At 45.1% G+C, this 72,089-nt stretch overlaps 1 protein-coding gene across 1 annotated transcript; it reads left to right on the top strand.

The window, feature by feature from the left end:
- Positions 1–29,703: 29,703 nt before the first annotated feature.
- Positions 29,704–61,670, top strand: DBH (dopamine beta-hydroxylase). Its single transcript, XM_068098472.2, has 12 exons — positions 29,704–30,054; positions 31,371–31,517; positions 47,386–47,640; positions 47,759–47,935; positions 49,011–49,113; positions 51,286–51,452; positions 51,833–51,976; positions 52,237–52,275; positions 53,519–53,578; positions 54,002–54,129; positions 59,937–60,099; positions 61,434–61,670. The coding sequence occupies exons 1-12, from the start codon at positions 29,704–29,706 to the stop codon at positions 61,551–61,553; spliced, it is 1,854 nt and encodes a 617-aa protein (XP_067954573.2). The 3' UTR covers positions 61,554–61,670.
- Positions 61,671–72,089: the final 10,419 nt, after the last annotated feature.

Raw genomic sequence — 72,089 nt, 5'->3', positions numbered from 1 at the left:
AAAAGTAAGTTCACCCCCACAAAAAAAATATTCCATATTAAATGGCAAGTCTGTATATATATTGTTACAGACGTGGCTTAGATGTTATTTACCGAGCGGTTTTGGTATGACCACGTCTGCACAAGTTACCCGATTATACCCGAACGTTGACTAATCGCGCTGCGCTAGGTCAATAAAGGAAAAGGACACCCGGCTGGGATTAAAATGACACGACACCCAGGGTTCAGTTCTCAAGCCCTCCGGAGGAGGTTATATTGTTACGGAAGGTTAGATTACAAGGACGAGAGGTACAGCATAGAAAGACAAGCACTTAGACACAATCTTATATTAACCCCAACAGACGACAGATAAACGGGACAAAAGGCTGACTCACACGGGGTTTGATGGCTAGGAAAGGCAGGATCGATGGCTCCAGGTGCACCTGGGCTCAAAGGTCAGAATCGACTCGGTCCGGTCCAGAGATGCGGGGAGGTATTCAGCGCTCGTACGTGGCAACTTCTCTCTCCAGGCTGGGGGCGCATCTGACGTCACATCCGGGGAGTCGCTTCGTATATTCGGCGGGGAGTGACACGCCCTCGGCTCGTTAGCTCCGCCCCAGATGGAATCGGCACGTCGCCTCTCATTGGGTGCGTGCGGGGGGGGTTACCGGCTCCGCCCTCGACGGGGGACTGACAAGGAGCCCCTTCGTGGTAACCCCGTGGAGCGCATGGTCCGGCGCGCATTGTCAATGGCGGCTAACCGAGCCGGTGTGATGATGCACACTCCCCCCGCGCAGCGTCGTTGTTGTTGTAATTGTTGTTTGGGGAAGAAGATGGAAGGAGGTATGGGAAAGGTCCTAAACTCACTACTGGTGCCATATAATCACATTCTGGTGCAACGAAGAGTCAGAATTAATGGAAAGGAGTCCTTAACTGACATAGACTAAGAATAACTAGCAAGATGTCCGAAAGTTGTCTACGTGTGATGCGGTGGACCTGGGCACGACATTTAATGGGGGAAAAAGGGGAAGGTCGGCTCTACTGATTGTTGTTTACAGACAATGGGACTAGGGAATGGGGGATTGGGGATAGTTGGGGAGTATTGGGGAAATAGGGGAATATTTACAAGCGGATATGGAGGCCAAATTCCATATTCGCAACATTGCACCCTTCTCTACCCTCGGGGCGTCCCGACCCGATAAATTTTTACCTACTTTAGTGTGGCACGCAATGTAGTTCCCTCTACTATTAACTCTACCCTGAGTGCGACAGTTTTACAGATATTCACAAATGAGTAAATATGTCCCCCTGCGACGTTGCACCCTTCTCCTCACAGAAACACACCCACAGGATAACCGAATCCGGAAAGAATCCTCAAACTAAACATACAGCCGGTAGGGAGCATTATTTACACAAGACTACGCTGATATTTACACTACGATCCAGGACCTGTTTTTGGAGGAACACATGCAGATGTTATGCATAGAGAGAGCACGCATGCTAGCATCGATACACCAACCCACGAGTGCTCTGTGGCCTACGGCCTTTAATAATGTGCAGAGCACCCCTTCCAAGCATCAAGCACCACCCCATCACACAGTGAGCACCATCCGGTGCACCAATAAAGTGTCTATAAATCACCGGTGGTGTTGCAGCCGGCCGATGTTCTGCCGCTGGTCTTGCCTTCGTGTGGTGCACTTGGCCTTCTTGCCTCTTTCAAAAAATAAAGAAAGGCGCCAACCGCGTCCATTTCTATATTGTGGCCTTCAGTGGTGTCAACTAAAAGTGGTTCACCTGCATGGCATAGGTGCCACGTTGACCCATAGGTCCATCCACGGGTGGTGCTTGGCCGCAAAAGAGCTGCGGTCCATTGTGGGTGGCCACAAACATTGCGGTCCATATGGTGTATCGATCCAAGCAGCAAACAGCGAAAGTGCAGGCCCACAACTGCGAAGCCAGCACCTCTCTCTCCTCTCTCTCTACCCCAAAGCCAGATCCTCGGAGGTGGGAGACAAAAGAAGCAGACAAGTGAGTAAGGTGGTAAGGGCGCAAAAGTGCACGCAATGCAAGGTAATGCACACTGGGGGCACATGGGAACCAGGTGAGACAGGTACGTTCCTACCGTACGCCCCCCCCCCCACCAGGTAACCTACATGGCCCCTCCCTTACCCCTTACTGTATCCACAAAATACAACACTACCCATAAACATCTATTTTACAAATCCACAAACGTCCCTACTGTCTTCCCCGTTCCTCCCATAAACCAAATTCGTCTTCTCTCCCTCCTAACCAATCAAATTTGCTATCTTCAACTCTCATCAAAATTTGCCATCTCCAACTCAACATCAAAATTTGCCATTACCAATTCATCATCAGTCCCTCCTAGGGAGGGAGAGATGGAATCACCCCAATGTCTCATCCACGTCGTGATGCGTCTCACAAATCCACACAGCAATTCTCATTTCTGCAACACAAACAAAGAAAACACAGGTGTGGAGTCATCATCATCACCACAGGCAAGTGGCTGCGTATGGTGCGACAGGTTCATCAATCCTAACTATTTCCTAAATGACTTTAACAACTTTACACTACCCGGGGTCTTTCTCCGGCCAAACCATTGGCCCTCTTACACTATGGGTTCTAAAAACCAATTCCCATTGGCCAAACTGTGGTGCTTTTCAATTTGGGGTCTCACTCCCCCGATTCATCTCCCGGTGCCCTCGCACAATTTCTGGGCTGTGGCGTGTACCTCTCCCAGTGGGTCTACCCACCTGCACACCTCCACCACTGCAGTTGCCTCCGAGCTTACCTGCTCCTCACCCTAACCTAACTACCTGGGGAAGGCCCTCTGGCTCTCTCCCCACTCGGTGCCCTCTCTGGCACTGGGCTGCCCGATCCACACCCGGGATCCTCAGGCACCCACTCACAACTACCGGCTCCCAGAGCCCACCTGCGGCCTCACCTGGCCGACATCCTCACAGTGGTGGAGTGCCCAACCAACTACACACACTAACAGGCTACACGCCCAGCCATTTCCACAACACTAATGCACCCATTCACAACACCATTCTGCAACCGCACCACAAATGCCAATATCCAACCACAATTTACCTGTACCCTCTACCTAACACTTACACTACCCGCCCCGGGTATCCGTGAAAGGGGTCCACTCTTCCCCCATCCACACCTTCGCACCATGCACACCACTCCGTACCACTTACTCCAACTCTCTCCACACACCTGTACCTGCACACCTGTGCTCTCACACCTGGTGCCACCTGCACCCTTCTCTCCCCAAGCGCATTCGCGCTGATCCACAACACTCACTACTCATACACTGCTCCACACACCTGTCCAGTTGCACACCTGTGCAATCACACCTGTTCAATTCTCACACACACGGCATCATCTCAGCTAACTACTCCCTTCTGAAACTTGCGCTTCCCAGTCGTCCCTTTAAACTATTGCGCTCCCTCGTCATTATCATCCACACTCATCTACCTGCGTCCCCACTACAGGTATCAGTCACTAACTAAACTTAACGTTACCTAATGTCAATCTCTTCTAGATCCCTACTAATAACCTAACCCACCCGGGCTAGTTTCCGCTGCCATCAACCCCATAAGCTATTGCTCCTTTTGCCCCCACCATGGGCAGGGTGGCAGGGATGCCAGCCTTACCCACCGGGCCCATTGCTCACTACCAATTTTGCACATCGAATTTCAACAAATTAAAAATTTGCCAATCACTGCCCATCATCTGCCAATCACTACTGCCAATCCTTTGCCAATCATCAAATTTTGTTTTTCTCTAATTTGGGTCCAAAACACTAACCTCATCACCCAGTCGACTCACTAATACCTCTCGGTGCGCCAATTCCCGTCCAAAGCCCGGCTTCGTAAAGCCAAGCCATGAATGCGGATTGTTTGGTGACAGTGGCTGGACACGTCCCGCATTCGGTGCAGGGACGGGGGCTTACCCGGGCCGAGATCCCACGCACCATCTCGGCACGGAGCCATCCCATGGCTCGATCTCGGCCTGCCGGAATGCCTCACCAAAAAGTGGTCGCCATGACGACCCTTCCTATCGGGCTGCCCGCTCCGCCTAGTGGAGCACGGACGCGGCCGTTCAAAGCGAGGCCCAGCACGCACCGAGGGCCCGATTCGGCTATAAGTCGTTCTAAACTCTACCCCGTCTAACGTCGATGCTTCACCTGGACGCTTACACCCCGCAGCCCGTTCCTTGCTCACACATCCAGCCGTGCCCATGCTCCTCGTACCTTTCCTTACACACCCAGGTACACCCATTCCACTCACAGCCTTGGTCACACACCTGACCACCGAACACTTTGGCACACATTCGTTGCTCGCACACCTCACCAATACACCGCTTCGCGCCCCCTCCTCGGTCACCTCCTCTGTGACAATCACAGGTGTGCCCTCATTCGCACACCCAACCATGTGCCTCACCACCAACTCCAGCGTGCATTCCCACTCACGCTCTACCATTCCAGGTGTGCATCCTTCCATCCCAGGTGTACATCCTCGCTCACCTGTCACAACCAACTCACTCTCCTTGTCACTCTCAATACTCTCACCACCACTCTTGACAACGCACTCACCCTTACTCTTGACAGCGCACTCTTTCCCCATGCACCTGTCCGTTACACACCTTTCTCGCGCACACTCTCCCGTTACACCCTCTGTAACACTCACCACAGGTGTGCATTCTTCCTTACTTTTGACAGCGCACTCTTTCCCCATGCACCTGTCCGTCACACACCTTTCTCGCGCACACTCTCCCGTTACATCCTCTGTAACACTCACCACACCGCGCTTCCATGTGCCCCCTCGCACACGCGCTACGACCGACTCACTCTCGCCAGCACCCTCACTCCTTGGCACGCACTTTTTCCTCACACACCCCAGAGTCGGACTTTCTCGCACACCTCCCTTTTCGCACACCAGACCTGTCGCACACTTCACCAACGGCCTCTCACGAACACCCGGGTCCATCTCGACCCCCAAGCTTCTTAAATCCCCTGGCGCATCATACGCACGACCATATTGGTCACCACTTACACCAGGTCCTCTTCCTCTTCGCTTCTCCTCCATCACCTGCGAATCCCTCATCCGGTTAATGAGCACATCATCACGATCCAAACACAGACTTTGGACCAATTCTTTTATCTCCTCTTTTATCTCTTTCTTATCCCCTCTCCGTCGCTTCTTAATTTCGCTCACCCCTTCTTCCACTTCTTCTAATTTCTGCTTCACCTCTTTTATTCCCCGGTACGTCTCCTCAAGCTCATCCTCTAAGGCTACCTTGACCGTTTCCATGTGCGTCCTCACCTGCCGGTCCTTCGTCTCCATTACCTCTATCACCTCGTCCAACCTCGTTGTCAGTCCCTCACGTACCATCTGACATTCCCTCTTTGTCGCTATCAAGTCGTTTTTTATGTCGTTTTGTGTCGCTTTCAACCCTCCTAATACCGCAGTGTTCCTTTGAACCTGCTCCGTTAGTCCTTTTTGTCCCTCCGTCAGCTGTTCCACCTCCTGCGTCAGGACCTCTATGCCCCCTTGTAACTTTACAGTCCCCTTTCTCACCTCTTTCTCCATGTGCTCCTTACAGTGCCTCACCTCCTCGCGCACTCCTCCGACCTCCTCACTCACACCTCTTCTGATCTCCTCTCCCATCACTTGCATCTCCTGCCCAGATGCCACCCTCATCTGCTCCATTTCCTCCCTGTGAGCATCCAGTTTGGTTTCTACCCCCATTCTGACCCCCTCTATCTGCTGCCCCATTTGGTTAACTTCCCTTTCCGCTTGGTCCTCATGTCCCTCAATTTGCCTTCCATACTGTTTTCTAACCCCTCTAACCCATTTTTCACTCCCTCTATCTGATTCTCCTGGGCAGCCATTCTATTTTCTACCCCCTTTAACCCATTTTTCACTTCTTTTATCCCGTTGTCTAACCCCTCAAAATTATTGTCTAACTTCTCACCGGTACCCCTCGCTTCGTCCCTCATTACCCCCATTTCGTTTCCCATTACCCCCAATTGGCCCTCCAATCGCTCACTCTGAGCCCTCATTTGCTCACTCTGAGCCCTCATTTCCTCCCTATTCTGGGCCATAAGGGCCTTCATTTGTATGAAAAACAAGTTCAAATCCACCGGTGGCGCCACTACGGTCGCGGGCGTGGACGCCGTGGCCACCTCGTGCATGACAACGCTATTTTGCGACCCTGCCGCCCTCACTGCTTCGCTCTCCTCCCGTCCCTCAATTTGGTCCTGGACCGACCCTGCCTCACTCTCCCCTACCGGACCCCAGCTGTCTTGATCCGCCATAGCGCGACTTTCAAAATTCGGGTTTTTATTTTCGTATAACAAAATCAAATTTCGCCGTTATAATTTTGCGCGGGAAACGCGCTCCGAATCGATTCTAATTGTTACAAATTTGGGCCTAATAAATTTAGTCCCGGGTTCGAATTCCACTCCTCGACACCAATTGTTACAGACGTGGCTTAGATGTTATTTACCGAGCGGTTTTGGTATGACCACGTCTGCACAAGTTACCCGATTATACCCGAACGTTGACTAATCGCGCTGCGCTAGGTCAATAAAGGAAAAGGACACCCGGCTGGGATTAAAATGACACGACACCCAGGGTTCAGTTCTCAAGCCCTCCGGAGGAGGTTATATTGTTACGGAAGGTTAGATTACAAGGACGAGAGGTACAGCATAGAAAGACAAGCACTTAGACACAATCTTATATTAACCCCAACAGACGACAGATAAACGGGACAAAAGGCTGACTCACACGGGGTTTGATGGCTAGGAAAGGCAGGATCGATGGCTCCAGGTGCACCTGGGCTCAAAGGTCAGAATCGACTCGGTCCGGTCCAGAGATGCGGGGAGGTATTCAGCGCTCGTACGTGGCAACTTCTCTCTCCAGGCTGGGGGCGCATCTGACGTCACATCCGGGGAGTCGCTTCGTATATTCGGCGGGGAGTGACACGCCCTCGGCTCGTTAGCTCCGCCCCAGATGGAATCGGCACGTCGCCTCTCATTGGGTGCGTGCGGGGGGGGTTACCGGCTCCGCCCTCGACGGGGGACTGACAAGGAGCCCCTTCGTGGTAACCCCGTGGAGCGCATGGTCCGGCGCGCATTGTCAATGGCGGCTAACCGAGCCGGTGTGATGACGCACACTCCCCCCGCGCAGCGTCGTTGTTGTTGTAATTGTTGTTTGGGGAAGAAGATGGAAGGAGGTATGGGAAAGGTCCTAAACTCACTACTGGTGCCATATAATCACATTCTGGTGCAACGAAGAGTCAGAATTAATGGAAACGAGTCCTTAACTGACATAGACTAAGAATAACTAGCAAGATGTCCGAAAGTTGTCTACGTGTGATGCGGTGGACCTGGGCACGACATTTAATGGGGGAAAAAGGGGAAGGTCGGCTCTACTGATTGTTGTTTACAGACAATGGGACTAGGGAATGGGGGATTGGGGATAGTTGGGGAGTATTGGGGAAATAGGGGAATATTTACAAGCGGATATGGAGGCCAAATTCCATATTCGCAACAATATATATATATATATATATATATATATATATATATATATATATATATATATATATATATATATATATATACAGTATATATATATATATATATATATACAGTATATATATATATATATATATATATATATATATATATATATATATATATATATATATATATATATACGTATATATATACGTATATATATATATATATATATATATATATATATATATATATATATATATATATATATATATATATATATAACTGTAAGAAATAGTAGAAACTCCAAAGTACGAGCAGGGCGTCTCATTTGTATTGAATAAATAATCGTTAGATTAAATAAGACGCGGACGTAGCTTCAGGACGTCGATCTTTAATTGTCGACAAGCTTTCGACCAACAAAGGTCTTTTCTGAGTCTACAAAAACAGTAGGCATGTATATCAGTCAAGTATGTATGGTGATATGTGTGTGAGATGTGTGATGTGTGTAGAAAATGCATACAGAAGGAAGAGCCACGCCAAAGTTCACTCACCAGCCCCAAGTTCAACGGAAGTGACCGTTTGCGTTACAGTTAGGGTGCACGTGCATATACAAATATAGAGATATACATACATAAACATACAAGCATATATTCATATCCCATTTATATTCATATAATATATTTATATATTTATATAAATGACATATAAAGGTAGAATGAATGAATGAATGAATGATGAATGAATGAATGAATGGGTTACGGTTAACAATTTGATTGGGTTGATGTGGGAACATGCTTTAGTCATCAAAATTTATGCCATGAGGGACTTTTGTCCGAAGTTTGTGTATCCAAAAGGACTCACGTTTCAGAATCGTGGTGTGTGATCGATTTGTGATTGATTCAATGGCAGAGATCTGAATGTCATTGAAAGAGTGATCCGGTTGATATATATATATATATATATATATATATATATATATATATATATATATATATATATATATTTCTGTCAGTTGATTGTTTGTTTGACATTTGTATTACAGTGTACAAGAAGGTATAACTAAATGAATGACATGTTTATCTAACCATTTATTCGGGGGAAAATTATTACGGAAGTGTACCAAGCTGTTTTACTTGCAATTTTCAAAATGCCCTCCCTCGTGATTGATGCACAATTACAGCCGAGCAGGCACAGAGTGGCACACACGCTTGCAGACTTCGATATCAATTTCCTCAAACTTTGCAGTGATTTGAGCCTTCAATTCCTGAATGGTACGAGGCTTTTCACGATAAACAAGGTCTTTCATGAGCCCCCAAAGAAAGAAATCTGGAGGTGCCGGCCACTCGATTGGACCGCGGCGGCCGACCCACTTTCGGGGAAAGTTTTCATCAAGCCACTGACGAACATGATGTCCATAATGAGGTGGAGCTCCATCTTGCTGGAAATAACAGTCCTGATCTTGAACCCTGGGCCAAAAGAATGTTTGCAGCATATCCAGGTAAATTTCTGCAGTGACAGATCCCTCAAAGAAAAAGGGTCCAATTATCCCTAATGGAGATATGGCTGCCCAAACTGTCACGCCAGGTAAATTTACCTCCTTCTCAACTGTCACTCTTGTGTTCTCCGCAGCCCAATAGACACAATTGTGTCTGTTAATTGTGCCGTTAAGCTTAAAACATGCCTCATCTGACCACCAGATGTTGTCTAGCATTGTGTCCTCTTCGTCAAGTTTAGCTAAGAACTCTTCGCAAAATTGAAGATGCCGGTCGTCATCTCCATCATGAAGGGCATGCAGTAAGCGTTGAATGTAAGGTTTCCAGTTTTTCTGGTGAAGGATACGGATAACACTTGATTGGCTCACTTCCAACTCTGCAGATAAACGGCGAGTTGACTTTTGCGGACTTTGTTCCAGTCTCCTGATGGCTTCTTCAGCCTTAGCTACATTCGTTGCCGTTTTTGGCCGACCGGACTTCTTTGCAGTGGCTACCGACCCTGTTGCTTCAAATTTCTCGACAATCAATCGTATCTTTGTTCCCTGGGGTTGGTTAATATCGAATTCCTGTGCCAAACGGCGTGCCGCCATCGTTGGTTGTTCATTACATTTGTAGTAATGTTTCACGGCCGCAATGCGTTGATTCATTGAAAGGTAATTCATGGTTCAATTTGGTGCAACTTCAGTAACTTTCCAAACTCTCAGCAATAACCTGCAAAATAAAAACAAAAATAAATAAACTAACAAAATTAATAATCTGCAAGACAATTATTAACAACATTACATCCCAGAAATAATCTGACAGCCGAAAAAACAGAAATCGGGCGCGGGCGCTACTTTTGATTCACCCTGTATATATACGTGACTGTATAACACGACCAAGAATGAAGTCAGATCACGTGTGGCTGTTGTTACCCTCGCCAGAGGAGAGGGTATTGCCTTTGAGTCCGTTTGTTGCTTGGCCAAAATTTTTTTTTTTTTTTGCAAGTATGTTGCTCACTCCGGTTTGTGTGTGTGTGTGTGTTTGTTTGTTTGTCTGTCTGCTCACTTATACTTGCCTACAGGACACAATTTTAAACCTATCTTCACGAAACTTTACCAAATGGTAGAGTTCGTGGTCCGACAAAATCCTATATATTTTTGGGGTCAATAGGCCAAAGGTCAACCACGTTTTTCAAATTTCTAAAATCCTCAATTTTCTTCCGATTGACTTGAAATTTGAATAGGATATACATATCGGCAAACTCAATTCAACCACCAACTATTTTTGAGATCAGCATAGGCCAAAAGGTCAACATAGGCTAAAGGTCAACAACCATTTCAGATTTCTAAAATCCTCAATTTTCATCCGATTGACTTGAAATTTGAATAGGATTTACATATCGGCGAACTGAATTCAACGAACAACTATTTTTGAGATCAACATAGGCCAAAAGGTCAACATAGGCCAAAGGTCAACCACTTTTTTTTCAAATTTCTAAAATCCTCAATTTTCATCCAATTGACTTGAAATTTAAATAGTATTTACATATCGGCAAACTCAATTCAACCACCAACTATTTTTGAGATCAGCATAGGCCAAAAGGTCAACATAGGCCAAAGGTCAGCCACTTTGTCGAATTTCTAAAATCCTCAATTTTCATCCGATTGACTTGAAATTTGAAAAGGATTTACATATCGGCGCACTGAATTCAACCACAACCTATTTTGAGACCAGCATAGGCCAAAAGGTCAACATAGGCCAAAGGTCAACCACTTTTTTTTCAAATTTCTAAAATCCTCAATTTTCATCCAATTGACTTGAAATTTAAATAGTATTTACATATCGGCTAAATGAATTCAACCACGAACTATTTTTGAGACCAGCTTAGGCCAAAAGGTCAACATAAGCCAAAGGTCAACCACTTTTATTCAAATGTCTAAAACCTCAATTTTCATCCGATTGATTTGAAATTTGAATGGGATTTACATATAAGCAAACTGAATTCAACCACCAACTATTTTTAAGATCACCATAGGCCAAAAGAGCAACATAGGCCAAAAGTCAACAATTTCAAATTTCTAAAATCCTCAATTTTCATCCGATTCACTTGAAATTTGAATGGGATATGCATGTCAGTTAAATGAATTCAACAAACAACTATTTTTGAAATCAGCATATGCCAAAAGGTCAACATAGGCCAATGGTCAACAACCATTTCAAATTTCTAAAATCCTCAATTTTTATCCGATTGACTTGAAATTTGAATAGGATTTACATATCGGCGAACTGAATTCAACCACCAACTATTTTTGAGATCAACATTGGCCAAAAGGTCAACATAGGCCAAAGGTCAACCACTTTTTTTCTATTTTTTTTAATCCTCAATTTTCATCCGATTCACTTGAAATTTGAATGACATTTTAATATCAGCGAACTGAATTCAACCATTAACTATTTTTGAGATCAGCATAGGCCAAAAGGTCAACAAAGGCCATAGGTCAACAACATTTAAAATTTCTAAAATCCTCAATTTTCATCCGATTGACTTGAAATTTGAATAGGATATACATGTCGGCATATTGAATTCAACCACCAACTATTTTTGAGATCAGCATAGGCCAAAAGGTCAACATAGGCCAAAGGTCAACAACCATTTCAAATTTCTAAAATCCTCAATTTTCATCCGATTTATTTGAAATTTGAATAGGATTTACATATTGGCTTACTGAATTCAACCACCAACTATTTTTGTGATCAGCATAGGCCAAAAGGTCAACATAGGCCAAAGGTCAATAACCATATTTCAAATTTCTAAAATCCTCAATTTTCATCCGATTGATTTGAAATTTGAATAAGATTTACATATTGATTTACTGAATTCAACCACCAACTATTTTTGAGATCAGCGTGGGCCAAAAGGTCAACCACTTTTTTTAATTTCTAAAATCCTCAATTTTCATCCGATTGACTTGAAATTTGAAGAGGCTTTACATATCGGCTAACTGAATTCAACCACCAACTACTTTTGAGATTAGCTTAGGCCAAAAGGTCAACATAGGCCAAAGGACAACCACTTTTTTCAAATTTCTAAAATCCTCAATTTTCATCCCATTGACTTTCAATTTGAATAGGATTTACATATCGGCTTACTGAATTCAACCACCAACTATTTTTGAGGTCAGTGTAGGCCAAAAGGTGAACGTAGGCCAAAGGTCAACCACTTTTTTTTAAAAATTCTAAAATCTTCAATTTTCATCCGATTCACTTGAAATTTGAATGGGATTTACATATCAGCAAATTGAATTCAACCACCAACTATTTTTGAGATCACCATAGGCAAAAAAAAGCAACATAGGCCAAAAGTCAACAACAATTTCAAATTTCTAAAATCCTCAATTTTCATGCGATTCACTTGAAATTTGAATGGGATATACACATCAGTTAATTGAATTGAACCAACAATACAACTATTTTTGAGGTATAAAGGATGCTCCACTGAGTGCCATTCCATTTTGTTCTCTTTTGCCAAGTGTCGCTCTTTGTGATTTTTCATTTCTCTGTTTGTTTGTTTGTCTGTTTGTCCGCACCGAATAAATATGATTTTCTCTGCAAACGTTGGTCCGATTGACAGGAAATTTTCACCATTGGTGCATTTACGCCTGTATAATTTTTTAATGATGTTGATGACGTCATAGGTCACGTGATTCGGCCGCCATCTTGGAAAATCGAAAAACTTTGCAAAACTCCGAAAAACTCCTTTGCACCTTACTCAAGCTTTGGGTCTCACTATCTGCCATGATCTTTCCTGGGAAAACCACATTTCAAATCTGGCCTCCAAAGCCAGTCGCCGACTGGGCATCCTCCATCGTGCGAAGTCCTTCCTTGGCACACCTGAGCTCCTCACCACATACAAGGCTTTCATCCGCAGCTCAATGGAATACTGCTCTCCCCTCTGGGCTGGTGCTCCTGCCTCACACCTAGCTCGTCTTCACGCTGTTGAAACCAAAGCATTCAGAATCATTGGAATCTCCCGCGATGAAGCTAACTCCAAGGGCCTCTCACTCACTCACCGCAGGCAGGTTGGTGGTCTTTCGGTCTTCTACCGACTCCTCTCTGGCCTTGCCCCCCCCCAGCTCTCTCTGGGCTCTGTCCTGCAAATATTCCTACAGGTCGCACAAGATCTGCCTGCAACCCTCTCATGGTTAAACTGCCAAAATCAAGACTCTCTGCTCACCTTCACTCCTTCATTCCTCTTTTCTCCCGCCTCTGGAACAAACGCCCTCACTCTCTTCAATCCCACTCCCCCCTCCAGGTCTTTAAAACAGCTGTTCACCACCATCTCTTATCTTCCCCCATCCAAAACCTTGATCTTTTCTACCCCCGCTAATTTCACCCCAATTCCACTTTTTTGAAATACCAACTTCTGTCCTGGAAGTCCTTGATGTCCTTGTGTTTTATACTTCTCCATCCCCCCCCCCCCCCCCCTTCCCACGCCTCCTCCCCCCCAATCCCTCTCCTTTCCACACATCTCCCTGCTCTCAAATATTGTGTTTGTGTGCTTCCCCATTCTCTCCCCATCTTGTATTCTGCTCCCTCTTTTTATATATTTTGTTTGTCTGGTTGATTTGTTTGTGAAATAAATGTTAGCTCTTTCACGTGCCTCGATTCAGTATACAAAAAAAGAAGGAAAAAAAACAAAAAAACTATATCTCGGAAAGTGCTGAATAGAAAAAATTGAGATTTTTTTTTTTTTTTTTTGTATACAGAGTCGAGGCTCGTGAAAGAGCTAACATTTATCAAACAAACAAATCAAACAAACAAGCAAACAAAGTATATGAAAAGGGGAGCGGTCGACAAGATGGGGAGAGAAGGGGAGGAAGCACACAAACACAACACTTGAGAGCAGGGACATCGGGAGACGTGAGGGAGGGAGAGGGTCCGGGGGGAGGCAGGATAGGTATAAAACGTAAGGACACCAAGGACTTCCAGAAAGAAGTCCCAAAGTGGATTTGGGGTGAAATTAGCGGGGGTAGAAAAGATCAAGGTTTTGGATTGGGGAAGATAAGAGATGGTGGTGAACAGCCGTTTTAAAGACCTGGAGGGAGGAGTGGGATTGAAGAGAGTGAGGGAGTTTGTTCCAGAGGCGGGAGAAAAGAGGAATGAAGGAGTGAAGGTCAGCAGAGAGTCTTGATTTTGGCAGTTTAACCATAAGAGGGTTGCAGGCAGATCTTGTGCGACCTGTAGGAATATTTGGGGGACAGAGCCCAGAGAGAGCTGGGGGAGCAAGGCCGGGGAGGAGTCAGTAGAAGACGGAAAGACCACCAACCTGCCTGCGGTGAGTAAGTCAAAGGCCCTCGGAGATAGCGTCATCGCGGGAGATTCCAATAATTCTGAACGCTTTGGTTTCAACAGCGTGAAGACGAGCTAGGTGTGTGGCAGGAGCACCAGCCCAGAGGGGAGAGCAGTACTCCATTGAGCTGCGGATGAAAGCCTTGTATGTGGTGAGGAGCTCAGGTGTGCCAAGGAAGGACTTCGCACGATGGAGGATGCCCAGTCGGCGACTGGCTTTGGAGGCCAGCTTGGAAATGTGGTTTTCCCAGGAAAGATCATGGCAGATAGTGAGACCCAAAAGCTTGAGTGATAGAACTTCTTGGAGAGGATTATTCAGAAAGTAGATGGGAGGGTTGTCCAGTCGGTCTTTTCGGAGAGACATCATAAGAGTGTGAGATTTGTCAGGATTGAAAGACATGTTCCACTTGTTTGCCCAGTCTGTGATATTGTCCAGGTCTGCAGAGAGTGAGGAGGCTGCAGACTGCCGATCTGAGGGATGGGGAATGGAGTGGCAGAGAGTGGAGTCATCAGCAAAGAGATAGAGAGGATTTTCAAGAGAGTCAGACAGATCATTGATGAAGACCAGAAAAAGCACAGGTCCCAGAACACTGCCTTGGGGAACTCCAGCCTGAACAGGAAGAGGATATGAGAGAAACCCATTCAGGGCCACACGTTGACTACGACTAGAGAGGAAGTCCGCCAGCCATGCGTGGAGATTTCCATGGATACCAAAGGAGGAGAGTTTGGTGAGCAGAGCGGGGTGCCAGACCATATCGAAGGCACGTGATATGTCGAGGGAGACAGCTCTAATTTACTGTTTGGCATTGAGGACCTCCATCCATTGTTGAGACAGCAGAAGCAGCCTGTCCAGAGTATAGTGACCTGGTCTGAAACCAAATTGATGATCAGAGATCAAGCCATTGGAGAAGAGGAAAGATTTCATATCCGAAGCAATGATGGATTCCATGACTTTGCTGATAATTGGGAGAAGGCTGATTGGTCTGTAGTTGTTAGGATCTGTTTTTGCATCTTTTTTGTGTAAAGTGGTGATGTTGGCTGATTTCCAAGCAGATGGCAGTTGACCTTGAGCAAAAGAGAGGGTGAAGAGAACAGAGAGAGGGAGTGAAAGAGCGGAGGAACAGGATTTTAGGACCCGTGGGCTGATGCCGTCAGGTCCAGTTGCAGAATCAGAGTTGAGGGTTGATAGAAACTTTTCCATCTTGTCAGGAGGGAAGGACACGGAGTCCAGGAGCGACTGGGTACGGTGGGTACAGAGAGGGATGGGTTTGGGACACAAGATTTTGGGACACAAGACATGTGGCTCATTGTAAAGAACTCTCCATGGGGAATAAAATATGTTCATGATGATGTCATAGGTGCCTCCATTATGACGTCATAATTCGAAAAGTACAAAACTTCATCCGATCAAGATGAAATTTATTGAGCATAATCTAGGAATAAATGAGTTTAGAAAAAAATATTGATGACGTCATCAGTCGCGTTGTTCGGCCGCCATATTTGTTTTAACACAAAAGCCTTAACAACCACTGAAAATATATCCTTGCGAGGGTTTGCAATCTCTGCTCTTTTTCTTGTTTTATTTTGTCCTCCGCTCTTTTCACGCAGCAATTTAAATCTGGACCAGGAACAACAAAATGCTTTACGAGAGCTGCGCAGTATGGATGAAGTCGTGTTCTTATTGGCCGGACAAAGGACGTGCAACGGTGCTCATGGATCGGCTCGTATACATGAATAAAATGCAAGATATGTTGGTGGATCCACCTACTTATGAGCGATTAATCTCAGATCCAACGAAGAAGGAGGAACGGAGGTTGAACTCATTGCTTGCCAGAATTAAAGCGACAAGAAGACTGTCGTCTGTGATGTACCGACGGCTATAGTGAGCAATGGAGTGGCCCCCAGGCCGAACGGGCTCCCAAAGGTGCACAAAGAAGGAGTCCCATTACGATTAATCGTCTCTTGTATTAATGGCCCATCATATGCTTTATCCAAATTTTTGGCCAACATTCTGAAACATTTGGAAGGGAAAACAGAGCCATCCTTACACAAGAGCACCCACCGCCTTTGCTGAAAGAGTGAAACATCTCACAATCGAATCACATGAGACCATGGTATCCATGGTATCGTTTGACGTTGTCTCGTTATTTACCAACGTGCCCATAGCCCTGGCGATCGAGGTGGCAAAGGTCAACAGGTCAACATCAACGTGGTCTGACAAAATCCGACATATTTTTTAGGTCAAAAGTTCAACCACTTTTTTTCCAAATTTCGAAAAGCCTCAATTTTCATCAATTTTCATTTGAATATAATTTACATATCGGCAAACTGAATTCAACCACCAACTATTTTTGAGATCAGCGTCGGCTAAAAGGTCAACATAGGCCAAAGGTCTAGGGATAAATTGGTGGAGACATTTTATTATGATGTCATTGGTCACGTGATTGCCGTCCTCTTTGAAAAACCGAAAGATTTTGCATCTCCAAAAGTCCTGCATCTATCTATAATTCCAGTAATCTCTGTCTGTACGTTTGTACGTTTGTACGTTTGTCTGTTTGTCTGTGACCGCTGTTTCTCGACAACTACCGGTCCGATATACTTGAAACTTGCCAGGTATATTGCTGGGGACCCGAGGATGTGCCTTTTCAAGGTTTGAAATTAATCGGACAAGTACTTACCGAGCTATGGCGATTTAGCCGTTCGCCGTTCGCTTTGCCGTTGCGAATGGACCAAACCATTCATGTAAATAGAGGGGGGGGGGGTTCTGTGGTCGTTCGCTTTGGCTTTGCGAATGGACCAAACCATTCATGTAAATAGAGGGGGGGGTTCTGTGGTCGTTCGCTTTGGCTTTGCGAATGGACCAAACCATTCATGTAAATAGAGGGGGGGGGGGGTTCTGTGGTCGTTGCGAATGGACCAAACCATTCACATCGAATCATCGAATCACATCGAATGGACCAAACCGTTCGCTTTGGACCAAACCATTGCATGTAAATAGAGGGGGGGGTTCTGTGGTCGTTGCGAATGGACCAAACCATTCATGTTTTTTTTTTTTTTTTTTTTGGCAAGGAACGGGCACCCACGTACGGGCACGTCCTAGCTTATATATAGTACGGGCATGCCCTAGTAGAAAGAATTGAGAGATGGCTCATTGAAGAACTCTCCATGTGGAATAACATATGTTAATGATGATTTCATCGGTGCCTCCATTATGACGTCATAATTCGACAAGTACAAAACTTCATCCGATCAAGATGAAATTTCTTGAGCTACATCTCGGGATAAATTGGTTGAGAAAAAAAGGACGACGTCATGAGTCACGTGGCTTGGCCGCCATATTTGTGTCACTGCAAAAGCCTTAAAAACCACTGAAAACACGTCCTGGAGAGGGTCTGCAATCTCTGATTGCTCTTTATTGTTACCCTCGCCAGAGGAGAGGGTATTGCATTTGAGTCCGTTTGCCTGTTTGTCTGTTTGTTTGTCCACACAGAATCAATATGATTTTCTCTGCAACCGTTGGTTCGAATGACAGGAAATTTTCACCAAAGGTGCAACTCCACCTGTATAATTTTAGAGTGATAATTATGACATCATTGATCACGTGGTTCGGCCGCCATCTTGGAAAAACCGAAAATTTTTGCACCTCTATGTCTCCAAAAGCTCTGAATATAAAAGATTGAGACAAGGCTCATTGTAAAGAACTCTCCAAGGGGAATAAAATATGTTAATAATGGTCATAGGTGCCTCCATTATGACGTCATAATTCGAAAAGTACAAAACTTCATCCGATCAAGATGAAATTTCTTGAGCTTCATCTCAGGATAAATTGGTGGAGAATAAAAAGACGACGTCATCAGTTACGTGGCTTGGCCGCCATATTTGTGTCACTGCAAAAGCCTTAAAAACCACTAAAAACACGTCCTGGAGAGGGTCTGCAATCTCTGATTGCCCTTTCTTGTTACCCTCGCCAGAGGAGAGGGTATTGCATTTGAGTCTGTTTGTCTGTTTGTCTGTTTGTTTGTCCACACAGAATAAATATGATTTTCTCTGCAACCGTTGTTCCGAATGACAGGAAATTTTCACCATAGGTGCAATTCCACCTGTAGAATTTTTTAGTGATAATTATGACGTCATCGATCACGTGGTTCGGCCGCCATCTTGGAAAAACCGAAAAAAATTGCACCTCTATATCTCCGAAAGCGCTTAATAGAAAAAAAGGAGACATGGCTCAATGTAAAGAACTCTCCATGCGGAATAAAATATGTTAATGATGATGTCATAGGTGCCTCCATTATGACGTCATAATTCGACAAGTACAAAACTTCATCCGATCAAGATATCATTTCTTGAGCTTCCTCTAAATAATTAAATTGGTGGAGAAAAAAAAGACGACGTCATTAGTCACGTGGCTTGGCCGCCATATTTGTGTCACTGCAAAAGCCTTAAAAACCACAAAAAACACGTCCTGGAGAGGGTCTGCAATCTCTGATTGCTCTTTCTTGTTGCCCTCGCCAGAGGAGAGGGTATTGCATTTGAGTCTGTTTGTCTGTTTGTTTGTCCGCACAGAATAAATATGATTTTCTCTGCAACCGTTGGTCCGAATGACAGGAAATTTTCACCATAGGTGCAACTCCACCTGTACAATTTTTCAGTGATAATTATGACGTCATTGATCACGTAGTTCGGCCGTCATCTTGGAAAAACCGAAAAAATTTGCACCTCTATATCTCCGACAGCGCTGAATAGAAAAAAATGAGACATGGCTCATTGTACAGAAATCTCCATGAGGAATAACATATGTTAATGATGATGTCAAAAGTGCCTCCATTATGACGTCATATTTCGATAAGTACAAAACTTCATCCTATCAAGATGAAATTTATTGAGTGTCATGTAGGCATAAATTGGTGGAGAAAAAATAATGATGATGTCATCGGTCACGTGTTTCGGTCGCCATCTTGGAAAAACTGAAAAACTTTGCACCTCTATATCTCCGAAAGCGCTGAATTGATAAAATGGAGACATGGCTCATTGTAAAGAACTCTCCATGGGGAATAAAATATGTTAATGATGATGTCATTATTGTCATAAGTGCCTCCATTATGACGTCATAATTCGACAAGTACTAAACTTCATCCTATCAAGACGAAATTTCTTGACCTCATGTGGGAATAAATTAGTTTAGAAAAAAAGTGATGACGTCATCGGTCACGTGTTTCGGCCGCCATATTTGTTTTAACACAAAAGCCTTAAAACCACTGAAAATATATCCTGGTGAGGGTTTGCAATCTCTGATTGCTCTTTCTTGTTTTATACTGTTTTTGTTATTCAAACATACAAAAGAAGAGGACGTCTGAACGCAAATGGACGCAGATGGGCCTTGTGTTTTCAGATGCTTTCTAGTTTTTGATTTTGTGTTGTTTGTGTTTTTAACCTTTTTAGGGTTCGAACCACCGACTTCTCAGAATCAGAGCAGACCCTCCATACTCATGACCCCACCAATTCTGGTTTATAAGAACATTAGGAGACAGAAGATATACTTCATCAGAATTCACATGATCATAAAAAGAGGAAAGCAACACAATATTTGGGATTCGACTTTGATGTCATGGCCTCGAGGCAAATGCTCAGATGGGAATGTCAGAAAAGCCAAGCCAAAACTTGTTGATTTTTCTATTATGTTCTTTCTTTTAGTGTCGTTTACTATAATCTCCCTTTTAAAAATGTACTTAAACCAATGCCTCGTGATTATACTAAGTGAGAGTTGGGGCCTGTGCTTGGTCATGAGGGTTTGTATCACGGAATTATGGGAGCGAACAGGGAGGGATCTGCCATCTTTGTTTCTTTTCCACTGAACTTGGACGAGCTGACCATGCGATGATTTTTTTGGTTAATATTGACCTTTCATTCCAGAAAACATGCCGATTGGTAAAATGCTGTGCAGCAAATTGCGTTTCAAAAACCGGGAGGATTCCCATACTGTTTTACCACTTACCAACCAATCAGAATTCATTAAAGGCAGAGGTTGTGGGTGAAATTGATTCGAAATAAGACCGCATAGACCGAGTTGATACGGTTGAGCGTGTAAAATGAGAATCACTGCCCTCTCTTTTCTGTGAATACAATAACCATCAAATATTCCAATCTTGTATCTACACATCGAGCACAAGCTGGCATCGCCCTCCAATGGCAAGTGTCGGAATGGCCATTAAAGTTCAATGAGTTAGATTGGTGAGGAACAGAACAGATCTGTTGTTCAACCTCTACGTCTATATTAATTATACACTTAGAATAATAATTTTTTGACAAGTGTAGCCGATATATGTATAAGTGTATCTGTGTACGTATATGTATATGTATATGTGTGCATATGTATATATGTGTATGTGTATATATGTGTATATGCATATAGGTGTATATATGTGTATACGGATATAGGTGTATATATGTATATACAGTCACGTGAACATATTTCAACATACAGCCATTTGATCTTCATTTCAACAATATTGATCGATAAAGGTGATATAATATAACAAATATCATGAAACATTTACATTTTGTAGTCCATTGTATAATTTAAATAAACATAAATGCAAATTTCGCATGTGGAAAAAGTAAGTACACCCTTGGCTCTAATAGGTGGTATTGCCCCCTTTACAACACCTCCCACTAGTGGTCCTCATAATACACCATACCAGGTACCTGTGAGAAACCACCTCGGACCCCCGGAGGTCTTAACTCCCACTAGGGTCTGGTGACCCAGGGGGTTCTATAGTCGGAGACCCAGGAGGACCCCACTGCTGAGAGAGAGACATAAGAAAGCCTGACTGGAGTTTGCCAAAACACACCTTAACAAGCCAAAATCCTTCTGGGAAAATGTCCTGTGGCAGATGAGACCAAATTAGAGCTTCTTTTTTTTTTAAAGCACATCATCTCTATGTTTACAGAAAACAAAATGAAACCTTCAAAGAAGAGAACACCTTCCCTGCAGTCAAACATGGAGGAGGTTCAGTGATGTTTTGGGGTTGCTGTGCTGCCTCTGGCACTGGGTGCCTTGAATAATATGTGCATGGCATCATGAAATCAGGAGATTACCAAGGCATTTTGGAACACAATGTTCAACCCAGTGTCAGAAGGCTGGGTCTCCGTCGAAGGTCATGGGTCTTGCAGCAGGACAATGACCCCAAACACACTTCAAAAAGCACCCAGGAATGATTCAAGACAAAACGCTGGACTGTTCTGAAGTGGCCAGCAATGAGTCCAGATATAAATCCCATTGAACACCTGTGTGGAGATCTGAAAACAGCAGTTGGGAGAAGGCACCCTTCAAATCTGGGAGAACTGTAGCAGTTTGCACAAGAAGAATGTGCCAAACTGCCAGTAGAGAGGTGTAGGAAGCTCATTCATGGTTATAGGAAGTGCTTGACTGCAGTTATTTTGTCCAAAGGCTGTGCTACCAAATATTAAGTCTTGGGTGTGAATAATTTTGTCAATGCCATTTCTTTTTATTGTCTGATTTAAAAGGATATATTAAGTTCTGAACCAAAAACAAAGGTTCTGTAATATTATCAGTGAAATAAAGAAATGTGGAGACCAAATACTTTTTTCGATTTCAATTTATTTTTCGGGAAAATTGTGAGTTAATTGAAAAAAGTGCAAGGGTGCCAATATATATTGCCCATGACTGTATACACACATCACATATACACATCCATACATATGTACACATATACACATATATGCATATAATATGTACACATATACACATACAGTCACGTGAAAAAGTAAGTACACCCCATGTAAAGTTTTGACTTTTTCAACATATTTCAACGTACAGCTATTTGATCTTCATTTCAACAATATTGAGAGATAAAGGTGATATAAGATAACAAATATCATAAAACATTTACATTTTGTAGTCCATTGTGTAATTTAAATAAACATAAATGCAAATTTCGCATGTGGAAAAAGTAAGTACACCCCTACATTTATCACTGCTTCAAATACCTAAAATTAGAATCAGGTGCACCAGCTCAGGTGCAAATGATTAGAACATCGTTCGATAGGATCTTGGAGGAACATGTCTTATTTAAACCTCAGACATTTAGTTTGGTTTGCTCTTTGTTGTTGAAGTGTGCAGCATCACCATGCCCAGATCAAAAGAGCTCTCTGAGGCCTTCAGAAAGAAGGTGAAAGATGCCTACGAGTCTGGGAAGGGATATAAAAAGATCTCCAAACAATTTGAAATCAATCATTCGACTGTCCGGAAGATCATCTACAAGTGGAGAAGATTCCAAACAACTGCCAACTTGTTCAGGCCTGGCCGCCTCAGCAAGATCAGCCCGAGAGCAGACCACAAGATGCTGACAGAAGTCTCTAAGAACCCCAGAATGTCATCACGGGACCTACAGGTAGCTCTTGCAACTGTTGATGTCAAAGTGCACGAGTCTACCATTAGAAAGAGGCTGCACAAATTTGATCTACATGGGAGGTGTGCCAGGAGGAAACCTTTGCTGTCCAGAAAGAACATCAGGGAAAGACTAAAGTTTGCCAATGAACACCGAGGCAAAGACCCGCAATTCTGGAACAATGTGCTCTGGACAGATGAGTCAAAGGTAGAGCTATTTGGCCACAGTACCAGAAGATATGTATGGTGAAAACCAAAGACAGCATTTGACCACAAGAACCTGATACCAACCGTAACGCATGGTGGTGGAAATATTATGGTTTGGGGCAGCTTTGCTGCATCAGGGCCTGGGCAGCTCACCATCATAGAATCCACTATGAATTCTTCATTGTACCAGAGGGTGCTTGAGGATAATGTGAGGCCATCTGTCGGAAAGTTGAAGCTCAACCGAAGGTGTCCCTTGCAACATGACAATGACCCTAAACATACTAGTAAATCCACCAAGGAATGGCTGAAAAGAAAGAAATGGAGGGTTCTGGAATGGCCAAGTCAAAGCCCGGATCTAAATCCCATCGAGATGTTCTGGGGGGATTTGAAACGAGCTGTGCATGCAAGAAACCCCTCAAACATTGCATAGCTGAAAGAATTCTGCATGGAGTGGGCAAAAATTTCTCCCAGTCGATGTCAGAGACTGGTAGACAGTTATAAGAAACGCCTACTTGAGGTTGTTCCTGCCATGCTAGAGCATGACATCATCGAACCCAGTCAGAGCAGCTGGAGTTCGCCTATTGTACTCATACCAAAGCCCGATGGTTCCGCAAGATTCTGTATAGACTATCGAAAGGTGAATGTTGTAACCCGCACTGATTTGTATTCCATCCCAAGAATTGAAGATTGCATAGACAGGGTAGGTAGGGCGGCTTATGTCAGCAAAATAGACTTGCTCAAAGGTTATTGGCAAGTACCTTTGACTGACCGGGCAAAGGAAGTCTCGGCCTTTGTGACTCCAGATGGCTTATATCAGTGTAAGGTAATGCCGTTTGGGATGAAAAATGCACCTGCTACCTTCCAAAGGTTAATGAACCAGGTTACAAGGGGTCTTCCAAATTGTGTAGCGTTCCTGGATGATGTCATACTGTACAGTGATACATGGCAAGACCACTTGAAACATCTCAGAGAACTGTTTGTTAGACTTACCGATGCCAACCTTGTTGCAAACCTCAATAAAAGTGAATTTGCCAAAGCTAGGGTTACATATCTCGGTCACGTTGTTGGTCAGGGTCAAGTATCCCCTCGACAGGCCAAGACCCAAGCGATTGCCGATTTTCCTGTCCCCACCAAGAAGCAAGAATTGCTTCGGTATCTCGGTATGTCCGGGTTCTACAGGAAATGTTGTGCAAATTACAGCTCGCTCGTGGTATCCCTAACCAACTTGTTGAGGAAAAATGAAAAATTTGCGTGGTCTGAATCCTGTCAAAAGGCTTTTGACAAATTGAAAGCTATTCTGGCCAATGAGCCAGTATTGGCCACTCCCGATTTTGGGAAGCCATTCAAACTAGCTATAGACGCAAGCAATGTTGGTGTGGGAGCTGTACTCTTTCAGGATGATGCGTCGGGTATTGAAAAGCCAGTAAGTTACATCTCCAAAAAGCTGAACAAACATGAAAAAGCTTACTGTACTATCGAGAAAGAGGCCTTGAGTCTGATTTTGGCTCTACAGCATTTTGAAATATATGTAGCAAATGGCTCAAGCGATGTTACCGTATATGCTGATCACAATCCTCTGGTTTTTCTGGAAAAGTTCAAGATGACGAATCGATGCCTTTTCCGATGGGGGCTTTTAGTACAGCCGTACCCCTTGAAAATTGTACATATTTCGGGTCGAGATAATGTCATTGCAGGTGCTCCATCTCGAGCTTAAGATTTTTTTTTTCATGCCCCTGCATATGAGCTATGAAGCCTGTAAATGTCACAAGGAGAGATGGCTATTTGTTTATTGCACTGTTATGCTGGGTTAAGTTTATGCTTGCACTGTTTATCCTGCCTTTGTAAAAGAAAACTTTTCTTGGGGTAAAGTTTTCTTCTTTAAGGGGGGGAGGTGTTACGGTTTGTGACCTTTTTCTTCTTCCTCCCCCCACATCCCCCTGTGAGTTAGACCAAGTGGTTTGGACCATGTGTATAAAGCCTATGATTGGCTGTGGGGCGGAGGAGTGGCCAGGAAGGTGATTCAGAGGAGTGAGTGGCCATTTTGGAGGAGGGCTTATGGCAGAGTGCTTTTTCGGGGGTTGTAGAGTGTCCAGCTGCAATCTCTCTACCTGAAGGGTGACGTTGATCGAACTCTTGCTTCCTACCACTGGGGCCTACTCGTGGACTTGCCTACTCCTACCCTCTCATGCTGGGCCTGCCTTGGGGCCTACTGTTGGGCCTGCCTTGGGGCCTACTTGTGGACTTGCCTACACCTACCCTCTCGTGCTCGGCCTGCCTTGGGGCCTATTGTTTCGCCTGCCGTGGGGCCTGCCCTGGGGCCTACTGTTGGGCCTGCCTTGGGACCTACTCTTGGACCGGCCTACTCTTGGACCGGCCTACTCTTGGACCTGCCTACTCTTGGACCGGCCTACTCTTGGACCGGCCTAATTTTGGACCGGCCTACTCTTGGACCGGCCTACTCTTGGACCGGCCTACTCTTGGACCTGCCTACTCTTGGACCTGCCTACTCTTGGACCTGCCTACTCTTGGACCGGCCTACTCTTGGACCGGCCTACTCTTGGAACGGCCTACTCTTGGACCGGCCTACTCTTGGACCGGCCTACTCTTGGACCGGCCTACTCTTGGACCGGCCTACTCTTGGACCGGCCTACTCTTGGACCGGCCTATTCTTGGACCGGCCTATTCTTGGACCGTCCTACTCTTGGACCTTCCTACTCTTGGACCTTCCTACTCTTGGACTGGCCTATTCGGGTTTTTCCCTCTTTTCTCCCTTCTTGGTTTTATGTGTAGGAAGAGATTTTCGTGTGATAATCCATAAATAAAGACAGTGTGATTGAAGGCTTGGCTTGGTGTACTTCAGGCCGTAACACGACAAAGACCCTTAAATACACAAAAGACCCCGGAGACCCATTTAAGACCCTTAAATACACAAAAGACCCCGGAGACCCAAAAGACCCCGAAGACCCAAAATACCCCAAAGACCCAAAACACCCTGAAGACCCAAAACACCCTGAAGACTACAAAGACCCTTAAAGACCCTGAAGACCCAAAACACCCTGAAGACCCAAAACACCCCAAAGACCCAAAACACAGTGAAGACCCAAAACACCCCAAAGACCCAGAATACCCAAAAGACCTTGAATACCCAAAATACCCTGAAGATCCAAAACACTCAGAAGACCACAAAGACACTTAAATACCCTGAAGACCCCAAAGACCAAGAAGACCCCAAAGACCCACAATACCCTTGAAGGCCCTGAGGCTAAAAAATACCCTGAATACCCAAATACCCCGAAGACCCAAAAGACCCAGATGAACCAAAAGACCCTTAAGACACAAAATCCCCTGAAGACCCAAATAAAACCTGAAGACCCCAAAGACCCTTAAAGACCCTTTAGACCCAAAATACCCTTAAATACCCCAAATAATCAAAATACCCCAAAGACTCTTAAAGACCCAGAGGAAACAAAAGACTCTTAAGACCCAAAAGCCCCTGAAAACACCATAGACCCAAAAGATCCTGAAGACCCAAAACACCCCAAAGACCCAAAATAACCTTAAAGGCCCAGAGGATCCAAAAGTCTCTGAAGACCCAAATGGCCCTGAAGTCCCAAAACACCATGAAGACCCCAAAGACACCGAAATGGTCAAAGATGCCTATCCCTCTGAGAAGGCAAATTGATACTTTTGTCAAAACGTCAAAGGTCAGCATCACTTAAATCATCAATTTTCATCAAATGGACCTTAAATTGAAATTTACCATTTGAGTTTTGTCATTTACCATTTCAACAAGGCTTTATTATGATAACTAGTGTGACTCGACATGCCTCACCACACGTCGTTTCAGAGGGATAGGCATCTTTGACCATTTCAATGTCTTTTGGGTCTTTTGGGACTTCATGGTGTTTTGGGTCTTCAGATTGTTTTGGGTCTTCGGTGTCTTCAGGGGCTTTTCGGTCTGAAGAGTCTTTTGTTTCCTCTGGGTCTTTAAGTCTTTGGGGGTATTTTGGTTCTTTGGGGCATTTAAGGGTATTTTAGGTCTAAAGGGTCTTTAAGGGTCTTTGGGGTCTTCAGGGTGCTTTGGGTCTTCGGGGTCTTTTGGGTCTTTGGGGTCTTTTGGGTCTTCAGGGGATTTTGTGTCTTAAGGGTCTTTTGGTTCATTTGGGTCTTTTGAGTCTTCGGGGTATTTTGGGTCTTCGGGGCATTTGGGTCTTCGGGTTATTTTTGAGCATCAGGGCCTTCAAGGGTATTTTGGGTCTTTGGGGTATTCTGTGTTTTTGGAGTCTTTGGGGTATTTATGTGTCTTTGTGGTCTTCTGAGTGTTTTGGGTCTTCAGGGTGTTTTGGGTCTTTGGGGTCTTTTGGGTCTTCTGGGTCCTCGGGGTGTTTTGGGTCTTCATGGTGTTTTGGGTCTTCATGGTGTTTTGGGTCTTTGGGAGTGTTTTGGGTCTTCAGGGTGTTTTGGGTCTTTGGGGTGTTTTGGGTCTTCGGGATGTTTTGGGTCTTCGGGGTGTTTTGGGTCTTCGGGGTGTTTTGGGTCTTCAGGGTGTTTTGGGTCTTCGGGGTGTTTTGGGTCTTCGGGGTGTTTTGGGTCTTTGGGGTGTTTTGGGTCTTCGGGGTGTTTTGGGTCTTAGGGGTGTTTTAGGTATTCGGGGTGTTTTGGGTCTTCAGGGTGTTTTGGGTCTTCAGGGTCTTCGGGGACATTTGGGTCTTCAGGGTCTTTTTGAGCCTCAGGGCCTTCAAGGGTATTTTGGATCTTTGGGGTCTTCTGGGTTTTTGGGGTCTTTGGGGTATTTAAGTGTCTTTGTGGTCTTCTGAGTGTTTTGGGTCTTCAGGGTGTTTTGGGTCTTTGGGGTGTTTTGGGTCTTCGGGGTGTTTTGGGTCTTCGGGGTGTTTTGGGTCTTCGGGGTGTTTTGGGTCTTCGGGGTGTTTTGGGTCTTCGGGGTGTTTTGTGTCTTTGGGGTGTTTTGTGTCTTCGGGGTGTTCTGGGTCTTCAGGGTCTTTAAGGGTCTTTGTGGTCTTCTGAGTGTTTTGGTTCTTCGGGGTATTTTGGGTCTTTGGAGTCTTTTGGGTCTTTTGGGTCTTTGGGGTCTTTTGGGTCTTTGGGGTATTTTGGGTCTTCGGGGTCTTCAAGGTCTTTTGGGTCTTCCGGGTCTTCGGGGTGTTTTGGGTCTTTGATGTGTTTTGGGTATTCGAGGTGTTTTGGGTCTTCAGTGTGTTTTGGGTCTTCGGGGTGTTTTGGGTCTTTGGGGTGTTTTGGGTCTTTGCGGTGTTTTGGGTCTTCGGGGTGTTTTGGGTTTTCGGGGTCTTTTGGGTCTTCGGGGTCTTTTGGGTCTTCGGGGTCTTTTTGGGTCTTTTGAGGGTCTTTGTGGTCTTCTGAGTGTTTTTGGTCTTCGGGGTCTTTTGGGTCTTTGGGGTATTTTGGGTTTTGAGGGTCTTTTTGAGAGTCTGGGCCTTCAAGGGTATTTTGGGTCTTTGGGGTGTTTTGGGTCTTTAAGGGTATTTTGGGTCTTCAGGGTCTTGGTGGTCTTCAGGGTATTGGGGTAATTAAAGGGTCATCAAGGGTCTGAGGGGTCTCAACAGTCTCAACGTAATTAATAGGGTTAATTAAGAGGGTGTTCATTTTTTTTGAAGAAGAAGAAGAAGACGTTTGAGTTGCACATAAACAAACATACGTAACGACATAACCATAATATACGTTTGTTCTATTATAATGAATATGATATGATATGAATAAGGCTTACTGTTGTACTTGTGTGATCGTGTTCAAGGGATAGTGTCATCCCTTGAACACGATCAATGGACTCCCCAATATTCGCTGTGTTCACGGTTTGAATTACGCTGATCAAATGATAAAATGGAGAAGACAAATTAATATTTGATCAAAATGTCAAAGGTCAGCATCACATAAAGTCGTCAATTTTCGAAATATTGTGTCAATCAGACCAACAGTTGCAGATAAAATTAATTTTAAAGGGAATAAACTGGACGGAAGGGACATATACACATGCGGACAGCCAAACGCTTTTCCAGACGGTATTGCTCTATGGGCTGCACCGTAAAAATTAAAAAAAAATAAGTGATTAATACCCGGATCCAGATCTTCACTAAAATCCAATTAATTCGTTCTTGTCACACACCCAACCTGTCCACCAAGTTTTGTCTGAATCCGTCCATAACTTTTTGAGATATGCTGCTTACAGACAAACTGGGGTGAATACATAACTTTGGTTCACTTTGGCTCCATCTCAGCATGACACACTTTCACAAAGCCAATTTCCGTTATCATTTTTTTTATCATATAATAATCATATAATAAACATCATCTAATAAATATACATATACATGGCGTCTCAGAATTATGTTACCCCATTTTACAAAGCTATAAATTGGCTAAAAAAATGTTCAAGACAGGAACTTCTTTCCATGGGGGAAGCAGAATATCAAATTTATTAGGACATTGTGGGCATTTTGACATGGAATGATAGATATGTACGATAGTTTCTGGGTAACATACACAACACAAACTATGGTAACATAATTCTGAGACACCCTGTATATACTTTGTCTGATTTCAGGGCACTGGGTCAGAGTAACCGAATGTTCACAGCATTAAATTCACAATTGAATTACCCTTTATCTGTACAAAACAACATTAGCCGCCCCCACAAACAGACCACCTTGTATAAGAGCAGTGTACGAGTCCTGGGTACGCCCTCTCATGCGGACAATGCTCCCATCACGCTCCCATCATTTCTCATTCTGCCATTTCAGCTTCCGTTCGCAAGAAGCATTTCTGGTGGGACTCGCGATGCTTCTCCTAACAGTCGCCATTTTTATTCTGCATTACGGTGCGGCGTCCAAGACCCAAGAGAAGCCGCTGCGCCACGTGGTGCTCCTGGGAGACACTGGAAGTGCTCGGTTGGAATGGGAGACGGATGGTCTCGGTGAGCTTCTCATGCGGCTGGTCACTGAGCCCCGGGGACGAGGTGCGCTGCTCGGCCTTTCAGACCGTGGTGCTTCGGAACATGCTGACCTCGCGGTCTTCTGGAGTGCTCATGATGGGGAGATGTTTTTTGCGGTGAGATTCAATTTTTTTCCGCTTGTTTAGATTGTCTCAGGCTCGCAGCTTTTACAAGTTTTACCTCCAGGGTATTAGTGGACATCAGTGTATTTTTGCATTAATTTTTGGAGTTTTTGGAGGACATACATAGGATGCTGTACCAGCCCTAAGGTAGGCCAATCGAAAAAATAGAACAAAGAATGGAACTTTTTCTTAATTGTTTTTATTTATTTATTATTTTTGTATACAAGATCGAGGCTCGTGAAAGAGCCAACATCAATCACAAAAAAACAAACGGACACACAAAACGTACAATAAAGGGAGCGGGAGACAAGATGGGGAGAGAGAGGGAAGCACACAAGTACAACAGCAGAGAAATGAAACATCGGAAGATCTGTGGGAGGGAGATGGCTTGGGGGGCGGGGGCATGGGAAGGGGCGGGGGAGGGATAAAACACATGGAGACTGCTAGGACTTCCAGGAAAGAAGGCGGCATTTCAAAAAGAGTGTATCTGGGGTGAATTAACGGGGATAGAAAAGATCAATGTTTTGGATGGGGGAAGATAAGAGATGGTGGTGAACAGCTGTTTTAAAGACCTGGAGGGTGGAGTGGGATTGAAGGGAGTGGGGGAGTTTGTTCCAGAGGCGGCAGAAAAGGGGAATGAAAGAGTGAAGGTGAGAAGAGAGCCTAGATTTTGGCAGTTTAACCATAAGAGGGTTGCAAGCAGATCTTGTGCGCCCTGTAGGAATATTTGAGGGACGGAGCGCAGAGAGAGCTGGGGGAGCAAGGCCGGAGAGGAGTCGGTAGAAGACAGAAAGACCACCAACCTGCCTTCGGTGAGTGAGTGAAATGCCCGCAGGAGATTCCAATGATTCTGAAAAGTATTGTTTCCTGTATGCGTTATATCAATGTTGGCTCCACCACATATCTGATGTGTCTTGGAGCACACGCATGTCATATCATGGTGGCAACTATAACTCAAATCATCAATGGAGTTCTAACCCTTGAAGGTAAAACAGCCCTTTTACTCTTTGCCATTACGCGATTACCATACCGACTGGTGTTGAGCAATTGGATGAAAGTTATGGTTACACAACCGATGTAATCCTTTGTCTGAACAACCTCCAGTATACTCTCTGATGCAATTTCCCAAAGCCACGCAATTTTGAGACGAGCATCTGCCATCGCCAAATTCTTTGTCCCACAGTGATGCAAATCAGGTGTAATTGTTCCATTAATATGACATTAACTGGTTCATTACTTTTATGGGGGAACTTTTATAGTCCGTTGTTCATTTTGTTCTCTCAGTTCCGTTGATGACTCATTTTATGCAGGACGCCTGGACAGATGGGGATGGAACGGTGCACCTGGACTCGCAGCAGGACTACGAGCTCGAGAGTGCCCAGCAATCGCAGGGTCAATTCTCCATGACCTTTCGAAGAAAACTGGACACATGTGACCCACACGACTACCGTATCGATGTACAACAGGGTTGAAGTGATTTTGATAGCAATATTGATGATTATCTGTTTGAAAACCGTTTCTTTTATAATTGTATATTATGAATAATTATTAATTATTTAATTTCAGGAAACTATTTTGTGGGAGCCCAAGTTTATCAGTTCGTACTGGATGGAGTATGTGCCATACTATTTTGAAGAGGCAATGGAAAAGTAAATGAAGCAAAAGGCAGATCTATTCGACACCAACGTGCAACAGATTAAGTCGCATACTCGTTATGCTAATGAGTTTGAAACCTCAATCCAATGGAAAGGTGGGCCAACCAAAAAGGTTTTCACTGAAGAGACAAACGGCCATTTGGAAAGGGGATTTTTTTTGATAAGGGATATTGACTTTTCCATCAATTTTATGATAGAATTTAGAGTAGTGAAGGATGGAGTTAGGTGTGTGTGTGTGTGTGTGTGTGTGTGTGAGTTTAAACTGTGTGTGTGTTTGTGTGTGCATGGTTTATACTGTGTGTGTGTGTGTGTGTGTGTGTGTGTGTGTGTGTGTGTGTGTGTGTGTGTGTGTGTGTGTGTGTGTGTGTGTGTGTGTATGTATGTGTGTGTGTGTGTGTGTATTTTTTTTAAACTGTATTCATTCTTTTTGAGCATACGGAAGAATAAGACGTCTGAATGCAAATGGATACAGACGGGCGTTGCATTTTCAGACGCTTTCCAGTTGTCCATTTGATATGAAAATATGTTTTGACATCTGATAATCCACCAAATGCAAACAGCTCTTGAAGCACACATGCATGCAACACCCTTGATAAAAATGTATAGACACACATGTGTATATATATATATATATATATATATTGTTTCGGTTTCGCGTGACCCTCCTGCCCTTACCAAGGGGAGATTAAGCCCCTTGTTCTCTTTGGGTGGTCGCAACCGAGAGACTTGAATCGCCACTTCCGGTCGGACGCGAGACAGGGTTTCAGGACGATGTTCGCACGTACCTAAGTACTCACGCCACCGCGGAAGCGGGGATCAAGTCTCGCACGAACCACGCGTAATTTGAGTACGTCCGAGAGGATGGCGTACCACGTGGTCCGTGCAGTTATCTTATATTGGAACCTGATTAGAGCGATAATTCGTACCACGCTTAGTCAATAGATGGAAGGGACGAGACAGTCGAATAGAAGGAAGAACACAGGTTTAATAATTATTATTACAATGATTGGTAGAAGGAAAAGGGACACAGGGCAGACACTTAAACAGTCTTAGCTTATCCCCAGACTCGGGCCCGTTCACACTCACAGGGGGAAATGAAGAAAGGAAATGTTCATGCGCTGAACGCGCCGACTCCGTTGTTCAGGAACAGCTCGTCGGCGTGGCCCTCCGCGGTCACAGCATGTCCCTCGATGAAAGCAGGCAGGTAGGAGGAATCATTGCGGCACGTCTCTCGAACAAAGGCAGAGCAAGCAGGCGGGAAAATATACGCGTCTCTCGCATGGCTCGGTGGTTCCTCACAGCGCTATTAATCAACGGCGCGCTTTCACTTGCGTAACTCAATAGAGAGGATCCGCCTCAAACTCAACCAAGCAATTAACTTGTTCAAGCGCCTCTTCCCTCAAAACTCATTTGGCTTCTTTCAGCACACCGCTCCTCAGAAATCGTTCAACGAGCGCCTCTCCCTTCTCATAACTTGTTCACTTCTCAAGCGCCTCGCCCCATAACTCGTTCAAGCGCCTCTCTCCTCAGAACTCAGGTGGGGGCTTTTTGCAAAGGGTTTTCTTGCCACGCCCTTAGCCCGCACCGGATGTTCTAACCACGCCTTTTGACGCAGTGCTAAGCCACTCCCATCGAGGCCTGATTGGCGGCTCAAGCTTACCGTCGGCTTCTCCTCCGCCTTCCTTCGGCCTTGATCGACTTGTTAGGCCGGCCTCATGTTATATCGCGCAAAAGCCACAGTAGCGAGGCGGCATAAGCAATGGAAGGACCTAACTTTCATTATTCTACCCTCAACGCAAAACTAACACAGGAAAAGGACTATGCTTACATTTACTAAGACATAACTGAACTATCGCGAGGCTACGTGTTGTAGTGTGACTAAACTATGAGGGGGAAATTAACCTTTATTTGTAAAAAAAAACTCAAAACCGCAACACTACCCCCTCTCCCTCGTCAGACTCGTCCCCGAGTCGAACCCAACAAAATGGTTCGACCGGTTTTGAGAAGGGTATGCAAAATTAACCTTAGTTTTACATGTGACATATAGGTGTGGTTCCCCCTAACATTTACTCTAACCCGTGTATGCGACAGTTTTAAAACACTAAATATGTCCCCCCCTATTGCGTTGAGTAGCTATCTAACAGAATCAGCCCACAACTAACCAAATTCCGGAATTTGTCAAACTAAACACATAGCCGGTGGGCAGCATTTTATATTTACAAGCACAAAAAAAACTTACTCTTATTTACAATTCTATGACCCAGGACCTGTCCTTTTTGAAGAGAAGATTGGAGGGGAGAGAAAGCACAGCAAAAACACAAAACACTCAAAATTTCATAACACTTGCTGCTTGCTTCTTGCATCTTGCTTCTTGCTTCTTCTGTGTGCCTATCAAACCGGCTAGCCCCCGGACCAGCATACAGGCCATTCCTGATCTTCAGGGCTATCTACCTTACAAATCTTCTCATCCCTAGCACACCATAATAAAAATGCAACAAAAAATGCGTTTATTGTATTTGTTTGCCAAGCAGGGCCAACCTCATGTGGTCCAACTGCGTGACATTAATGCCACTCAAAACAAGTGGTCCGAAGATGCAAGGTGATGCTGCAGAGAGGTGCTGCACAGCAGAGGTGCAAGGCCACAAAACTTGTGGTCCATGAGTGTAATAATATGCAGCAAAGGGTTTGTGGCAGCAAAGTGCTGCACAGGTGCAGCAAAGTTACTGTAAAAGGATATGGCAGCAGAGTGCTGCGCAGTTCGGCTGCACAGATGTAGCAAAGTGCAGCAGGAGTGCTGCACAGGTCGATGGTGCTGCACAGTTCCACCTCCAAAATGGTCCTGGGGTGGGGGGAGAGACAAAGCATGACCAGCAAAGCGGAAAAGACGCAATGGCACATGGAAAAACAAGGTTTTGTGGGGCACGGAAGAGCGAGCAGAGCAGGCTCGTCCCTAGCCTTCCGTACCCCCCATCGTCGGCTTACACTACCCTAGCCCTTCCTTGTATTTACAAATTCGTCTCTATGTCTTGTCTCCCATATCCCCCTCTATCTCAAATTCGTCTCCCAATCCCTCCCAGGAAGGAAGGAATGGAACAACCACAATGTCACTCTACGTCATGATGCGTCTTTACTATTCAAACAGTTTACCAAGCCTTGGTGTGGAGCTTCATCCTCCTTGGTGACTGGCTGTGGATGGTGCGAAGGGATTTCTCATCTACTAACTACTCTACTGACATTTACTTTTACACTACCCGGGGTCGTACCCTGCCAATCGGCCTCTTTAAACTATGTGGTTCTAAAAACCCGAATTCCCATTGTCCACTCTGTGGTGTCCTTGAAATTTGGGTCTCACTCCCACAAATTTTCACTCAGTGCCCTTGCACAATTTCAGGGCTGGGTCGTGTGGCTCCACTAGCAGGTCTACCTACCTGCGCACCTCCGCCACTGAAGTCGCCACCCGAGCTTACCTGCTCCTCCGACTACCTAACTGGGGAAGGCCCCTCCTGGCACTTCACCCCCTGATGCCCACCTTGGCATTGGGCAACCTGGGTCCTCTCCTGGGATCCTCGGGCCCCACTCAACAACTCACAACTACCCTAACTGGGGAAGGTCCCTCCTGGCACTTTACCCCCTGATGCCCATCTTGGCATTGGGCAACTTGGGTCCTTCCCTTGGATCCTCGGGCCCCACTCACTACCCTAACTGGCTCCCAGAGCCTACCTGCGGCCTCACCTGGCCGACAAACTACCAGTGGCAGAGTGCCCCAATAACCATACGCACCAATTAAACCACACGCCCAGCAATTCCACAGTCTCATGTACCCTACAAAGCACTACTTGCTACTGCCCGCACCACAGGTGTCAATATCCATACAAATTTTGCCTATGCCCTCTACCTGGCTTTACACTACCCACCCCGGGCGTCCGTGAATGGGTTCCATCTCCCCCCATTCAATCCTTCGCACCATGCATTCCACACCTTCTATTCCACATCAAGCATTCCACACTACTTATTCGCACACCATTTATTTTGCACACCTTTTGTGCTCACACACCTCTTTCCATACACCTTTTGTTCTTACTCCTCAAACCAATCCATTTATTCTCAACAACACAATTCCATTAGTCTCAACACAATTCCTCACACACACAGCATCATCTATCTAACTACTTCCCCTAATACTCGTGCTTCCCCGTTGTCCCGTTACACTATGCACTCCCTACGTCATTATCAACCACCTAAACTGTGTACGTCCCCACTACAGTACAGGTGTCACTACTTAAATCTTGTGTCTTCAACAGTCTGCTAATTCCCTACCATTATCCTAGCCATCCCTCAGCTAGCTTCGGTGCCCCATGGAGGTAACCATTGTTGGCACCCCCATGTGCCTATCACTGCCATCCCCCAAAACTAATGCTCATGGGCCCTGGTTGAGGAATGGTAACACTACCCTTCCTTCACGTAGGGTACACTACTCTCATCCATCCGCTACACTTGATCCTCTCCATGTGGATGTACTTTGTCATGGCTCGGCCTCGCAGGGCCGAACGATCCATTTGGGTGGTTGGTCACCTGTATGGGGTGTCTGTCCGGCATTTTCGATCCAAAGGGGGAGGTATGGACGGGCCAAGGTGCAAGGCTCCATCCCTGCGTAGGGCCTCGCGGTCCCACGCACAGCGACCCAACCGCCCACGGTCGGAGCGCTGCACCCGCCAAGGTGCGCGGCTCCGAAATCTCCTACCTCCCCTTGAACCTTGCCGTTCGCCTTTGCCGCCACGGCACGGCACCAACCATACAGTGCGGGGGCCGGGATGAATCATGCACGTCGGTCCTTGTGAAACGGCCACGGCACCGATCCCCGCCGGTCCCTGCTGCACACCACTCACCGGGGGCTCACGTCTGCTATCCGTCCCGCTAAACGCTACCCCGGTCGGTTTTGATGCTTGAGCCGCGTTCTCACACCTCGCGACCCACTCCGCACTCGCACACCCAGGTGTCACCGTGCCTTCCATACACTCCGCTACTGCACACCCTCCTTCCACACTCTCTGGTGTGCATTCTCCCTCTCTCTCTGTAACACACTCGGTCATCACACACTCTCCTTGCACATTCTCTGGTGTGCATTCTCCCTCACACACCGTACTCGCACCTGCACACCTAGGCACACTCGCACCTTTCACAAACTCCGTTACACACTCTTCCCGCACACAGTCTGTAACACCCACGGGTGTGCACTCTCCTGTTACACACCCAATCATCGCACACCCTGGCACACACTTTCCTCGCTCACGCTTCAGCGCACACTCTCTCTCGTACTGCGCACCAGTCGCCCTCATACACTGCACAATGGACCTTCCGCGACCGCCCGGGTTTCGTCTCTGTCTCAAGCGCGCCAAAAACCCTTTCACGCCAAACACATTCGTGCCATATTTCCCACTCACCTCGGGGTCCTCCTTCCCCGGCTTTTCCGCCAGCACATGTAAACCTTTATTGGGGTTAGCAAGCATGGCATCACGGTGTGAATACAAACTTTGTGTGCATTCCATTACTTTCTCCCGTGATTTATTTTCCGATTCTGCCATCTCTTCGGCCCCAATTATTTCTTTTTCTAGCCCGACGACCGCCGGCGCCCATGAAATTTTGTCTTCCAATTCGACCTTCCCCGGCACCCCCGACATTTTCGTCCCCAATTCGACGATCGTCGGCTCTTCTACAATTTCCTCTTGCGTCGCGACTTCATTAACCCCGGTCAACTTGGCTGTGCCTCGCTCAAGCTGGCTCCCCACGCGTTCCTCACACTGCTTCACCTCGTCGCATACCATTGCGACCTCCTCGCTCAACCTGCGCCCAATATCCTCCCCCGTTTTTTTTATCATGGTAACCATTTGTTCAACCACTTTGTTCCTTTCCCTGGTGGTTTTGTCCCCCATTTCTTTCAATTGTTTTTCCAATCGCTCACCCTGAGCCTTCATATCGTCCTTTTGGGCATTCATTGCTTCTTTCAATTCGCCCTGGTTACACCTTGCTTCGTCCCTCATTTTATCCATTTTTTCTCCCATATACGCCCTGAGTTGTACCATAAACAGGGCCATATCCATTGGTGCCACGGGCTCGGCCCTCACCGCGACGTGCTAGGTGCCGCCATTTTCTTCGCCAGCTACCTCCCCCTCTTCGGCTTCCTCCATTACCAACTGTCCCTCTCGGTCCTGGGTCATTAATTTCTCCCCTTCATCTACCCCCACCGGCATTCGACCGCCTTGGCTAGCGATGGTATGAATATAAATTTGGCTTTTTAAAAACTAAATTTCGTTCGCTCGTAATTTCAAGTGCGTGAAGCGAACTCCAGGTCCAATCCCACTCCCGGACACCAAATGTTACGGTTTGGCGTGACCCTCCTGCCCTTACCAAGGGGAGATTAAGCCCCTTGTTCTCTTTGGGTCGTCGCAACCGAGAGACCTGAATCGCCACTTCCGGTCGGAAGCGAGACAGGGTTTCGGGACGATGTTCGCACGTACCTAAGTACTCACGCCGCCACGGAAGCGGGGATCAAGTCTCGCACAAACCATGCGTAATGTTATTACGTCCGAGCAGATGGCGTACCACGTGGTCCGTGCAGTTATCTTATATTGGAACCCAATTAGAGCGATAATTCGTACCACGCTTAGTCAATAGATTGAACGGACGAGACGGTCGAATAGAAGGAAGAGCACAGGTTTAATAATTATTATTACAATGATTGGTAGAAGGAAAAGGGACACAGGGCAGACACTTAAACAGTCTTAGCTTATCCCTAGACTCGGGCCCGTTCACACTCACAGGGGGAAATGAAGAAAGGAAATGTTCATGCGCTGAACGTGCCGACTCCGTTGTTCAGGAACAGCTCGCCGGCGTGGCCCTCCGCGGTCACAGCACGTCCCTCGATGAAAGCAGGCAGGCGGGAGGGATCCTTGCGGCACGTCTCTCGAACAAAGGCAGAGCAGGCAGGCGGGAAAATATACGCATCTCTCGCATGGCTCGGTGGTTCCTCACAGCACTATTAATCAACTGCGCGCTTTCACTCGCGTAACTCAATAGAGAGGATCCGCCTCAAACTCAACCAAGCAATTAACTTGTTCAAGCGCCTCTTCCATCAAAACTCGTTTGGCTTCTTTCAGCGCACCTCTCCTCAGAATGCATTCAACGAGCGCCTCTCCCTTCTCATAACTTGTTCACTTCTCGAGCGCCTCTCCCCATAACTCGTTCAAGCGCCTCTCTCCTCAGAACTCAGGTGGGGGCTTTTTGCAAAGGGTTTTATTGCCGCGCCCTTAGCCCGCATCGAATGTTCTAACCACGCCTTTTGACGCAGTGCTAAGCCACTCCCTTCGCGCCCTGATTGGCGGCTCGCGCTTACCGTCGGCTTCTCCTCCGCCTTCCTTCGGCCTTGATCGACTTGTTAGGCCGGCCTCGTGTTATTTCGCGCCAAAGCCACAGTACTGAGGCGGCATAAGCAATGGAAGGACCTAACTTTCATTATTCTACTCAACGCAGAACTAACACAGGAAAAGGACTATGCTTACATTTACTAAGACATAACTGAACTATCCCGAGGCTACGTGTTGTAGTGTGACTAAACTATGAGGGGGAAATTAACCTTTATTTGTAAAAAACTCAAAACTGCAACAATATATATATATATATATATATATATATATATATATATGTATGTATATATATATATATATATATATATATATATATATATATATATATATATATATATATGTATGTATATATATATATATATATATATATATATACACATATATATATATATATATATATATATATATATATATATATATATATATATATATATATATACATATATATATATATATATATATATATATATATATATATATATATATATTGTTACTGATCGCGGTTTAGATGTTACTTTGCCGAGCGAAGGCTGCGCGACCGAACAGTTGTTCCCCGACTCACCCGATTCACCCAGAACTTTGGCCGTATCGCACCGCAGCTGCCCAATCTGGAAAACTCTAAAACGACGAAATGCAAAGAGGAAAAGGAATAAAACGAGAAGACGGACAGAAGAGTAATTGGATTTATTGTACACACAAGCAAAAAGAAAGCAGTCACGTTTATTTACAACACATAAGACGCAGGTGACACAGTGCAAATACTAGCTTATACAGACTTAATTAACCCAGGGACAGAACAAACAAAACAAACTCACGTACACAAGAAGGGTGGAAAGGCAGGAGGTGGATGGCTGGAGGGAGAGGAAGGTCCAAGGGGGTCCTGCAGCACGCTCAGCGCGTTTAGCAGCCGCCGTTCCTTCACGGCCTTGCTCAAAACCGCCGTCCAGGCCCCAAGTGGCTGTTGGGTGTTGTTGCTGCTGTGGCCTCCGCTGCTTTCCCAGGACTTGTCTGACTCGTCTGGTCCAAACCCTCAACTCTTTCTTGGTCCACTCACTCCTCACCACCGACTCCTCACCGCAACCAACGCAACCACTGACCACCACCACCGACTCCTCACCGCAACCAACGCAACCAACTGACCACCAACTGACCACCAACTGACCACCAACTGACCACCAACTGACCACCCAACGCTTCTTGCGCGCGCGCCTTTATAGCGCCTCCAGCGATCAAGCCGCCGGCCTTTTTGACACGCCCATCGGTGGGCTCACCTCGGCCCTGGTTGGTCATGCGACCCTCTGGCTCCGCCCTTGATGACGACGGGCGGGCACGCCCCTCTTCCCCGACCCGAGCACTTGTTCAATGGTGGTTTTGGAGGGGAGGTAATTGGCAATCGAGGCTCGGCAATGACGAAAGGGGATGTGAAAGGAAATGGAGATTTTGGGGATGGGAATGAAAGGGGATCTATTCTCTTTCACTGGTGCAATGGAGTACTTCAATTAATGGGAGACACAGCCTTACTCTAAAACACAGAATAAGATATAACTATCAAACAGGGGTATTCTATTATTGGCTGACGTGTATGCTTGTGGACTAATTATGGGATGCCCTTTCACCTTTACACAGCTCCGGAGGCAGGGGGCGCAGAATAAACAATAATAATAATTTACACAATCAAAAAAATATACAGTCCTCATATCCGCAACAATATACATACATACATACACACACACACACATACACACACACACACACACACACACACACACACACACACACACACACACACACACACGCATACAGTGCCTTCAGAAAGTATTCACACCCCTTGACTTTTTTCACATTTTGTTGTGTTACAGCCTGAATTAACATGGATTTAATTGAGATTATTTGTCACTCGCTGATCCAAACATAATCTTACGATAATTCACCAAATGTCCGTCTGTCTGTCCGTCCGTTCCCAGGTACCGAAAAAACGGCTGAACGGATCGTGGGTAATCCTGGGACCCCCTGGAGTAAAATAGGCAATATTGTTTCTCCAATTTCAGGTTTGGTCTCCAGCATTTTCAGGTTTGGTCTCCCCCCTAAAGTTATTTCCCCACACCTCTGACACGCTTCGTTTTCTTTCGACCTCACTGGTTGTGACGTGAAACGCAATCGGTGGATAATTCATGTCACCCAGGGACATGTCGTGCTTGCCGACTCCGTTCACATCACTTCGGGGTATACTTGACAATTTACCTCTGGGTACACTTGACATTTTACCTCTGGGTACACTTGACATTTTACCTCTGGTTACACTTGACATTTTACCTCTGGGTACATTTTTTTTTTTTTTTTTTTTTTTTTTTTGTATACAAGATCGAGGCTCGTGAAAGAGCGAACATTAATCACACAGAAAGACAAACCGACACATAAAACATATAGCATCGGGAGCGGTAGACAAGATGGGGAGAGAGGGGGAAGGACACAAACACAACATTTGAGAGCAGGGACCCAGAGACATGGAGACATCGAGAGATCTGAGAGAGGGCGAGGGCTTTGGGGGGGGGGGGGCATGGGAAGGGGGCGGTGGGAGAGGTATAAAACATATGGACACTGCCAGGACTTCCAGGAAAGAAGTTGGAATTTCAAACAAGGTGGATCTGGGGTGAATTAGCGGGGGTAGAAAAGATCAAGGTTTTGGATGGGGGAAGATAAGAGATGGTGGTGAACAGCTGTTTTAAAGACCTGGAGGGAGGAGTGGGATTGAAGGGAGTGAGGGAGTTTGTTCCAGAGGCGGGAGAAAAGAGGAATGAAAGAGTGAAGGTGAGCAGAGAGCCGAGATTTCGGCAGTTTAACCATCAGAGGGTTGCTGGCAGATCTTGTGCGACCTGTAGGAATATTTGGGGGACAGAGCACAGAGAGAGCTGGGGGTGCAAGGCCGGAGAGGAGTCGGTAGAAGACAGAAAGACGACCTACCTGCCTGCGGTGAGTGAGTGAAAGGCCCTCAGAGATAGCTTCATCGCGGGAGATTCCAATAATTCTGAAAGCTTTGGTTTCAACAGCGTGAAGCCGAGCTAGGTGTGAGGCAGGAGCACCGGCCCATAGGGGAGAACAGTATTCCATTGAGCTGCGGATGAAAGCCTTGTATGTGGTGAGGAGCTCAGGTGTGCCGAGGAAGGACTTCGCACGACGGAGGATGCCCAGTCGGCGACTGGCTTTGCAGGCCAGCTTGGAAATGTGGTTTTCCCAAGAAAGATCATGGCAGATAGTGAGACCCAAAATCTTGAGCGACAGAACTTCTTGGAGAGGATTGTTGAGAAAGTAGATGGGAGGGTTGTCCAGTCGATCTTTTCGGAGAGACATAGTAAGAGTGTGAGATTTGTCAGGATTGAAAGACATGTTCCACTTGTTTGACCAGTCTGTGATTTTGTCCAGGTCTTCAGAGAGTGAGGAGGCAGCAGACTGCCGATCTGAGGGAAGAGGAATTGAGCGGCAGAGAGTGGAGTCATCAGCAAAGTGATAGAGAGGATTTTCGAGAGAGTCAGAGAGATCATTGATGAAGACCAGAAAAAACACGGGGCCCAGAACACTGCCTTGGGGAACTCCAGCCTGAACAGGAAGAGGAGATGAGAGAAACCCATTCAGGGCCACACGTTGACGACGACTGGAGAGGAAGTCCGCCAGCCATGCATGGAGATTTCCATGGATACCAAAGGAGGAGCGTTTGGTGAGCAGAGCGGGGTGCCAGACCGTGTCGAAGGCACGTGATATGTCGAGGGAGACAGCTCTAATTTCCTGTTTGGCATTGAGGACCTCCATCCATTGTTGAGACAGCAGAAGCAGCATGTCCAGAGTAGAGTGACCTGGTCTGAAACCAAATTGATGATCAGAGATCAAGCCATTGGAGAAGAGGAAAGATTTCATATCCGAAGCAATGATGGATTCCATGACTTTGCTGATAATTGGGAGAAGGCTGATTGGTCTGTAGTTGCTAGGATCTGTTTTTGCACCTTTTTTGTGCAAAGCGGTGATGTTGGCTGATTTCCAAGCAGAAACATGTCAACATTTGACATTTTACCTCTGGGTACACTTGACATTTTACCTCTGGGTACACTGACATTTTACCTCTGGGTACACTTGACATTTTACCTCTGTGCACACTCGACATTTTACCTCTGGGTACACTTGACATTTTACCTCTGGGTACACTGACATTTTACCTCTGGGTACACTGACATTTTACCTCTGGGTACACTTGACATTTTACCTCTGTGCACACTCGACATTTTACCTCTGGGTACACTTGACATTTTACCTCTGGGTACACTTGATATTTTACCTCCCGGTACACATGACATTTTACCTCCGGGTACACTTGACATTTTACCTCCGGGTACACTTGTCATGTTACCTCCGGGTACACTTGACATTTTACCTCTGGGTACACTTGACAATTTACCTCTGGGTACACTTGACATTTTACCTCTGGGTACACTTGACATTTTACCTCTGGGTACACTTGACATTTTACCTCTGGGTACACTTGACATTTTACCTCTGGGTACACTTGACATTTTACCTCTGGGTACACTTGACATTTTACCTCTGGGCACACTTGACATTTTACCTCTGGGCACACTTGACATTTTACCTCTGGGTACACTTGACATTTTACCTCTGGGTACACTTGACATTTTACCTCTGGGTACACTTGACATTTTACCTCTGGGTACACTTGACATTTTACCTCTGGGTACACTTGACCTTTTACCTCTGGGTACACTTGACCTTTTACCTCTGGGTACACTGACACTCGGTGACTCTGGGTACACCAAAACACCAAAAGACCCAGAAGACCCAAAATACCCTGAAGTCCCAAAAGATCCCAAAGACCCAAAATACCCCAAAGAGCCAAAACACCCTGAAGACCCAAAATACCCTGAAGAACCCAAAGACCCCAAAGACCCAAAACACCCCAAAGATCCAAAAGACCAGGAAGGCCCAAAATACCCCGAAGACCCAAAATACCCCAAAGACACAAAAGACCATAAAGACCCTTAAAGACCCTGAAGACCCAAAATACCCCAAAGACCTCGAAGACCCCGAAGAAACAAAACACCCCAAAGACCCAAAATACCCTTGAAGGCCCGGAGGCTCAAAAATACCCTGCAGACCCAAATGTGCCCGAAGACCCAAAGGACCACAAAGACGCAAAATACCCCGAAGACCCAAAACACCCCAAAGACCCAAAACACCCTGAAGACTCAAAACACCCCGAAGACCCAAAACACCCCAAAGACCCAAAACACCCCAAAGACCCAAAACACCCTGAAGACCCAAAACACCCCGAAGACCCAAAATACCCTGAAGACCCAAAACACCCTGAAGACCCAAAACACCCTGAAGACCCAAAACACCCTGAAGACCCAAAACACCATGAAGACCCAAAACACCATGAAGACCCAAAACACCCCGAAGACTCAAAACACCCCGAAGACTCAAAACACCCTGAAGACTCAAAACACCCTTTTTTTCCTTTTTTTTTGTATACAGGATCGAGGCTCGTGAAAGAGCTAACATTTATCACACCAAAAAATTTAACAGACACACAAAATATATCATGAGGGGAGTGGTAGACAAGATGGGGAGAGAAGGGGAAGCACACAAACACAACATTTGAGAGCATGGACATCGGGAGATCTGTGGGAGGGAGAGGGCTTGGGGGGAGGAGGCGTGGGAAGGGGGTGGGGGTGGGAGAAGTATAAAACACAAGGACACTGCAAGGACTTCCAGGAAAGAAGTTGGTATTTCAAAAAAGTGGATCTGAGGTGAAAGCTGGGGGAGCAAGGCCGGATAGGAGTCGGTAGAAGACAGAAAGACCACCAACCTGCCTGCGGTGAGTAAGTGAAATGTCCTCGGAGTTAGCTTCATCGCGGGAGATTTCATCGCGGAAATCGCATCATCGCATCACATCGCATCGCATCATCACTTCATCACGGAAAATCCCCTGAACACACCGAAGAACCAAAAATACCCCAAAGACTCTTAAAGACCCAGAGGAAACAAAAAACTACAAAGACCCTTGAAGACCCTGAAGACCCAAAATACCCTGAAGTCCCCAAAGACCCCAAAGACCCCAAATACCCAAAAACACCCCAAAGACCCAAAATACCCTTGAAGGCCCTGAGGTTCACAAAATACCCTGAAGACCCAAAAGACCTTGAAGACTCAAAAGACCCAGATGAACCAAAAGACCCTTAAGACACAAAATCCCCTGAAGACACCGAAGACCCAAAAGATCCCAAAGACCCAAAACACAAAAAACCCTGAAGACCCAAAAAACCATGAAGACCCCAAAGACCCTTAAAGACCCTTTAGACCCAAAATACCCTTAAATACCCCAAAGAACCAAAATACCCCAAATACTCTTAAAGACCCAGAGGAAACAAAAGACTCTTAAGACCCAAAAGCCCCTGAAGACCCCGAATACCCAAAACACCCCAAAGACCCAAAACACCCTTAAAGGCCCAGATGATCCCAAACACTCTGAAGACTCAAATGGCCCTGAAGACCCAAAACACCATGAAGACCCAAAATACCCAAAAGACACTGAAATGGTCAAAGTTGCCTATCCCTCAGAAACGACGTGTGGTGAGGCACGTGGGGCGTGCCGAGTCACACTAGTTTATTAAAAAGTAAAAACTGAAATATCACATTGACATAAGTATTCAGACCCTTAACTCAGTACTTAGTTGAAGCACCTTTGGCAGCGATTACAGCCTCGAGAGTTCTTGGGTATGATGCAACAAGCTTTGCACACCTGGATTTGGGGATTTTCTGCCATTCTTCTCTGCAGATCCTCTCAAGCTCTGTCAGGTTGGATGGGGACCGTCAGTGGACAGCCATTTTAAGGTCTCTCCAGAGATGTTCGATTGGGTTCAAGTCAGGGCTCTGGCTGGGCCACTCAATGACCTTCACATAGTTGTCCCTAAGCCACTCCTGTGTTGTCTTGGCTGTGTACTTAGGTCATTGTCCTGTCGGAAGGTGATCCTTCGGCCCAGTCTGAGGTCCTGAGCGCTTTGTTTCAGGTTTTCATTAAGAATATCTCTGTACTTTACTCCGTTCATTGTTCCCTCAACCATGACCAGTCCCCCAGTCCCTGCTGCTGAAAAACACCCCCAGAGCATGATGCCTCACCGTTGGGATGGTATTGGGCAGGTGATGAGCGGTGCCTGGTTTCCTCCAGACATGACGCTTAGAATTGAGGCCAAATAGTTCAATTTTGGTTTCATCAGACCACAAAATCTTGTTTCTCACAGTCTGAGAGTCCTTTGGGTGCTTTTTTGCAAACTCCAGGTGGGCTTTCATGTGTCTTTCACTGAGGAAATGCTTCCTTCTGGCCACTCTGCCATAAAGCCCAGATCGGTGGAGTGTTGCAGTGATGGTTGTCCTTCTGGAAGTTTCTCCCATCTAAACACAGGATCTCTGGAGCTCAGCCAGAGTGACCATCTGGTTCTTGGTCACCTCTCTTACCAAGGCCCTTCTCCCCCGATTGCTCAGTTTGGCAGGGCGGCCAGCTCTAGGAAGAGTCCTGGTTGTTCCAAACTTCTTCCATTTAAGAATTATGCAGGCCACTGTGCTCTTGGGAACCTTCAATGCGGCAGAAATTTTTTTGTCGGCTTCCCCAGATCTGTGCCTCGACACAATTCTGTCTCTGATCTCTGCAGGTAGTTCCTTCGACCTCATGGCTTGGTTTTTTCTCTGATATGCATTGTCAGCTGTGAGACCTTATATAGACAGGTGTGTGCCTTTCCAAATCATGTCCAATCAATTGAATTTACCACAGGTGGACTCCAATCATGGTGTAGAAACATCTCAAAGAAGACCAAGAAAAATGGGAGGCACCTGAGCTAAATTTCAAGTGTCATAGCAAAGGGTCTGAATACTTAGGTCAATGTGATATTTCAGTTTTTTCTTTTTAATAAATTTGCAAAACTTTCTAAAATCCTGTTTTCTCTTTGTCATTATGGGGTATTGAGTGTAGATCGATGAGGGAAAAAATGAATTTAAACGATTTCAGCATAAGGCTGCAACATAACAAAATGTGAAAAAAGTGAAGGGGTCTGAATACTTTGTGAAGGCACTATATATATATATGTATATATATATACATATATACACAAGACAATTTGTCCTGTGCCAACATTTTCAATCCTGCACGACACTCAAAATAAAATGTCACAAATTGTGTTTGTGTGTTACAGGATGGTACCACGCACGTGTTTTTCTCTTATTTAAATCGTCCTTTCAGTTCTGTTGAGGAGATCAACCTAATGGACCTGCCTCATTCCCTGCGCATGGTCCAGCTGGCAGGATCTGAAATTCCTATTCCTCATCTTGATCCGAATGTCTCATTTCTTGAGATTATCGTTCCCAGGGTGGCAGTTCCTCAACAGGAGACGACCTATTGGTGCCATGTGGTTCATGTCGGTTTGACGAGGAAACATCACATTGTCATGGTGTGTATTTTTTTTCATCGCAGTCAAGGTTATTGCAAAATCTACTCGAGGGGGTAGATGTATTAAAAGTAAGTAATTAGAAAGATAGCATACCTTGCACTAACCTTTGTGTGCCCAGTTTGAACCGGTGATATCTCGAGGAAATGAGCACTTAGTCCATCACATGGAAGTCTTCCAGTGTGATCCAGCTCTGGAGCCTCCAGCAAAGTACAGTGGACCATGTGACACTGGTATGAAGGCAAGGAGTCTTCGTTCTTGCCGTCACGTTTTGGCTGCCTGGGCTCTTGGTGCAAAGGTACTCAACATACTTCTTCACTAGTTTAATTCCAGGATAAGATGCCAGTAATTGATAACTTAACAAAATACAGAACATTGACTAGAATGGCACTCGGTAGAGAGCATACATCTGCCAGGCTGAACAGTTTATGTTTTGTATCCCACAAATAGGCCAAATCCACATCCGGATCATAACTAAAATATAATCGGCTTGTTTATGTGACCTTCTGAACACATCCACCAAGTTTTGGCAGAACGTGTCCACAACTTTTTGAGATATAGTGCTATATATCGTTTTTGCCCCTATCACTCAATGGTGAAGAATCACTTAAAATGATCAGATCTGGATCTTCCCCAAAACTAGTCAATTTGTTATTGTCGCACACCCATCCTGTCCACCACGTTTCATCCGAATCCGTCCATAACTTTTTGAAATATCCTGCTCACAGACAGACAAACAGACAGACAAACAGGGGTTGTTGTTATTGTTGTAGGCTATAGCCCGGAAAATTCTCTCAAACAAGCCCGTGGCACAGAGACAGCCGTTCGATCTCACAGGAGCGACCCAGACATCCCCCACATCCAGGATGGTGTATGCCTGCCCTCATGAAATCAGGACCACGAGAGAGAGAGAGAGAGAGAGAGAGAGAGAGAGAGAGAGAGAGAGAGAGAGAGAGAGAGAGAGAGAGAGAGAGAGATAGAGGGAGAGAGAGGGGATGAAGAAGAAGAAGAAGAAGAAGAGACAGAAACAAGAGGGAAAGGGCCGGTTCTTGGGGACCGATTGGAACTCTGACTGTGACCGTGCTGCCCTGACGAATCCGGGCAGCAGGGAGTAATGGGGAAAATTTGCCCCCCGACTTGCCTTGGGTGTTTGGCACCACGAAGAGGCTTCCCCGATAGTTGTACAAACCATGGGTGAAAACTTACGGTGGTGGAGGTAAAGATACATATGGAAAATAGGGGGATGGTGAATCAAGTAAACAGTAATTCTGAGGAGAAACAAAAATGAAACAGTTGAAGTGCTGAAAACTTCTTCATGGTGTTCAATAAACGTGTCAGTTTGTCCGTAATACCTGCTCTGCCCTTTTATACAGCCTTTCTACTATCCCGAGGATGTAGGGTTGCCAATGGGAGGGCCGGGATTCTCGCCATTCCTTCGTCTTGAAATTCATTACCACAACCCGCTACTTCTGGACAGTGAGTTCCACAAAGCATGTTCCAGTTGCTGTTACAAGTAATTACGGCCTTACTTTTTAACCGGGAGTACAAACACCTTGTGATTTCATTTATAACATCGAAAGAACACAATAGGAACACTTTAATCATTTAATCTTCACAAATTTCAATATCCCTCTTCAATGCTCTTTTAAGGGTGGGATATGGTGGGTTTGCAGAACCTATATAGATCAATTCTCTAAATAATAATTATATGCTTGTTTCTCCGTCTGTCCGTGTGTGACTCTCCTTTCCACCCATTGGGTGGACAGCTTGCCTGACTCCACCCACAATTGGAACCTGATAAATCGTACAGCCGCCATGCTGGTGCTATGCAAAGCCAAATACATCTTCGGAGCTGTTATTTCACAATCAGCATGCCCTCCCTATAAGTTTTCCTTTCAGTACAAATCAACCAAAACGACTGTTACAAGGGTCATCATGTATCAAAAGGTTGGAGCTGATAGACATCACGAGCCTTGTGAAGCCGACAGTAGTTATAGGCCTCAGCCTTCAGTCCCAAGGCTTCAGGCCTCCCATGTCATCCTATAGGCCAGTGCAATTGGAATCTATCACAGCTATACAACCACGACGTATTATATAAGCACATAGGCATGGGCACGTGCTTGCTTCAAACCTTTTTTTTTTTTTTTGGAGCGATCGAGGCTGCGGTCTGTTTTCTTATACACCACACAAATAACTATGTGGCATTCTCTTGAGCAAATGGCTTTACCGTGGAGGTTATGTGGGTCCTTGCTATTATTTTTGACTATTTTCTCTTGGACAACTCGACTAAGGGCCATTAAACCCATATCATTATAAAGGTCTTTGTCTGAGGAGTTCAGGGAATCTTGCGAGATTGTGAAAGAAAATATCCATTATCATTTACTTGTATCAATGTGTTACATTGATGTAACACATAAGGAAGAAGAGAAATTGTTTAGTTGTTTATTGGCCAAATTAAGCTGCTCGTGGTCACTTGAGAGTTGCAATTCCACGGGGTTTCCGCATATCTCACGTCATTGCAAGTGAGACAGGTGGCCGTGATAGGTCATGCATGTTGAAGCCGTGCTGTTGCTGTTTCGATTGTGGTGTCTGTGAAGTTGGCAATAGCATGATCGGGGAGGGCAAAATAGTTAAATATTCCGCTGTTTCAAAGATCGATGTGGGACTGCGAAGGGCATAAGGGAGGATATAGAGTTGGGGTTGGGAGGGGGAAGGAGAGCAAAATGGGACAGATAGGAGGGGGTTGAGGCTTTGTGGTGGGGGAGGGCGGCTGAGGATTTAAGGTTGGGGGGGGGGGTGTGTGTTGAGTAGTTGGGGAAAGGGGTTTGAAAGCTTGGAGTGGGGAGGGGAATGGAAACTGAGGGTTGGGTGGTGGAGGTTGAGTACTTGCGGTGGTTTGGGTGAGGTGTTGATGACTTGGGGTTTGTGGGAAGGAAGGGGGTTAGGTGGTGGTTGGGTCACATTTTACATTGTGTGGATGTTCTGCAGGTCCGTACTAATAACTAATAGTGTCTCATTATAAGGAACACGCGTTATAACAATTTTTGTTGCAACATAATTAACTTTTGATGGACTATCTTGTTTAAACAAATACATTTCAACTTGATATAACAAGCAGTGAAATGGAGATTGTTTTTTTCATCATCATCTGTTCAAGCGAACTCGGTTCGAGTGAGCATCTGTTCAGCAGAAGGAAGATTGTATTTTAATTATAGAAATCGGTTGAGCCATTGGGGAAACAATATAGTTACTAAAGTTATTTTTATTATTCAATGTAATTAAGTAATACTCTCTATTGTGGCCAGTTAATTAGGCCCTATTATGAGGAAATGGAAATTGCCCCCGGAGCCAGAATGAATTAACAAAGTAATTAATCATTGGTGTTTGGCTGTAACAATGGGGAGGGTGGAGAGGAGTATGGGGATGGTGAAGGTAGGGGGGGGGTCTCTTTTAAAATTATTTAATTTTTTATACATGGCCTAAGGCTCATAATAGAGTGACACACACAATCACACACGGACATACTGACGAGACAAACACTTAACACAGCCACTGAGCTTGGGGGAAGTTATATTTACTCATTTGAAGTTACTTGCGGGAAGTTTTTTGGTATAATAAAAAAAAATTAAATATTTTTGTCCCCCAAAGCTTCATTGGATAGCTCTGGAATACGCCTTCATATAACCCCACAACTACGAAAGTATGATGCTGGCGTCATGGAGGCCGGACTTGTCTACTCCTCTCGCCAGGCCATACCTCCAGGTCAAGCTGCATTCACCTTATCTGGATACTGCCCTTCAAGCTGCACTTCCACAGTGAGTCATAACTTTGTGGCCTTTTCATTATAGTCAAAGTTGCACTTGGAGAAAACTTATGGAATCGGAATCATTGCCCAGGTGAGGACTTCAGTGGGTCCGATAGGATGGTAGAAGGTAGCACAGACTGTAGAGGTATCACACATTCCTTTAAGCTATAAAATTTCAAATTGGCCAGCACCTTGGCCTTGTCCTTGGCCATTTGAGGTCTGGCACCCTCTCACACATTATGAACTCATGATCCATGGCAGAGCCTGGAACATGGTGAAGATAAATCACAACAACAACATCAGATCTCGGTGGAAACCTAATAATTAATGTAAGACTGTGGGGTTTTGTAAAACATTTTCCTATTTATGTGTTCCAATTTGCTCCCCCAGGCATTGCCAACACAAGGCATATGGGTTTTCGCAAGCCAATTGCACACACATCTGGCAGGACGTAAGGTGTTTACGCACCTCTTCCGTGCTGGAAAATATGTGCAGACACTGAACGCAGATGCTCATTACAATTCCTCCTTCCAGGTATGCTACTCTGGTTCTCTGGAACAATATTCAGCAGCCTTACATTTACTGCAGCAGATGGCATCTGGCAGGAGAGATTACACCTTGTTAAACCCGATGAAGAAACCACGAGGCAGCCACTCTGAAAGTCTTCCCCTTGTTAAACTAGCCCACAGGATGACATCACGTCTCTGGCATCCTCATTACATTCAGGGTGGAACAGTCTCCTAACTTACACAATCCTTACAGTAAAACTTGTTTTCGGTTTTGTTTCCAACCAGGAAATACGAAGACTAAAAAAAGAAGTCCACATTCTTCCGGTATGTTTTTCTTTTGTATATATTTGCTTGGGTGACATTTTCAGATACACACAGATGATAAAATATAAAATACAATTTTCATTTACTACATTCTAGCAACAACAACACAATAATACTGCTATTCAACGAGATCGGTAAATGCATATCCGAGAAATGGTTGAGGACGTTTTCAATATCGGGTTTTTTATACAACTAAAATGGCCGCCATTCTTCCAGTCGGCCATATCTGATCAGATCGCAAAATAAAGTGAGGTGCGCGTGTATGCCATCATGTACTGTGCTTTGGCCAAATTTGAACAAAATCGGACCATACATGTCCAATAAATTGTTGGGGACACGTTTAAGTAACAAAATGGCTGCCAGTCAACCATCTTGTATCTGATCTCGAAATCAAATAATGTGCATATATGTAAGCCATCATTCATTATCGGTGTGCCAAGTTTGAACAACATCGGTCAATGAATGTCCGAGAAATTGTTGAGGACGTGTTCAACATTGGGTTTTTTTTACAACTAAAATGGCCGCCAGTCTAACAGTCGGCCATATTTGATCGCATTGCGAAACAAAATGATGTGCATATGTACACCATCATGTATTGTCTTTGTGCCAAGTATGAACAAAATCGGTCCATACATGATACAGTACATCTCCGAGATATGGTTGTGGGCGGACGTACAGATGGACGGACGAGACCCAATAAATAAGCTACCGTTTCGGACTAAGTACAACGGGGGCTAATAAATGCTAATAATCGTTGTACATCGTTTCCTTTTGTACAAAACACCTTGTACTTCACCTGGAAGCTGCACTTTGAAAGCAGAAGGAAAGGTGCAGAGATTTGGGTTAGGGTTACTCATATCTTTCCCCAAAAAGGACCCCAGACTATGGTGACGTGGATTCCCGGGGTCGGTGAACCAGAGGTTATTGGAACCACTGAATTAGAAGCAAAAATAAATAAATAAACTGAAACCACGTGAAACAGGTGAAAAATAAATGGGTTTTACAAGTTTTTTTTAAATCATTTGTTGGACCCAGTAATTTGGCACAAAGACAATACAATCATGAGAGTATACATGTGCAGAAGATTTTGTTTTGTAATCCGACCAAAGACAGCCTTAAACTCCGTACAGCAAAATTACTAAAACCACAGGAGCTTTGACATTTCATGTGTTTTTCTTCTTGTTAAATTTAATAAGTTGCCTGATATTAATTTTCACATTTCCCTCTTCCCATTTCATGACAGGGTGATCTGTTGGTTACGTCGTGCGAGTACAATACAGAAGATAGAGACACAGTCACTCTGGTATGATATGGATGGGAATGAAACATTCAAAGGCGCTAAACATAATAAGGCTTTGCAAATTATAGCTGGAAAGTTGACTTGAGGAGGGCAGGGCGACGTCAAAAACATTTGCCCCTTTAAAAATAGTTGCAGGTCCTAAAAGATGGCATTTTCTCATGGCAGCAGGAAACTGGAAACTCTTCCAACGTTGGGGAAAATGTGACACCGGATGGAAACTACATTTGAAAAGGATGAAAATATGTGCAAGTTTCATGTCATGGTGAAAAGGGGAAATAAACTTCATCTGGGAAAGGTTTTTACCGTTGCCAAATTCAAAATTCCTGACTAATCTAGCGAGAGGAGGTTCAACATCGTCGTTTTACCTCATTTATGAATGACAAGTGTGCATAAGGTGCATCAGAGTGTTTCATTTATGCCTTCCAGGGTGGCTTTGCGATCTCGGATGAGATGTGTGTGAATTACATGCATTATTATCCTCGCACTGATCTGGAACTCTGCAAGAGCGACCCTAGTCTTACTCACCTGCACAAATTCTTCTCTTTTCTAAACAAGTAAATCCTTTGCAAACATTGCACTATTTTTTATTACTTTAAAAAAAAAAATTTGATAAGTAAGTTGATCACTCCGGTGTGTGTGTGTGTGTGTGTGTGTGTGTGTGTGTGTGTGTGTGTGTGTGTGTGTGTGTGTTTGTTTGTTTGCCTCTCCACTCACTTATACTTGCCTACAGGTCAGAATTTTAAACTGATCTTCACGAAACTTCACCAAATGATAGAGTTGGTGTTCCGACAGAATCCGATTTATTTTTGAGGTCAAAAGGTCAACATAGACCAAAGGTCAACACTTCTTCCGAATTCCTAAAATCCTCAATTTTCATCCGATTCACTTGAAATTACAATAGGATTTGCCTATCAGCGAACTTAAATCAACCAACCACCAACTATTTTTGAGATCAGCATCGGCCAAAAGGTCAACATAGGCCGAATTTCGAAAATTGTCAATTTTCGCCCGATTAACTTAATATTTGAAGACGATTTGCATATCAGGTCACTGAATTCAACCACCAATTATTTGTGAGGTCAAAAGGATGCTCTCCTGAATGCCACTCTACTTTGTGCTCTTTTGCCAAGTGTCGCTCTATGAGTGGGTTTTTATTGTTATATTATTTGTTTTACTACTTTTTTGTTGTGTTTTGGAAATGAGTGGTTGCATTTTTGCAATTTCTTTGTTTGATAATATACCAGATTTTTAAATTATATATACAATTTTATAAAGTTTACATATATTTATAAAGTTTATTGGTGGGTCGGGAATCAAAAAAAGACTACAGTTCAAAGGGAACAACAGCACCTATGTACCATCCTGTCAGACGCGCACACACACACACACACACACACACACACACACACACACACACACACACACACACACACACACACACACACAACAGTCTGTGTTGGGATATTTCACCCTGCAAATGGCTCAACTGTTTCCAATGACTGCGTTCACTTCAATTAATCTACTCATTACCATTCCCCAAGGTCGCCCAAATAAACCGAAATTGATGGCACACACACAGGATTGTAAGATGGTTCGAATACGTTTCTTACCTTTTAAAGGGTTTATTTATGACGATTATGGGGGAAAACGAAAATGAGACAAAATTTAACTTTTTGGCCTGAATGCAAAGTGCTACGTCTGGCGGAAACAGAGCTCAGCTCATCACCTATCTAACACTATCCCGACTGTGAAGCATGGTGGTGGCAGCATCATGCTATGGGGATGCTTTTCAGCGGCGGGGACTGGGACACTTGTAAGGATAGAGGAAACAATGAATGGAGCCAGATCCAGGCAAATCCTTGAGAACCTGCTTCAGAGTGCAAAAGACCTCTGACCACTGCAAATACACACATATATATATATATATATTGGATACAAGATCAAGGCTCATGTAAGAGCTAAAATGTGTAATTAAAATGTAATTTATGTTCCAAAAGGACAATGACCCTAAGCATACAGTCAATGCAACACTGGAATGGCTTCAGAACAAGAATGTGAACGTCCTTGAGTGTCCCAGCCAAAGCCCAGACTTGAATCCCATTGAGAATGTGAAGAAAGACTTGAAGATTGCTGGTCACGAAAGCTCTCCATCCAACTTGACAGAGCTTGAGCAAATTTGCAAGGAAGAATAGGAGAAACTCCCCAAATCCAAATGTGCAAAGCTGATAGACATACCCTAGAAGACTCAAAGCTGTAATCGCTGCCAATGGCGCTTCTATGAAGTATTGGCTCAGGGGAATACTTGTGTAAATTAAATATTTCTGTATTTCATTTTTAATTCAATTTGAAAATTGATTAAAAAAACATTTCTAAAAAATATTCCACTTTGACATTAATGGGGTATTATGTATCGATAAGTGACTGGATTTGGATTAAATTGGGTTTGTAACACAACAAAAGGTGAAAAGGTGTGAATACTTTCTGAAGGCACTGTACTTATAGCTTCTTTAAAAGTTTTTTTTTTTCATCGTTTCTTTCCACAATCCTATCTGGGAGGCATGAAAAATGTCCAGGCCACCCCAATTTCCTTGTTACTATGGTTTTTGCACATACTTGCCAACAATAGGGGCGGAATTCAGTGATTTTCAAAGGCCCATATTGTTTATGTTCCACATCAAACCCCTCCATAAATCAAACTTGCATTTAACACTTATGAACCTGGCTCAAACCCAGGGCACCCTCTGACCAACAGTAATGATTTCTAACTCGGTACAAACCATGCAATTCAACAGAAATTGTCGGCACACACACAGGAGGCAGATGGATTTTACACGTGTCTTACCTTTTAAAGGAGTTCTTTATAAAGAATATGGGGTAAAAGTTGAATCGGATGAGCAGTTCGGAATAAATCATACGAATCAACAGACACAAACATGGAAATGGAGACACGGAAACTTACATACAAGGGCATAAGAAATATAGGTACATGAAAATAACCGACACTAGGCACCACAGATCACATGTATACAACAATAGCATAATGCAGGTGAGGACTTTCTTTTGGCATGTGCGTGATGCAGAGTGATGGTGTGGTGTGTGTGTAGCTGGGGACAGCATCCACATTTCTGAAAGCCGTCCTCCTTGAGCAACGACAAAGGAAGCTAACGGCAAAGTGAATGCAAAGATGAGGCAAAACAGAGAAAGCAGAGAGTGGCCTTCTTTGTCCCCAAAAGGTTCCACTCCCTTGAGACATGCGCCAAGAACAAACCCTCGTGACCCTCTATCTAGGCGCTTCTTCTTCACCCGAGAGTCCTCTTGCACAACAGGAGCTCTTGTGTGCCCTTTTTCTCATTGTCTCTTCATCCTTCTGGGTGGAGTCCTCCTCCAGGCAGTCCTGCCTACGGGGCGGCCCCAATAAAAACAAATGTCTTTCCCTGCTTCCGGGTCCTACAGTGCATTATGCCACAATGGCTTGCACACATCAGCCTGAGAGATTGTGATGGCCTTTTTTTTTTTTGTATACCGAATCGAGGCTCGTGAAAGAGCTAACATTTACTTCACAAACAAATCGACCAGACAAACAAAATACACAAAAAGAGGGAGCGGAAGACAAGATGGGGAGAAAAGGGGAAGCACACAAACACAACATCCGAGAGCAGGGAGATGTGTGGAAGGGAGAGGGCCTGGGGGGAGGAGGCATGGGAAGGGGGGGGGGAGGGAGAAGTATAAAGCACAAGGACACCAAGGACTTCCAGGACAGAAGTTGGTATTTCAAAAAGGGGAATTGGGGTGAAATTAGCGGGGGTAGAAAAGATCAAGGTTTTGGATGGGGGAAGATAAGAGATGGTGGTGAACAGCTGTTTTAAAGACTTGGAAGGTGGAGTGGGATTGAAGAGAGTGAGGGAGTTTGTTCCAGAGGCAGGAGAAAAGAGGAATGAAGGAGTGAAGGTGAGCAGAGAGTGTTTCTTTTCTGAAATGTGCAACACTTTTGCCTTTTTGTGATGGGATAGCATTACTTGGCCCCACCCAAAAACAGGAGGTGTTTATGCATACAATATTACCCTAACTATTCTGTCTATAAATTACATATGCTGCCTCCTCAACATCATTTTTAACAAAACAACTTACTCTGAGAGGTCCCTGAAACATGGCAATCCAAACTACTCGATTCAACAAACCACGTTACGCTTACCAGTCTAGCTATGGATCCCTCCTCCCCACACTCCCTTTTCCACATAATACATATATACAATGTACTGGTGGGGGCATGCTTGCATGCAGAAGCTGGGATGGATCTTATGTGCAGACATAAAAAATTTAATATAAGCTTTATATATTTGATAAAGAAGTGGAAGAATATCAACAATGAGTAATCAGAATGAGCTCTTTGTTTAACAGTTTACAGCTATTGTGATGTTTAATGTAAATATTTTAAAAGTTAGAAAATAAAACTACTGTTTACATTGTAATCGTTAGCTCGGCAATGCTAAGAAGCAGATATTATGATTCTAAGTCAAAGACTAATGTTGAGGGTAGATCTGGAACTTCTATACCGAAGTGGAAACAAACAGTGATTATGATATTCTTGTAGCTGTTCCCACATTCCACATCGTTGACAACACATCAGCCAATTCGAGTTATCGTGCTGTTAACATCTTTCCTTTTTGCTACGGTGATTGAATTGAATGAACAATGATTTATTTCATAGACTGTAAGAGAGATAGCGACTCTATTTCTGATCTGGGTTCAATTCCCAACCCAGCGATAAACGCAGTACAGTACAGTAATGATTCTGGATGCTTTTAATAGATGATGAAGAAGGCATGCCTTACTGGGTAGAAAAAACGCTGATGCAAAGCATAAATTCCGTTTCCAAAAAACCTAAATTCCGTCTCTCCAAGCCTCTTCCCTTGACTGTTCCAAGGTGGCGGGTCTAAGCAAGCCTCGCTCCGCTCAGTGTTTTCCACCCCCTTTCCTTGGCGGCGTCCCTCGGAAGCATATTTCACCACCAGAGCGATGCAAAGATGCATGGAATAATAAAATTATTGTTTCTTTTTTTGTTTTGGATAATTGTTTTTGGCAATTTCATCTGTGTTTAGAGGAATGTTGAATGTATGATGCTGTGTCTGCATTCATCTTGCTGGGATCAAGCGATCTTTATTTTTTTCTGGGGTTTGCAGCAATGTGTTATATAAATACAGGGTGAATATGCACTGATGAAAACATGTTCTGAGTTTTTGTTATAACCACGGAACCTGATACAGAGGTCCGGCTGTATATTATGTAAACATGCAATATTTAAAATATGCTCATGGTTCAGTCTTTGCTGTGAAATGGACTACTCAGCAGAGGAAACCTACAGGAACAGCTGATTTTATTCTGAAATAATCAGAATCACTACCATTTAACACCGGTGGAGGCCAATTAACTTGGTGTGTGATTTTGAAGGTGATTTGTTGCACCTGAGCTAATTTACAATTGCTATTATAAGGGGGGTGGACACTTTTTTTTGTTGTTGTTGTATACAAAATCGAGGCTCGTGTAAGAGCTAACATTAACGACAAAAAACAAACAAACGGACACATAAGACATGTAATAAAGGGAGTGGGAGACAAAATGGGGAGAGAGGGGGAAGCACACAAGTACAACAGTATAGAACAGGGACATCGGGAGATGTGTGGGAGGGAGAGGACTTTGGGGGGAGGAGGCATGGGAAAGGGGGGTGGGGGTGATAAAAATGCATGGACACTGCTAGGACTTCCAGGAAAGAAGTCGGTATTTCAGATATTCATCAAGTTAGATTTCATCCAACCAAGATATCCTAGTTTTGTATTTTTAATTAATTTTCGGAATTTTTTAGAATTTGTTTTTCACTTGTAAGTTGTGGGTTACAATGTGTAAATAAAGGTGGAAAAAGTCTGATTTAATGCAATTTAATTCCAGGCTATAAGTCAACAAAAGTTGAACATTTTGAAAGGGGGTGTGGACTTTCTAAAGGCATTCTATATATGCATATATACGCTGCATGAACTTACTGGCCAAACTGCATCTGCTGAGTTTTTGTTTTCATTTCTTTCATTCAATCCACAACCTGCCTTGATTTTCATGTGTGGTCATTGGCGGAAAACACTCACTTCACTCACCAAATGAGGTAAATACACTTGTTCACTTCAAATGGGTCTCCACTGACACATCATTAGGTCAACTAGTTGGAGCGTCTCCACTGACACATCATTAGGTCAACTAGTTGGAGCGACAAACTGTCATGGCACAAATGATTGGCTGAATTAATGTTTGCTGAATGGATTGATGATCATATGTTCCTGACCTCACACCACATGTGGGAATAACTTCACCACAGGTACGGCAAGGAGGACATTTGCATGTGTTCACAAATGAGCGTGAATGATCAGTACAAACAGATCAATTGGACTGAAGCAAAGAATATGCACCTGCTTCGTGCTTTCTACAACATCTCTCCGATCGATGTGCATTGCAATACCTCCTTTGCAACGCGTTTCCCTGTGAGTGCTCGAAATTGACAACGCTTGTGATAGATTAATTTGACCAACTAATTTATAGTTTTACATGCCTGTCGCAGTCAGAACCTGAGATGTAAGGGAAGGTGGGATTAGTTGGAACATTTTTCATGAAAACTCATTATTACATAATATGGTCTTGTTTAGAAAAACAAGATATTCCACTCCATATATATATATATATATATATATATGCAGTGTACTGGTGGGGGCATGCCATAGGTATATCTGGGAGGAGGTGAACAAGGGAACTTCTCTTGATGAAGGCTAGTGGAGGCTCAGCGCTTGCTGGGTTGCTGGCCGAAACGTTGAGTTTTTTAAAGACAAAGCTATAGGTTGGAGAACGGAAAAATGGATATCGTGGATATATATATATATATCTATATATATATATATATATATCTATATATATATATATATATATATATATATATATATATATATATATATATATATATATGTAGGAGTTGCGGACAACGAGAGGGCAAGACACTACTTGGCTAGTTCAAAGCTCCTTTCTTCCAACAGAACTAACTCACTTCCGGAACTCACGCATCTTTTATAACACAAATCACTCTTAAGGGGGCGTGGCTCCAACAACCGAGCGCATGCCACGCCCATACCATCAATAGCCCCACGGGTCCTGTGCCTGTGCATTATGTCTCAATGGGGTAACCCCCCCATATATATATATATATACAGTCACGTGAAAAGGTAAGTACACCCCATGTAAAGTTTTGACTTTTTCAACATATTTCAACATACAGCTATTTGATCTTCATTTCAACAATATTGATAGATGAAGGTGATATAATATAACAAATATCATAAAACATTTACATTTTGTAGTCCATTGTATAATTTAAATACACATAAATGCAAATTTCACGTGCGGAAAAAGTAAGGGACATCGGGAGATGCAAAGGAATGAGTGAATGAAGGAAAGGAAGAGAGAGAGGAGAGGGAAGAGACACAGTTGGGCATATGATCGGCATGCAGAGAGAGGAGTGGGTGATACAAGATGGTGGTGAACCTCGGGTGCCTCTCCTGATAAAACTGACATATGTACAGATATTCAGCCCTTTCGGTCTCATCATCATGGAGCTCATTCCAAGTCGACCAGAAGGCTTTCAATCAAATACATCAGTAGTATTTATTATACTATATTATGTGGGAAAGTAGTCCTTTATAAATTATGTTGGATATCTTACTCGTTTTCATTAAAAGTTTCCATTTGCCCATTTGTGGCTTCCATGTGATCGATGCAAGACTGTGACATGTATAGAACATATATGTTACATGTGCCATGTTCCATACAGGTGAACTGGAAAGCGCTTCCTCTGCCCAACGTGCCACCTACACCACCTCCTTCACACAACTGCAACACATTGGACATTTTCACTTCTCCAACCGTAGATCTTCAGTCTGTGAATGACTGAGAATACATTCTGCCCGCTAATGAGTTCCTCATTCCTGTCATATCACATTTTATAATCGTGGAAAAAGCAGGAAATATCTGTGCTCAAGTTTGCAATAAAAAGGATTCAAGTTCATAATCTGTCTCTTTGATCTGCCTGAAGCAAAACCAACCACGGTCATGCGATGATGCACAAGAAACTAGAACGGCACTCAGTAGAGAGCACACCTCCACCAGGCTGAACAGTTTATGGTTTCTATCCCACCGATAGGCCGAATCTGGATTCGGACATGAACCAAAATTGAATCGGCATGTTCTTGTCACTTAACCAACTCGTCCACCAACTTTTGTGTCATAACTCGTCCACAACTTTTTTAAACATTATGTTATATATCGCTTTTCACCCAATCTCTCAATGGTGAAGAATCACTTCAGAAATTAAACAAGCGTTACGCCTAGGTCCCCCGTCGGTGAAGTTATGTGAGTTGACAAAGTGGAAGACGCAAGGCGGCCATCTTGGATTTTGACGTGGCGACCCAATTTTCAATAGCTTTCTTCCTTATGCCGAGATACACCCACACACCAGATTAGAAGTTTGTACTTCGCTTATTAGTCCCCGACCGGTGTACACCGGAGGGGACTATAGGTTTGCACGCCGTCCCTCCGTCCGTCAGTCCGTCAGTCCGTCACACAAAGAACAGTTTTCCGGACTTTTTTTCTAAACGCTTAACGCTAATGATTTCAAACTTGGCACATGGCTTCCTCATGATAAGCTACAGGTCAAGTTCGAACTTCACGACGTTTCGATCATTTTTAACAAAGTTATGGCACTTTGAACTTTGGTAATTCTGATAATTCTGATGATCCTTAACTCAGTGCCATTTTAAGTTTTAATTTCCTTTAAAAAATATTTTCTCTGCAATAATAGGACCGATTGAGATAAAATTTTCACCATATGATGGACTCGGTCTGTAGAATATTTTAATGGTAATTATGACGTCACAGGTCAAGTGGTTCAGCCGCCATATTGCTTTTCGTGAAAACACAAAAACCCCTTTTCTCTGCAACGGCTGAACAGATCGAGGCCAAACTTTGCAGGCAGAATCGCATACCCATGACGAACAAAAACGTCAACGAGCATGACGTCATGCGTCACATGGTTTCAGAGTTATGACGTTTTTAAGCATGAACCTTCAAAAACCGAGCTCCTCCCTCATTTTTGATCCAATCGAGGCGAAACTTCACAGATCTCTTCAGCACTAAAATCTCCTTTTGGAATTTGCGATAAGGCACGTGGTTTGGCAGATATCGTTAATTAAACGAAAATATTTTTTAAAAATGGATATTTCTTGTTTATTCTCGAGTTGGAGATGGCGGCAGGGATTTTCGAAGCTCCACACGGTCTCCACGTTTTCAAAGTTAAGTCTGTTCACAATTGTATTTTGTCGAAACTGTATTTATCTTTCGGTGCGTGAAGTTATAGTGTGCACCTTGGAAGTTTCTCGGTGTTTATCTTTCATAAATTAATCGTCTGTTTGCCGTGTCGCGAGCAAGGCCTTTGCCGCGTCGCGAGCGATTTGAAATCGAAGTTAAGTAATTGTTCCCATTTGTATTTTCGTTATAACTGCATTTATTTTATGGTGTGTGTACGTATATTGTGTCCCGAGGAAGATTTTCGGTGCAAATCTTTCATACCTGTATTGAAAATCGTGTTAATTCGTGTCGTGTCTTGAGGCCTTGTACAGTGTACAACCTTGAGGCTTTGTTTTTCTCTCAGCGGTCCGTCGTTTGTGATCCAATAACTTTCGTTCTCTGTTTTCCCAGTCTTTTCACCCCATAGCTTAATTCCTTGTGTAAATCTCAACTCAAAAAAAACAAAAAAAAAACATTTCCTTCTCTGTTCTTATTCCTTGTTCTCATTCGTTTATTCATTCTTATTCGTTCGTTCATTCATTCTTCGACCACGTGTTTCTCCCCCATTTCCCCAGATAGTTTTCACTGTTATTAACCTTCAATGTTTACACTTTCCCCTCAAGATCTGTATTCCATCATATATTATAACACCTTTTTCTTCTTCTTCTTTAAAAGGCTGCTTTCGACTTGCTCACCAAATCTATTCATCCCAAAAAAAAATTCCATCTCCTAGAGTGCCTTTTTTCTACATTCCCTAAACTCTCCTGCACTCCATCCTCCCTCTAGCATCCTTAAACGTATTTTTAACTCGAAGGTCACAAGAAACTCATTTTGCAATAAATGTTCGTTTCCCATAAATCGTACACTTTCAAAAATCCAATCTCACCCCTCCCCTCCAAATCTTCCCCATAACCCCTCAAATCCAAATCTTCCCTATCACCCCTCCCCTCCAAATCTTCCCCATCACCCATCCCTTTCAAATCTTCCCCCTTTCCCCTCCCCTCCTAATCCTCCCCATCACCCATCCCTTTCAAATCTCCCCCCTTGCCCCCTCCCTCCTAAACTACCCCTCACCCCTCCCCTCCAAGACTCCCCTCGCCGCTCCCCTCCTAGACTCCTCCCTCACCCCTCCCCTCCAAATCTCCCCCATATCCCATCCCTTTCAAATCCCTCCCCTTGTCCCTTCCCTCCCAAACTCCCCCCTCGCCCTCCCCTTCAAATCTCCCCACCCTCATTTCTTCTCAATTTCCCCCCTCTCACTTCCCCTCCTCAAAGCGACTTCCCCGCTTCTTCCCCCTTCCAACTCTCACCTCCATCTCCCCCAACCTTCTGCCTCGCTCTTCCCCCTCCTCAAATAACACCTCATTGTGCCTCACCCAATCACCATCAAACCTTTTGTCCGCCCATCCTTCCCTTTCTCCGAGCTATTCTGAAATCTCTGACACACCTTCAACAGCTCTCCCTACCTCTTCCACATCTTACCCTACCCCTCCGCCCCCCTGTTCTGTATCCGATGCTCCCCCTTCATTAACGGTATGGACCTCAAACATCCAGGGACTTCGTTCAAACTTAACTGATCTCTCCATACAGGTTGCTTCTGTCAAACCAGACGTGATCTGCTGAACAGAAACTTTCCTCCTTCATGATGTCTCTGATTCCTTAGTATCTCTCCCGGGTTACTCCCTCCTCCGGTATGATAGACCTGAGCCTCGTCCTGGAGGTGGGGTTGCTATCTTTATCAAAAACTCTCTTCCTCACTCGCCCTGCACTGCACTCTCTCCACCTCACCCCCAGGAATACCTCTGGCTACGGATTCCCCTTCGCTCCCACCTCTTGTTCATATGTGTGTTGTACCGTCCACCAAAAAGTGATGACTCCATCTACATCTCGCTGTCTGATAATATGGACCAACTTCAATCTACTCATCCCAGCTCTCTCCCACGGGTCCTAAAATCCTGTTCTTCCGCTCTTTCACTCCCTCTCTCTGTTCTCTTCACCCTCTCTTTTGCTCAAGGTCAACTGCCATCTGCTTGGAAATCAGCCAAAATCACCGCCTTGCACAAAAAGGTGCAAAAACAGATCCTAGCAACTACAGACCAATCAGCCTTCTCACAATTATCAGCAAAGTCATGGAATTCCATCATTGCTTCGGATATGAAATCTTTCCTCTTCTCCAATGGCTTGATCTCTGATCATCAATTTGGTTTCAGACCAGGTCACTCTACTCTGGACATGCTGCTTCTGCTGTCTCAACAATGGATGGAGGTCCCCAATGCCAAACAGGAAATTAGAGCTGTCTCCCTCGACATATCATGTGCCTTCGATACGGTCTGGCACCCCGCTCTGCTCACCAAACGCTCCTCCTTTGGTATCCATGGAAATCTCCACGCATGGCTGGCGGACTTCCTCTCTAGTCGTCGTCAACGTGTGGCCCTGAATGGGTTTCTCTCATCTCCTCTTCCTGTTCAGGCTGGAGTTCCCCAAGGCAGTGTTCTGGGCCCTGTGCTTTTTCTGGTCTTCATCAATGATCTGTCTGACTCTCTTGAAAATCCTCTCTATCTCTTTGCTGATGACTCCACTCTCTGCCACTCCATTCCCCATCCCTCAGATCGGCAGTCTGCAGCCCCCTCACTCTCTGCAGACCTGGACAAAATCACAGACTGGGCAAACAAGTGGAACATGTCTTTCCATCCGGACAAATCTCACACTCTTACGATGTCTCTCCGAAAAGACCGACTGGACAACCCTCCCATCTACTTTCTGAATAATCCTCTCCAAGAAGTTCTGTCACTCAAACTTTTGGGTCTCACTATCTGCCATGATCTTTCCTGGGAAAACCACATTTCCAAGCTGGCCTCCAAAGCCAGTCGCCGACTGGGCATCCTCCGTCGTGCGAAGTCCTTCCTTGGCACACCTGAGCTCCTCACCACATACAAGGCTTTCATCCACAGCTCAATGGAGTACTGCTCTCCCCTCTGGGCTGGTGCTCCTGCCTCAGACTTGCTCACCTTCACGCTGTTGAAACCAAAGCGTTCAGAATCATTGGAATCTCCCGCGATGACGCTATCTCCGAGGGCCTTTCACTTAATCACCGCAGGCAGGTTGGTGGTCTTTCCGTCTTCCACCGACTCCTCTCCGGCCTTGTTCCCCCAGCTCTCTCTGGGCTCTGTCCCCCAAATATTCCTGCAGGTCGCACAAGATCTGCCTGCAACCCTCTTATGGTTAAATTGCCAAAATCAAAGACTCTCTGCTCACCTTCCCTCCTTCATTCCTCTTTTCTCCCGCCTCTGGAACAAACTCCCTCACTCTCTTCAATCCCACTCCTCCCTCCAGGTCTTTAAAACGGCTGTTCACCACCATCTCTTATCTTCCCCAATCCAAAACCTTGATCTTTTCTACCTCCGCTAATTTCACCCCAAATCCACTTTTTTGAGGTGACTTTTGACTTCTTTCCTGGAAGTCCTTGATGTCCTTGCGTTTTATACCTATCCTGCCTCCCCCCAGGCCCTCTCCCTCCAAAAACATCTCCCGATGTCCCTGCTCTCAAATGTTGTGTTTGTGTGCTTCCTCCCCTTCTCTCCCCATCTTGTCGACCGCTCCCCTTTTTATATACTTTGTTTGCTTTTGTTTGTTTGTTTGATAAATGTTAGCTCTTTCACGAGCCTCGACTCGTTACACAAAAAAAAAAAAAAGTTCTCCTCAAGCCGCACTGCGTGTCCTCAGCCTCGTCTTGCGAACGTCAACAGCGCGACACAGCGCGTGCTTTCCAGAGGGGCGGAGCCAAGCCGAGCAACATATATATATACACATCGATCATTGATTGTGAACCGAAAAATAGAATTAGTTACTGATGGTTTCAGAGTTATGACGTTTTTAAGCATGAACCTTTAAAACCGAGCCCCTCCCTCATTTTTGATCCAATCGAGGGGAAACTTCAAAAATCTGTTCAGCATGTAAATCTACTAAAATGTCCTTTTGGAATTTGCGATAGGGCACGTGGTTTGGCAGATATCGTTAATTAAACGAAAATATTAAAAAATATCTCTTGAATCGCTAGTACATCAGACCGTGAGTTGGTAATAATTTATATAATTCACACAGTGCAATACGTGCAGGCTGCTCCACGGAGCGACCTTGCGGGCTTATCAACGAGGCGAGGCGTGACACACGTGTCTCAGCATAGCTCAGATCAAGTTTGAAAACCATCATCAACCATGCATACATTTGCATATTCGATCATTTTTGACAAATTTATGGCACTTTTAACTTTGGTAGGGGGACATGTATTGCAGCGTAATACTCAGAATGCTTGTTAACTGTTTTTTGTTTTTTTTGTATACTGAATCGAGGCTCGTGAAAGAGCTAACATTTACTTCACAAACAAATCAACCAGACAAACAAAATATATAAAAAGAGGGAGCGGAAAACAAGATGGGGAGAGAAGGGGAAGCACACAAACACAACTCCCTCTGGGATGCAATTAGTTCGATGTCACACCAAAACATTACCACTGTACCATGAGTTGTGGAGAGAGGGAGTCGAGAGGGGGATGAGTCGAGGGGGGCTTGGTGGCGTGTGGGAAGCGGGGGGGGGGGAGGGGATGGGGGGAGAGGGGAAAAGGCAGAAAGGGAGAGGGGAGATATCCTGTTCCGACACTGAAGGTTTCTCTTATGAGCTCTAGGGATTTCAACCGCCAATCCAATCCTGCCGTGGTAAATCTCTTGAGACAAGGTCGTTTTGCGGAAATACTTGGAATCCAAGGCATGGATACTGCTGCCTTCTGCTGGACTTGAATCTGCAACCAATGAGGTGCTCGTTCAGTAGGTATCCCCTCAACCAGGGCACCACCTCTGCTTCCTTTGAGTTCCAAATTGAGTGAAATTACTTGTGTTTGATGGTGTGAGTTGTCACTTTCAACGAATCTCTTCCCTTCGTTGGCGTGCTCACTAAGCATTGTGTGTTGTGTCTTGGCTGTATAGGTAAAAATGGGTGGTGCGCAGGTGAATAGTTGAGCTGGTGCCAATGAAGGGAAAAACCTGCACAGAGAAGCGATTTAAGTGATATAGGCATGAGCGATCCCTCTCCCTCTCCCCATTCCTGTGAACATCATTGGCTGCAGGTGCAGTAAATGCAACGTGAGGTCTGATGCACATAGGTGCAGCAGACTGTCCAGGTCGTTGGTATGATGACTGCTGCCCTACATGTCCAAAGTGGACACGGCTGTCTGCAGATGCTGCATAGTGATGCCAAAATTGGTGCCACCGCTGACTTCCATGGGCACATTTATCCACAATGTGGCGTTGCCCATGCTGACCTACAGGTGCGGTTTGATATCCGAGTGCCCTTCTCATAGCCTTAGCCTAAGGAGGCCTCCCCCACGAGGCCAAGGGGATCCATTACCCTGGACAAGGGGCTATCAGCCGGAGCCAGATGAGCCCTCGACTTGCATAGGTAAACTACCTGACTTGCGCCAAATGACACGTGGAGAGCTCCTGGCCGCTGCCGTCCCTGAGGTAGCTGGAAAACAGCTATCATGCTACCCTACCTATGTTTATTATTTACATGACCTGGACATGTATAAATGGAAAAAAAGGTGTCTCATGAGCATGAATATATATATATATATATATATATATATATATATATATATATATATATATATATATATATATATATATATATATATTGTTGCGGATCTCAGCGCCGGCCTTTTCCCTTACCCAGGGGGGACTAGTCCCCTTGTCTTTTACTAGCAGACGGGACCCGGGACCTATGACGTCACTCCTGGACAGCGTTAAATAGGGTTTTAGGACTAGGGATTCGCTATTACCTAAGTACTAATGCCGCCCAGAAACGAGCAAATAAAGCCCCGCCCGAATCACGGGTGTTGGTGGAAACACCGAGCGGTAGCGAACCCGTGACCCGAGCCATTAACAATGACTAAATCCGATCCGAGCGGTTCGTAATCGTGCCACGCTTACCCAATGGAGGAAATGACGGAAACGGTTGAATTTGGGAAGAAAGGAATAACAGAATTTATTTACACTTTGTACAAGAAGAAGAAGAATACACAGTGCAGCCTTAAACAGTCTCAACTTATCCCTGGAAAAACGGACCCGTTCACTCTCAGACACACTCACACGGGGTTGCAGATGAACAGGTCGATGGTCCAGGGATGGCGTCCAGGCAGCTCGCTCTCCGGTCCCCAACTCGCACCGCGAAGCAGATGAACCAGACGGCAGCGGCCAGGAGCTCTCCACGTGTCATTTGGCGCGCACGGGATTATTATAGGGCGGATGGTAGGCTGGCTTTGGCGGTTACACTTGCGGCCCAGCCGCGTACGTAATAAGTAGACTACGGATTTTTATGTTAAGAAAATAGGCCTTTTATGTTTTGAAAAGCGGGAATTTTTTTTTTTTATGTGAAAAAATCCCGAAATATTTTTTTCCCCCGTTTTATTCATTTTTTATTATTACCAAGTTTTTCAGAAATCAGTCAAAAAAAGAACAAAAAATGGTAAGCTTTTTCCTGCACAACATTAAGCACTCTGGGCTAGTAAACAGGTAAAAAATGACGTTCAGGTACCTTTATTGCAACCGCATTGTTTGATAAGTAGAGGACTAGAAGAAATTGACAAGACCCTTTTAGGAACGGTTAAAGTAGGTGTTTGAAATCATTATCTTGGTAATGTTCTCCTTGGTGAGGCAGTGTCGGCGGTCGGTGAGGACGTTTCTGTAGACGGAGAAGGACCTTTCCACGTCGACGCTGACGATGGGGCAGTACCTCAAGAGGGGGATGTCGGCAAGCTTGACTCCAGCCGGCACACCAACCTCAGATCCGTGCTGATCTCCATCCAGGATCAAAGCCACTGTCCTCAGCACACCAATGTCGGGATTGCGCTGCAGCACCGCCTTGAACTTGGTGAGCAGGATCTCCTTACGGCAGCCTCGGATCTTTTCGAGCTCCTCCTTGGCCTGATCAAGGAGCTGGAAGGCCTTGGCCAGCTCCATGCCGGCCTCCTCCAGCTGCTTAAGGATCTTCGGGATGAACGACACGTGGGCATTTAAGAAGACCAAACTGAGCTTGATGTCCGCCTTTCCGAACAGGTCCTTGGCACTCCGGATTGCCATCGCGTCGTCATCGTTCAGCTGGTCCACAATGTCCTTGACGGCCTCGAAATGCTCGGCGTAAAACACCGCGGCGTCGATCCACGTCCCCCACCGAGTCAGAATGGGCTCCGGGGGGAGAGAAAGATTGGGCTGCTGCTCCTTCCAAAAGACAACACGTGACGGGGCTTTGACGAACACCTTCTTCGTCGTGGCAATCAGGTCGTTGACGTCCTTGAACATTTCTCGGACTGTCTCGCAGACACGGTGGAGCGCGTGGGCAATGCAAGTCACATGCAGCAAGTCCGGGAAGAGTTCCTTCAGGGAATGGCCGGCCTTGATCATATAGGCCGCGGCGTCACTGACGAGGACCTTGAGGCACTCCAGCTTGAAATCAGGCCAAAGATAGCGCAGCGTGTCATTGACTGCACGCACGATCTCCCCGGAGTTGGTCTTCTCCAGAAACATGCACTGGACGAGGTGGGGACGAAAGTACCCCTCCTTGGACAAGCGTCCCGTGATGATGTTGGCCACATATCGACCTGCCGAATCGGTCGTCTCGTCGACGGACAGCCAGATGGGCTGCTGTCCGAGGTCGGCACGGATCCCCGCCAAGGCCTCGTCGTTGCACTTGTCGAGGTAGTGCTTTCGAATCCAGCTTTCATCGGGGATCTGGAGAGTGATGTGCTTCTCCAGGAACGACCGGAGGGCAGGGTTTTCCAATTTCGACCATGGGATGCCAGCGGCCAGCATGGCCTGGCACAGCTCCTGAGCCACGACGTCGCACTTGTGCCTCTTTCCGCCACCAAAGTCCTCCATGGTGGCTTGCGTGACCGTCCTCTTCTTCTTCAAGGCCAAATTGCTCTTGTGGCGGTCTCCTCGGACATGTTGGGCCAGCTCAGACTTCTGCTTCGCCCGGAAAGTCTTTTCACAAGCTCGACAGAAAGCCGTGTCACTCGACACGTACTTGAAGGTGGCCCCATCGCCGCCAGCGTTGAATTCCTTCAGCCACTTGTCACGAAGAGCAGCACTCATCTTGATAGGAGACTTGTTCACACTTTGTGTACACTCTCTCACTGTAGTACACCGCCTCACTGCTGTACACGCTGTGGACGCAACGCACGCAAGTGGACGCAACGTTTTGTTTTTGAGATCGATCGCAGTTAAAAATTTTGATCGCAGTTTAAAATTTCGATCGCAGTTTAAAATTTCGAAAAATACCCCAATTTTTTTTAGCGTTGCCAGACATTTTCGAACAAAAAGGGCATTTTATTTTATTTTTCCCGAAAAAGGGCGAAATTCTTTTTTTCTCCGAAAATAGCAAAATAATTTTTTTGCGCGCAAAAAAGCCGTTTTATGTGAAAAAATATTTTTTCTTTTTTCACATAAAAATCCGATGTGCAGTAATAAGCGAATAGTTCGTACTGGTTCATTAAACGCGAGCAATGCACTTCTCCCTTCTCAACTCCGTGTCGTTTTCCAACCAGTCCTCTTGATACCAGCACTTGGCTCCCGTCCTCATCAAGTTCTTTCGTAAGCACCTCTCCCTTCTCATCTCATCTCCAGCCAGTCCTGTTGCATGAGTCCTGTTCAAGGGCTTTGTGTGCTGGCTTATATAGCCTTGCCCAGCGAACCCTCTCGAACTCACCAGACGTTTCTTGCCACGCCCTATCAAGCCATGCCCACCGAGCTCTGGTTGGCTGTTGCTCTGACCATCACCGCCTTCTGACGTGCTGCTTGTCGTGGCCAAACCCCGACCTCGCGCTCCTCCCTCTTTTCAGGCCTACCTCATGGTTACCCGACTAGTTTGAGCGAGCAACGGGCAGCTAAAGCTGCTGGCGGCCAAAGCGTAACAAACTTGAGGGATGCCAAATGGGGCGCAGGTCGAGTTTGCCCATGATGGAAATTGGAGGGTGGCCGCAAAATGAACGGACCTAAGCTTATTATTTCTTTACACAACGCAGATGTTACTCGTGAAATGGCCTACTCTTACACATACTATGACATAACTAATTCTAATGGGCCTACGTGTTGCTTGT

The sequence above is a fragment of the Myxine glutinosa genome, chromosome 13 (genome assembly GCF_964187855.1).
Source record: "Myxine glutinosa chromosome 13, kmMyxGlut1.1, whole genome shotgun sequence".
Taxonomy (NCBI): Eukaryota; Metazoa; Chordata; class Myxini; order Myxiniformes; family Myxinidae; genus Myxine; species Myxine glutinosa.
This window is presented reverse-complemented; position numbering and strand designations above follow the sequence as displayed.

Coding starts and splice junctions, on each gene's coding strand:
- DBH (XM_068098472.2), top strand. CDS start 29,704: ATGCTCCCATCACGCTCCCATCATTTCTCATTCTGCCATTTCAGCTTC. Junction 31,518..47,385: donor CACACGACTACCGTATCGAT/GTACAACAGGGT, acceptor TGTGTGTTACAG/GATGGTACCACGCACGTGTT. Junction 52,276..53,518: donor AAGAAGTCCACATTCTTCCG/GTATGTTTTTCT, acceptor ATTTCATGACAG/GGTGATCTGTTGGTTACGTC.